Source organism: Ischnura elegans (assembly GCF_921293095.1).
Source record: "Ischnura elegans chromosome 13 unlocalized genomic scaffold, ioIscEleg1.1 SUPER_13_unloc_4, whole genome shotgun sequence".
NCBI lineage: Eukaryota > Metazoa > Arthropoda > Insecta > Odonata > Coenagrionidae > Ischnura > Ischnura elegans.
This window is the reverse complement of record NW_025791660.1, coordinates 1,647,481-1,714,505: the sequence shown is the minus strand read 5'-3', so window position 1 is coordinate 1,714,505 and position 67,025 is coordinate 1,647,481. Positions and strand designations below refer to the sequence as shown.

Genomic DNA, 67,025 nt, shown 5'->3' with positions numbered 1-67,025 from the left:
TGTATAAAGCATTGTTTAAAGATTTGTTCACATAGGATATGTTAGTAACGACTGGAATAAATATGATACAGAATTAAACATTACAATTTAGCGCACATTAATATTTTTGATTTCTCGCGTGATGAGACACGTAGAAAAATGTAGTATAAACCATGGTAAACATATGTATCCTAAGAAAATGGTTAGGAATAATGAATGCGCCAAACAGTGTGTTTGAAATACTTAAACATAGAGCAATATATATTGATGGTGTTGGTAATAATGTGTTAAAGGTATAATCTAGAAGGTTATTTTGTAGGAAACTTTTTGAATACTCTTTCAGACGTAAATTCCAATTTTCGTTTCTTCCTCATATGTGCGTTGCGACGCAGATACGTCTCGTTATTTTTTAGTGCAAGCCAGACTACTCGGAATATCCATCTCAGAATACTATCAGGGTGGTAATCCCACGACTGAGAACATATGCTTCGCCTTGCGTTGTGGCACTGGGAGTCGGGGAAGTCGCGAAGAATTTAGGAATAGTGAAGAATGCCTCGGGATGACTTGCGCGGACGGTGAGAGTAAGTCAAACTGGCCCGTTCAAGACACAGAAGGCATAGCCAATACCCGAAGTTCGACCTCCGAGAAAAACGTAGTTGCTCGCGCTGGCCGTGGGGACCTACTTTTGAAAGTGACTGTACATCACAATGAACTTTTATACAAACTAGAGTCATGCGATTTAAACGAAACGGTTGTAAACTGGTTACGATCTGGACTGGACTTCGTTAGGAAATCATTGAGCCGAAACATATTTAGATTAATAAAAAGTACACTTTTCAAATAATTTCTGTCGGGACGAAAATCACAGATGTGTAAATTATGGCCTCTAATTTGACGACTTGAATTAGAAATTTTTACAATTTGGAGTACGTGCGCATTATTTGTCAATTATTGAGCAAATGATACCTGAATTTGGTCGCCACAGTTCAAAAATATTAATTAAAAACAAGCCTTTCATTTCGCTTTAAACTTTGGTGATTATGGTCTTCAGACGGCTTTAGGAATACGACTTCGATTGAAAGTTAGACCTGGAAGCAAGTGTTATTCTGGATATTTTCAAGGTTATCCCTGAACCCTCTAATAATCCTATTTTTTTCAATGACTTCTTCACACCATGCATACTATTTATTGTTTTGAAAGAAAAAGGATTTTTTGACACTGGAACCGGAAGGGAGTGTCTGAAAGAATATAGGAAAACCATCGGCATAAAACCGAGAGGAACAGGAAAACAAGCATTCATTGAAGCTGTAGGTCAGTATTGTTTGATAGAATGAAAACTCAAATGTCACTGTATACAGCGATGCATGTTCTGTGCTTCCATTTGTCACAGGGACACATTTAAGCAGACAAAAAATACTTTTCCACTGCCTCGAGTTATTGGGGAGTGTAGTAAATACATGAAAGGTCTGTATATACGTAATAATGCAAATAAAAATTACCATACTACAATTTGGGGGGAAAGGAGGTCCTAGTTTATAAACGCATGATTGGAAGGTAATACCATTTAATTCAAATAATTGTCTGCTGACCCTGACAATTTTTTATGTTACTCTTAAAATGGATTCATATCGTACGCACAAAAAAATTGAAAAATATAGTACTAGATTTGATTATCGATTAGGTTACAAATTTTGATGAAGTGGGCTATGGAACACAGCACTAAAACATCATGGCAAACAGGAAGAACATCAGGAGGTCCTCCTGCACCTTGTTAGAAAATTGTCGTCATTGAATCTAATGCACCATATGGGATATACTGATTTCAAACCAAAATAAATCACTGAAACTTTGAGCCATACTAAATTTATTTTATCAGTGTGGAGCATGATATGCAATATTGGATAAAGGTCCATAACAGTTTCCAGCAAAAATAAAAAACTGGTTCAATCATATCACATTCAATGAAATGTTATTTCTCCAAATGTGCCTTGAAGGGCATTGTACAGAATATAGTGTGATACCACATAATTAATTTAATTATACAAACAATATGCATACATTTACAACTACATGATAATTTAATTGATAATTGAAAATAAATAAATACATTACTTCCTCATAGTATCGCGACATTTTTAAAAAGAAAAATATATGCGAAGAAAAATAATGCAAAATAAATTAGAACAGGCAATACCTTAGGTGAGGATATCTTGCCATTCCTCTTCAGAATTAAGCTAACAGATACAAAAGGGAATTATTCAGAGATGCATAGTTTTCCTCATTGAAATGCAATCATTATCCTAGATTATCAATCACAAGTAACAATCAAAAAGCAAATTACATGTTAAGTATGTACCACCAGACATGATTATAAAATCTTTTTCTTTAATAGATATAAAATGACAATACTTCAGATTAGTTAATGATATAATTATAATCTTTTTATATTCAATGGAACATATTTACAAAATCTGGATGGTTAATCCGGCTTTACCAACTTTGGTGGTGTAGCACAGGTAAAATTATCAATTCAGAAATACCTCACAACAAACAATTATTTTTAATATATTTTATTTAAGAAAATAATACACATCATAAGAACCACATTTCCGTTGCCCAAAGGTAGCAGAAAGACGATAGATATTGTTAAACAAATAATAAAATTACAGAAATGAATGAGTAACAAATAATAATGCCGAAAATAATGAAAAGAGTAACATTGTGAAACACAAAAAATAATAAAAAACCGAAACCCACTTATCAAATGGAAGATTGGACAAATAAAGAGCCATTTTAAAAAATAGGCCCTAGAAATACGATGAAATCCAAAGAATTGTGGCCTCAGAAAGGCATAAAATAAGAATAGCTACATTTCATACATAGAGATGGGTAATATGTTTGACTATTACGTTCACTTAAATCCTTGAAAACCAAGCAGCAATCGTGAGGATTGGGAGACATTTACTGTTGCTGATAAATAAGCAAATGCCTGCTTTTTCAAGTAAACCTAATATTATATATACAAGGGATATGCGAATGTTGGAAATATATACATGGCATGAATGAGTGCAATGGGCTGCTATTCTGGATAAGCGTTGCAAAAAATTGCATATGCTATTCTGCGGGTCATTATTGCAACGACCCCGTATTCAGAATGAAGCGTAGTAATAATTTTGTTCGGAATAGCATCATGCTATTCCTTGCGCGAGCTATTTGGAAGCTCCGCCCCTTCCCGTATGAAAAACTTTCTGAACAGTTTGCGCAACCAATGAGGTAGAAGATATTTTATATATTTTTCTGTATTTTATGGAATATTGACTTGCAATTACAAATAATTGCTTCATTTACATTTAAAAATTATATAAAACCGTGGATTTATATAATACGCTTTGAAAATCTCGTTTAGGAAATCAGCTGATTGTTGTTGTTTTGATAATATCACAATGGCTTCAGACAGGTGGGTTAGGTCATAATTTTACTGTTATAATGATGATTTATCGGGCATAAATATTGAATCAATTACCTATATCCGATCGGTCCTTTATCGTGAGATATATGTTATGCGAAATAATCATTGAAAGCTAATTATTGTTTGATTTTCTTCGTAATTGTCTTACGCTTCGAAGTCTGTCGGTTCGTTGCATGTCAAAATAAATATGTACCAACTTTTATTGCTTTGATCGTGACGATATAGCTTTACTGTATGGACTAGAAGCTTTCGTTTTTAATACTAACTTTATATTATATGACTCCCTAATTTCAGTATTCAATCTCTGTTTAGGAACTGAAGTAGGTGGCAACGTCACAGCTGTGCTTTCATGTATTACGATGGAATAGTATCGATATTTCAGCTGCAGATTAGGAAAAAGCAGAGGGAGGTGATGGTGAATTTGAGGATGATGGAACAGCTGTGAAAAAGTGAATCTAGCAATAGTGAATCGTTTAGAAAGTGCTGTTGTGTCAGTTATCATTGTTTTCGTATCAGCTGATTTTAATGTGTTCATGAAACTTTTTATAGACCCTGAACTGTGCCGATATACTGAAAATTAATTGTGTGAATAACTTGCTTGGCTATAGAGGAAACAATTTGTATTGAATTCCACATGATATATATTGCGTTTATGATGTAAGTACATGAATATTCCATTAAACGTTTGTGGTGAATCATATTTGTTCGGAAACTTTATTGGTGTTCGGAGAAATCCTTTGTTTTCAAGCAAGTAATTCAAGTCGACTGCCCCTGTTATAATTTAGTAAATTTTAAGTTTTAATTGTAGAAGGTAGCGAATAGTGGGGAAAATAATTTTGACTCATAGCATGTATTTGTATATACTGTCCAATTGAGGAAATGAACGGCTGATCAAAGTATATGGTATTATTATGGTAATATATGGTTTTCATTGAAAGCTATAACTATTATCATATTTGGCGAGTTAGTGTGTTAACACAAGCTTGAAATTTTTCAATAATCGATCTCATAGCCTACATTGAGGATATTTTTAGTAGCAAGTCAAGTGATGAAATAAAATTATGAGTTGTAAATATGAACAAAACACGGAAAATTTGGGCTAATCGTAGTAATTCTTTACATTAATTGTTATTGTTTTCGTACTGTCGATGAAGCAAGCTTGTGCTTCATATATTAAGCTCGAATGTTAATTTCTAACCAATTCACTTAACTAGTTAAATATTCATCACTTATGCTACTATTATTTAATTAAAATAAAGCATATATTTTATTTTTGGCTATTATTCCATTTTTCAATACTTGATTATGTTACTATAACCTCAGAAAAACAATTCGACATCGCAATGCGCACGTTTTCAGGGTTGCAATACCGAATAGCTCGGCCTCGAAGACCGCGTAATATTATAGCAAGCCTGCCGATTGCAATTCGCCATTCAGAATAGTGAATTGCTACGGGCCTATGCTATTCTGAGAATGACGTCTTCCGGTGTAGTAAAAACACGAATTGCAACCGTTCTGAATACCAAATAGCATAGGCGTTGCAATACGCTATATTATAGCAACATCGGTTGCAATATCTGAGAATAGCATAATGCTATTCCATCCTGAATAGCAGCCATGATCTTCCCTAACACCAGTGAAAATTTGAAAACGACCAACTAGAAAAAAAATGGGCTAATATTATAGCCATGTAGGAAAAATAACTTCAAGAACTTTTCTTAAATGACTTAATTACCAAATTTCTTATATGTCTTCCAACATGTAAAATAAATTCTAAAAAATCCGACCTAAACCTTAGTTAAATTAAGACTAAAGATTGCAAAATTAAATTCTACATCACATTCAAATTATACACCATACCTATGAAATTAATAATCTTTGACGGATATAGTGCACTACACAATATTATGCCTACATCATTATAGTTGCAAACTACAGGAAAAATGTCTCTCAAGTTCATGGGTCAAACAAGGCGAGAGCAATAAACCAAAGCAAACTAATTTTTATCAAAGGGCTATACAAACATGAGTACATCCAGCAAATATGATTATAAAATTGGAAAGAGCTGCATATGTTGCTAATAGATTTATTGCACGATGGCTTTCAGATAAATTGTAGGATTACATTGGTAAGCCAAAATGGTGCATTCCCTCCATTTATTTATAGTGTACAGGCGGTCCCCGACTTTCGTACACACTGCGTTCCCGAGAACTTGTACGAAAGTCGAACCATTGACTTCCATACTAATTAGGGGTTACGTTCCATAAGAGCGGAATATACGTACTAAAACCTTTTTTTCCACTATATTTTAATAATATGTCAATAAAATTCCTCAAATCATCTGATTTATTTCGAAAATACACGGAAACTGTAAATAGAAGTTGAAAAAAAAACAAGAATTCCGTTGGCCATCGAGTGAAACTTCCTCTTGCCGTTTAAATTGACATTCTACTTATTACGTCCACTATGAATAAAAAGTCATATCAAGAAGCATACGATACTGTAATTGTTGAACCCGCACTCTAGATACCTTATAATTTTCACACCAAAATTCGACATTCGGTAGGTGACATTCGTGATTGCGTATATCTCGCATGCTATTTAAAAAAAGACAAACGGAATTCGGGTGTTATTTCGTGCAATACGCAATATCGTTGCTGAAGGTTGTACTTGAATTAAACAGCCCTCAAACGAAAAAACACAACTCGAAAGAAGATCTTACTAGTTATATTGAAAGCTATTTGATGATCCATAGTCAACTTTTTTTGAAAAATCTCTCCAATGAAGGCTTTTTTCTTCTCTTGATGAAGAGCCTAAAGCAGGCAGTCTCTCTCCCAAATAAATCACCTAGATTAGAGTCAACTACCAACAATTCCCTTTATTGTAAACGTTCGTATTGTTCACATATACTGCCATTTGAAACATTTGAATGTTGTGACGCGCAATAAACATTGCGGGAATTAAAAAAAAATACAGACCAACGTCCGAAAGTCCGAATTTAGCATACGGAAGTCAAGTAAAAGGTGTCAATTTTGAATGTACGAAAGTGCGAATTGTACGAAAGTCGAGTGTACGAAAGTCAAGGACTGCCTGTAAATGAGATGCAAAGTGATATATAATCAAAAATACAAATATCATTGCGGCATGACTAGGAAAAGTCTGATAAAATTGCGTGCCAACAAGATAAAACAATATGCATCTCAAAATGTGATTGTCTACCGAATGAAAAAGGGCAATGTAGCATACATGAAATCAACGTAAATGTCTGAGTATAATCATAAAATAGGTGTAACGATTGCACTAAAAACACAAGTAATTAAGTTAACCCAATAAAACTGACATTCGTAAAGAAAATAAATTAATGTCAACAGAATTAATGTTAATTAATGCTAAAAACTGAGAGGCAAAATAAATGAATGTAAACAGAATTTTCATCTTCAGGACTGGCTCCACCACAATCTCCAAGTTATATCAGGCCAAATTCATCCCTGAAACAACAAATATAAATTCATGGAATGAAAAATAATGCAATCACTAACAAAATGCAATGTCACTAGCAGGTTAATATTCATAGTTGTATAAAATATTACCTCCATTTACAAAAATGCAATGGCAGTAACTATCAGCAAAAATTGTTAAATTTATCTTCATACAAACCATGGTCTACAAGAATAGTTTATCTTATAAGTAAAAAATAATGGAAGACTTTCACTATTGTTTGGAATTTACACATAACTGAATTGATATATAATGGATTTGAATATAGGCGCTCTCTAATTTCCTTACGTTATTTTATTTTTCTATATATATTATATATTTCTATCCATTAGATTAAAGTAATGTTAGTTTTGAACAGTCACCTTCTTAAACATATAACATAAAGGAACATATTAGAACTATAATACAATTTATCTCTTGAAAAGAAATCTGCATCTCGGAATATGGAGAGATAATGTTTGACTAAAATAAATTGGATTTAAATATGTTAAAATTACGAATCCCCACTGCCATTAAATAAAACTACTCAAAGAACACAAAGGAGGAATATATAAGGATTGAGACTCCAATGTACCAGAAGTTTAATTTCACCTCCTCATGCCAAACATCTCCAATTAATGGCCCACTTTTGGGAAAACATGGAAAATTAAATTACAAACAAATCTTCCAATAATCCAAAACTCATTTATATTTACATTTATTAATTACCGATTTATTTGCTAATACAGCTTCATATATTGAATTGAGTGTTTAAATGATGCGAGGAAAAAAGTGAGAAATAGATGTGAGACCCACCTTTGCACTGGCTAGCAGTGTTCCAATCACATTGTTAGAATAGAGAGAGAAGAGGAGAGGGGCTTGCCGCTGTAGTCTAGCTCTTCCTTCTGTGGATCCATAATCAGCGATAATCCGAGGGACAGCTGCTGCCAACCAACAAACCTTTGCCTTCAGTGTCCTCCCTTCCAATGCTAAATTGATATATGAATGTAATCCCACTTCCCTCTTTCTCTTCTCCCCCACCTCCTCTAGAGCCCTCATCCACTCACGCTCTCGTTCCACGTCTTCCTTGCTATAGGGCCTCCCCTCATTATCAAAAACAAATTTCAGGAATAATTGCGAAAGGGCCCGAACTAAATAAGAACATACGACTTGCTCCCTATCACCAGAACAATCATTTCCACCCAAATACACAGTCTCACTCTCATAATCACAAAATGAATACCATTTATTCCCATCATCCTCAGTCCCATCCAAATCCACAACGCTTTCCTTCATCCTTCCAATGTCATCAAATTCTAAGTCCACCATCACCTTCACCCGATCATACCCGCTTAAAAACTTAATGATACACGCAGTGCACTCATCTTCATCATACAGTCTCTCATACATCTTACGCATTTCATCAACTCCATCCCCATACACTGTCCTAGTCTTTCGCATCATGGCGTCCACGCACTCCTGCCTTGCTCTGGCTGGATCGGATGTAGTTTGACTTAAAGATGCCTCCTCACCCACTCCAAGCTTGATCGACGTAATATCCTCCGCTGTTGACGTCACGGCTTCTTCCAGACAACGCAACAGTGTGTCCCGGCCACACACTTGCGCTTTCAGTTCCTCCAACGATGAGCTCAACTGATTTACAAGAGATTTCATCTCTCGCCTCAATGAGTCCACCGAGGACCTGAGAGATGCAATATCACATTCTGGGCTAGCCACGGGCGTTGCATGATCAGTGTTTCTACTCGAAGATGCTTCCAGACGACGCAAAATAACTTGGTCTCTCCTGTGAACCAACTTCACCAAATTCAGAACTTTTGAGCGTTCTTTGTCATCAGGGAACTGCCGCACCATCTCCTCCGCTGAAGACAATGCACTCTGTTGACTGTCATCTGCAATGTCCGTATCAGCCCCTCTAGCCAGTAACTCCTGCACCCAATCAGCTTTTCCAAGTCCCACACCAACATGCAAGAGTGTTTTTTGCCGCATGTACCGAACATCGACATCTTCCAACATGCCCAGCAGCTCTTTATGCTGGAGCAATGAGCCAGTCAGCAATCCAGCAATGAGCCTCTCCTCAACAAATTGCTCAGCATTGCTGGTAGGAATGTTGCTCGCCATAATTGGTAAAAAAAGAAATAATTTATTTGAGCGGGTGTTGGATTCAGCAGAAGTTGGCTGTATGAAGCAGGCGTGGTGACAATGGTCAGCAAGGAGTAACAAACGATCTCAGCGTTGGTTTGAAAATATTAAATATTGGCTGCAATCAAAAAGAAGAAACATCAAATTATTAGGTATCTTAACATGCTGCATATGGATGGTGAGAATTTTTTCCCAAATGTTGTGGACAGATGACAAAGATTTTCGTCATTTAGGTGTGTCACCCTAAACAATTTTAAAGCGTACAATACGTATTCGTTAGTACGTTTTCAGTTGTTGCTCGTTATTCATAATGAATTGATGCATCATAACGTTTGATTGGGTAAAGTTATATTCTAAACATTAGCTTTTTAACCATGTTTAAACCAAAGGCATTACACCCTAATAGGCACATATTTCCAATCCAGTTTTTTCAGATGGAAGGTTTGCTCAGTGAGTGATGTTTAAAAAACCGCCGGAACAGGGGGTTAAAAGGAATTTAAATAACCCGGTACGCAACATGTTAAAATTTGTCAATAGCAGAGTGGGAACATAAAAACTAGCTTAAGGGTGACTAGAGAAAAAATATCTCGCTTACTATGCAACCCAGAATATATAGAAAACTGCTCTGGAATGGCATTTTTGAAATTCAACCACTCACAACCATCGTGAATTCTGCTGGTTTTTCCGGGTATTCTTCCGCGTTTATCCATTTGTAGGACGATATTTCGCCAACGTTCCAGTTGGCTTCCTCAGGTCCACTGAAGTTCATTCGCCTTGACCGGGATCCAGGTTCGAATCCCGGTCAAGGCGAATTATTTTTCCTCTGTGGATCTTTCGCATGAATTGTCTTGCTTCAGGAGACAAAACTCGCATGATGTTAAATCTCCAAGCCGTTTATTTCAGGGTGAACCCTGAGTCAGGGAGTACCTTACTGATGGACTAACACCCTTCTGATGGACTGATCACTCAAAACCACAGGCCCCTTATAGATGCACTCAATGAAGAAATGGACAAAGTAGTGACCCACTCACGTGACTTGAGTTTGGAAGAGTCTATGGTTCCATAGAGAGCTACACTGGAATTAAGTGAATATATGAGAAACATCAAAGGTACGAAACGAAGTTGTATATGTTGACGTTAGCAAAGAGTTTGGCACTACAGGTCTTCAAATACCAATTGTCTAGAAAAGAGCATTCAGAGAAGATGGTAGAAAAATTGACGGGGAATCATTTCGATTTCGGCAAATCCTATTGGATGGAAGACTTTTACAAAAAAGTTGCCACTTCTAGATCCCATCCAAATGGGAAAACTTATGATATGGGGAAAATGCTGCGAGCCAAGAAAGTTATTCCTCCTGTTGTGCTCTCCCAGGAATTAAAGAAAGGTTGAGGTGGTGGAGGCCTTATCTGAGGGTGAAATCTTTATCCCAAGGTGGGAGGATAAGAGGGAAGTGAGGACAATCAGCGCTGAATTCAGTGCAAAAAAGATTGAATCCACAAAAAGACGAGGTTGCACACTAAGAAAATCACAGCAAGTGATTGAATATAACAATTACATGAGTGGCATCCATCATTGGGATCAAATAAGGTCTTCCTATCCCATGAAAAAGAAACCAAGTGGCACAAAAATTTGGGAATCCACCTACTAATCTTACTGTTACCGAACCGTTACTTTTTATTCTCTGAAGATTTTTGAAAAATTCCTCCCTTTGACTTTTCAATTCAAATTTTAGAATCACTTTTAACAATATCTATAACTCCAGCTCCCTTGAAGAGACAAGCATCATCCCAGCACACCTCATTCCAAACCAAGGGCTTATCAAGACATTTCCCCGACTAAAAGACAAAGACGGAAAAGACTAAAACAAAAGAGGTGTAGGTAGCACTTCAACAAGAATGTCTGCTAGGACACTTCATATTATTGCCCCACCTGCCTGGCTGAGCCATGATCATGTCTTGAGTGTTTTCTGGAGTATCACAAGAATTTGTAATGCTGAAAATTATTTACACAGCTGGACAAAATTGTTTTATAAAATTTATATCATCTATATTTTAAATGTAAATTTGTGTATTTTCAAAATGATATTATTTGATGCAATGTAAATAGTAAATAGAAAAACCTTCTTCCTATGGTTGACAATTTCTGATTTGTTTGACAATGTTTCATCAATATAATTCTTCTTTCATTTAAATTTTCCTTTTTATTAATTAACTATGCATGCCATCACAAAATTTTCGCAGAGGTTATGAAATTGCTCATTCGCATTATCCATGATTAGGAACAACACTTTTGCCACAAATATTGGTAATATTTATTATATTTTCTTCAGCGCAATTAAAAATTTAAAATTGTTTTCATACGTAAAATTTCCAGATTGAAAAATTAACATTAGCTGGATTACTATGTTCAATAGTTTTCAAGAAAATGATTAGGTGTAAATGGGTTTTTGCTGCAGTACTGACAAAAAGCAAAGAAATATCAGAATCATATACATGTAGAGCGGCAAGGTATCACAAGATTGACAGGATACTTGGAAAATTTTAATTTAAATTTTTTAACAAATGGTGGGTTACTTTTGGGAAAAATAGTAAATACATGTACCAAGAATCACAACTCATAAGATCACGTTGTTAAGTTAATAAAACAAAATACAACTTTTTGCCAAAATGTCAGCCACTGAGCATTTTCTTTAAAAAACGGTGAGCACGGAATGTGTTCAGTAATTCTATGGTAAAAATGGACACACATGATGGAGAAAAAGCCTTTTTGGGGGATGAATCTCCCACTTATCTTTGATAAGGAAAAATTAGTAAAAATGTTTTCTATCAATATTAGTGAGACTGCCTGTCCAATATTTTCTCTCATCAAAATAACAGAAGGCTTTCATAAAATGTTACCATGAACACTTAAATTAAGAAATTGAAATAACAGCCTATATACAGACTCCCGATAATACGGCTGTGGTATATCCGTGTTGCGGATTACCCGTGCACGAATTTCACTCACGCTCAGCGATCTTTATGAAAATTCAAATATGATGCAAAATCACCAGAATTACTGCATTTGAATGGTAGGACACACCAGGCTTATTATTTCCACGAGAATCCCCTTCGTAAAACGGAAGTGATCACGCGCTAGCTGCATTCACAAGAGCTCAGTGGTCTTGTTTTCGAATCCTCGCAGTGTGCAATCGCGCTACATGTTAACTGATACAGTTGTAACCCAGGCAACATAAGCAAGACGCGACTAAGAGGCGTGGTGCCTTAAAATTTTGATTTCTGATGCCGCGCGGTGGTTTTGAAGTATTTGTGCAAACCACTTTTCTGTACATGTTATCTCGTGGATACGTGGATTTCAAAATCAGTTCTTAAATGGAGCAGTAATAGTACGAGTAAAACCTTGTTATTGCCTAAAGATTGTGTACTCTCGAAGAAAGCTCTCAATGAGACCGGAGAGAACTCTTAAATAACAGCATTAATAATAATATATTGTTTTTTTACATAAGTTATGAACATTTCAAGACATTTTTCTTGCTTAGTTTTATGCTTTTAACTGCTGAGGTGTCATAAATTTATATTCAATTTTATGCATCAACTATATGGGTCAATTCTACAGCAAAAAGAGTTCTTTGAAACAGAATAAAAAACTGGTGTCCAAAACACCTTATAATATGTTTTAACATTCAACATTTTGCCATGTTTAAAAATATAGACAAATATTAAATTGAAATGGGTATTTAATTGGAAAAAATTGAACATATTTCGTTCATTCCTTTCCTTGATGCATTTTGCAGGAGTGGCATGTGGTCTCACACACCATTAATCGAATTGAAAGTCGGATATTAACGGAAATAAAAATATGAAAGCATTAGTTTTCGAGACTTTGATATTATCTTTATTCTGATTAAGATATCTGTAGCATAAAAAATATGAAGATAACAGGAATTATTGGCATGAACAAGTCATTTTGAAAGCATTCATAATTTTAAAAACGCAGTGGTCTCTCAGACCGCAAGACAAATGGAATGTTTCAAAACTCCATTTACAACAAAAGCAAAAAATAATCAGCTCATTATAGCTGACAAATGTTGGCCTCTGACACTGCCTCAAGTGACCAAAAGCTATTTCGTACAGACAAACGTTGAGATATGACTATTTATTGATGAATAGAAAAATGAAGATTTCATTTTAATCAGTTTCGGAAAAGCTTTCAGAAAGTGTGTATACTTGGGAATAAGAACGAAGTATACCATGGCAAAAAATTTTTATGGATGTGACACAAGAAATATTTGCTATCCATTTTTACAATAAATTACGTTGAAACTCAGTTTGTTTATTTTATTAGATAAAATCTGGTTCCAGGCAGGCATGCATCGTTCAAGCAAGGAAGTCACACAATAATAAATAATTCATGGAAAAGCATAGATTAAATGTATTTGCAACTACCTACTTACCGAATAGGTTACACAAGGTGGTTAGAATGGGTAATCACTCCTTCCTTGACTTTCCAATTCCCAATACAGAAGAGGCAATCCTGGAACATAAAATAAATTACTTTTGTTAGTGCCCCAAATGTTTTTTTTAGTTACCTCAGTAGACTGCAGTTGAGGCCTTTGCAGGAGGGGAGGAAGACAACCTCTAAAGCCCCAGCAGAAGGTACACCAACGGGAGCCTACAGGTGGTCACTTGGTGTCGGGATTTTTGGGAGCCCGACTTCGCTGTTTGGGTTTGCCATCTTTAAGGTTGGCGAGAGCCTGAGTATTCTAAGTTAGTTCTACCTCCAAATTCTTTATGTAATTCACACATCCTGTCCTTTTGCCCATCCTCCTCTGAAACTCAGACAGGTTTACGAGCCAGTGAGTAGTAAGTTGTCCGTCGCGACCTACTCTGGAGGATCAATTAACTTAAGTTAACTTATTCCTACCCTCAACCTTGCACCCCTCCCACTTCCGAGAGTAGGCAGATTTTACCCACACTGGCACCCACAATATCGCCCAACACGACTTAGGACTCCTTGATAATGTATTACATTGTATTCCAACTATTATTGTCAATTTTTGTAAATGTTTATATTTTCTATGTAAATTTGTTTCTTTTAAAAAATGAAAATATTTGATGCATAGAAAATAGTAAATAGAAAAATCTTCTTCATATGGTTGATATTTTCTGATTTGTTAAACAATGGTTATCTTGAGATGCTTCCTCCTTCGAATGTGCAACATTTTCACATTAAATAGTAATTTTTTTATTATAATCAACAATATTGGTGTTAACCCATTTATGCCCAGTGGGTCGTTTTCGACCCACGGGATTTAAAAAATCCTAGTCCCTCTAATTTGAAGTATTTGTCTACATTGTTGTTATTTTCGTCTTACAGTGAAGCAAGTGATTCATTCCTGAAGTAATATTTCCAAGGACTCGTTTTAAAATCATTGTAATGTGGGCATAAAAAATTACTTCTCTTTACCGCGATTTTCGAATAACTTTGACGTACAATGTAACCAAAATTTTCAAGCTCAATCAAAATGACACGACATGCTATAATACTTTGTATACTCAATTTTATTATTCCGTATTCAATTACCAAATTTCATGTCTCCTGTGTCTGCCACGGGTCATGATATTGGTGTGGGTCGTTTTTGGGACAGATGAGGCTAGTTTGTCGGGCAACTCCAGACGTACTAGGTTGACCAGAATTCGAGCATTCTCTCTACTGAACTGCGATAAGATTCTTTTGGAGTGCATTAGTCCAAAAAATTTTGGCATGGCAAGGTTAGTATATAATTCATAGAGGACATATTTTTATTTTATAAACATTTTTTTCGTGAGCTCATTGACTAATTTATGTCTCTAATTTAGTCGCAAACAGCTGACTACAACAGAAATACTTCACGAGCTAAAAGAGTTGTATGAAAAAGGTGTAAAAGATGAAGTATATATTTATATAACTCCTCCAGAAGATGGAAACGAAACATGTGAGGATTCTGGGGACGAAGAATGTAACGATCCTGATCGTCTTTGTGGCTGCAAGCGGAACGTGACTTCAACATTGGCATTGAAGATGACACTGGTGAAGTTGATGAGGAAATCAAATACGTTGAAGAATCATCCCATTCTAAAAGGAGAAGGAAATCAACCGAAACCCAAAACATAACACGGAGATGGGTCAGTTGTGATCTTACTACCCCTGTTTGTGATTCTTGGAGTACATGTTTTATACCTCCACTGACTTTATCCTCGTCCAGTCACCCATTAGAATTTTTCGAACTTTTTATTGATGACAACATCATTACCAAACTTGTTGAATTTACAAATCAATATGCAGCAGCGAGAAATAGGTGTGTGCAGGTTTCCAAAGAAAATATGTATACATTTTTAGGCTTATTGTTTTTGTCCGGATATAACTGGCTCCCAAGAAGAAGAATGCACTGGGAAGAAAAGGAAGATGTCTACAATTCAGTGGTGTCTAGAAGTATGAGAAGAAACAAGTTTGAGGATATATTTACGAACATCCATTGTGCAGATAATAGTGCATTAGACATCCGATCGTCTCGCAAAATTGCATCCAGTCCTTTGTGAACTCAACAAAAACATTTGTAGATTTGCTCCTTTAGAAGAATCAATTTCTATCGATGAGGCTATGATTCCATACTTTGGAAGGAACGGATACAAACAGTTCATTTGGGGAAAGCCAGTGAGATTCGGTTACAAGGCCTGGGTAGCTGCACTCCGCTTAAGGTACTGCATCCAATTTGATATCTACCAAGGGAAAGTAAAGGAAAAAAGGGTTTTCACTTCATCAAGAGGGCTCGGTGAATCTGTGGTGATGGGGTTCGCTGAAATCCTAAAAAAGAATTATCCACTGCTGAATTTCTCCGTGTATTTTGATAATTTTTTCACTTCTGCAAATCTAATACACGAACTAACAAAATTTGGCTATGGTGGAACGGGAACCGCTAGAGTGAACCGAATTGATAACTGCCCCTTGCAGGATGTTAAAGTGTTTAAAAGAAATGAGAGAGGTAGATATGACTATCGTGTATCCCGGGAGGACAATATCAGTGCAGTTAGGTGGATTAACAATAACGTTGTCACAATGCTATCTAATCAGTTTGGCGTCGAACCTCAGCAGAAGGCAACGAGATGTTCAGCATCCGTAAAAGGAAGAATTGAAATTCCACAACCCCACATTATTGCCATGTACAATCGAAACATGGGTGGTATAGACCAAATGGACAAGAATATCTCTAATTACCGTATTGGCATTCGTGGGAAAAAGTAGTACACGCCCATATTTCTCTGGATGATGGATGTATGCATGAGTAATACATGGTGTCTCAGCAGGACTTATGGTATGAAACTGGGCAGTTTAGTTTTCAGAAGAGAAATTGTAATATCATTAATGAAGAAATATGGTATTCCACCACAACGAGCAGGACCAATGAGAAAGTTTGCACTTCCAGAGATAATCCGAACGAGTGGACCGCACTTTCATACCATTCTCAGAGATCAGCCAAGAAGAAGATGCATTTTATGCCATAGTAAAACAGTTAAATCATGCCATAAATGTTGCATTCCTTTGCATGATAAGTGCTTTGAGGTGTACCATAAGAATATCTCTGACTGTTAAAACTTAGAAGGAAATAAACAATTATTTTATATGAATAGTATCTTAAAATATTTTTTTTTATTTTAACAAATTATCCCCAAATAATGTAAGTTAATTAAAATTTCAATTAAAAAACAAAATACAACAAATTGGAAATCATAAAGCAGTTGCACCTCAATAACTCTGAAGAGCCTAATAGAAAACGATCCAAGAGTCAATATCCTAAATGTGCTCGCCAATGCCCAGAGGGTCGAAAACGACCCATGTCATAATTTTTAAACAAATGCTTCAGGATTTTTTTCAATATTTTTTCTGTTGTCCAGAGGTATAATAAGTTCGAAAAATGTAAAAAAAGTTAAATTTTCTTGCAAAATAATTAGGGAGCATAAATGGGTTAATTAAAGTATGTTGGTGGTGGTTCTCGGGTATTGCTTTGTAGAAAACATTTTTACTCAACATTTCACTCCTTCTCCTGATATTCTTTAGTGAATTTCAAGTTGATAACTAATGGCGGAGGTGGCATGTGCATATACACATGCTAGCAAGCGCACACCCAAAGATGAATGAAATAAGAAATGTAACTTTTCCTTTACTAAGAGAAGGATAAAATCCAGTCCACTTATAGATGTGATATGAAGCTCTGGGCACTACAGCTATCTCCTTGGCGTATTCACTGCAAGTATGTTATCCCTTGGCATCGTGCCAGGTGCAAATTCGGTCGATGCGATCGCTTGAGGGGGCTCGGTCGGGACGAGGTAAGCAGGGGGAATGTGCTGTTCAAATGGATACTGGGAACAGACTCATAAAACGACGCGAGTGGGCACGCACAAGTTTATTGAGTGACTCACAGGTAGTGTAACTGCCGCCTACTCTACCTGTGCCCAGGATCCTACAGTCTGTAAAAAAAAGGCCAGACACCTGAGTTTGAGGAACTCTATCGTCCAAACGAGGCAATCAATTTCAATACAACAAAAAGCAAATGAGGGAGAATTTATTTCTACTTTGGATCGTTTACATCAACAAATTTTTTGCATCATGGTATTTCTTGTATTTCATTTTTTCAAAAAAATTCCCATTTTTGCTTGTAAAATCAAGTTGCCCCACTTTGAGTGCTTCGTATTCTCATAGTTTTCGTTCCAATATCTTGAAATTACGATACATGAAAGCCAGATCTATTATTAACACCTTTTAGAAAACAAATTGTTCATATGACAAAAATTGGCGGATGTTTTAAACAATGCAAATCTCTGATAACTTCAAAACCAATGAGTCAATTGAAAATGAAGCTTGAAAAATGAGCTTCAAAATTTACATGCATGAGGACTTCCGGAAAGTCTCGGGTGTCGTTGCCTACTAGGATTCATGGTTGACAATAACATTCAAAATACATTCAGTGAAACAACTAAACCACTGAAAATTCTTGTGACAATTCCGATGACAACTAGTGAAGCATAGAGGATTTTTTCAACCCTTAAACATGTTAAACTATTCTTATTTAGCCAGATGGATGAAGACAGGCTCCTACTTTGGCCATGTTGTCAATTTAAAAAAATTCCAGGATGGTATTGAAGGTTTCAATGACAAGGTGATAAAGGAGTTTGCTCACAAGAAGGAAAAAAGAATGGATTGCACCTACCGTCACTTGTAAAGGTGTGGTTAGAATAATTGTTTTCATTTGCATGCTTATATTACTTCTGTTAATGCAGTTTTAAGGGTAGAATGTACCAGTGGTTTGTCATGCATGTTCTGTGTATTATATTAGGACAAAATATGATGCTCATAGATAATAATTAGCATAATATATATGAACCATCCTGTACCTTCTTTAATGCACATCCACGATACATTACCACCAGCCACCACTGACTAATGGAACAATTTTTAAACTTCCGGCTGGTGTTGTTTTCTAACATTAAATTTTACTACCCAGAGAAACTGATTTCTTTAGTTTGAAATCGTTTAGCACTATATGTAATCACTTTTTTTAGTATCACATTTGAGCCTACAAAAAGTTGCAATTCATTGAGGCATTTGAGAGGCTGGCAGAGAATTATACCATGAACAATTTATTATTTCCAAAAAAATAACATCACCGAATAAATCACACAGGTCTTTAGAGTAGTCCAGTGCAATGAATTAGGCTTACTTTTCATTTAAATGAAATTTTTCTAATAAGATATTTGAGCAGTGTTATTGATTGGGATTATCTTCTTTTATATGTATCATGATCCGCTCTGATAATTAAAGATTATCCCTTTGGTGCTACAACATTTGCAAACCAGTGGGTAAATTCTTCAGGACAAGCATCGGTCTGTTGTAGAATACCATCATGGTGTCCAATGGAGAAATAATATTAACCCATTCAAGCCCAGACATATCGATATATATGTCATACTTTGAAAATTCCTAAATACTCTCTTGTTTGTTGTTTATGCAATTTCTTTCTGTTATATGAAAAAAGAAAGTCTTCAACTGGTTAACAAGGTAATGAGATAATTTGAGCCAATATTTGCAATTGTTACGTTCACTTACAGATGTCTGGTTACGAACTACTTAGAAATCGCCACGGTATGATCACATGAAAATTAAACTTTCTTATTAATCAGATTTCTCTGAATCCAGCTATTCTGTTTCATTTTAAAAGAATGAGGAGTATTATCTATTAAAAGATATTCGTTTTTCTTTCAATCTCACGACAAAACTAATCAGTAAAGTTTTGGCATGTCTAAAGACACCTCTGGGTAGAAGTGGCACTAAAAATTAAATTTTTAACTCATAGCTACAGGCATCCCCCGAGTTATGTAAGAGATGCATTCCGACAGACTCTGCATAAGTCGAAATTTACGTAAGTTGAAAATTTTGCGTTAGTGCATCAGAGATTTCGATTGGTGCGGTGAATTCTTGATGGAGAGATTCGCATAAAATTTTTGGTTAAGTTTTATGCATTTCACTGTGATATTCATTAACTCTTCCGCATGTTCTTATGCTATTAGATACAGAATCAATAAACATTATTATTTAGTCTGAGAGTTGCATCTTGAGCATTGCCAATCAGAATGCGTAATATTATTCCCCAAATTGACCGATCGCGTGGATTCGGGAAAGTACAGTATCTCAATGCTACAAGCTGCAAGCAATGTATTAGAGGGAAACCAGTAATATTTGGGTTTTAATTATGGAGTATTCACGAATAGGGTGGTGCGAAAAAACACAACTTACAAATTTCGTGTCGCTATAGCGCAGAAAATTTGCGATACGGTAGTACAAGAAAAACAAAAAAAGAATTATTAAAATCGGAAGTAATCTTTTGATCACGCAAAGCACCTGAAAAAAATGACAAAAAAATGTATTTTTTCTGCTGTAAAAAAAATAAAATTTAATGAGTATTAATTTTACAATTTAGCCGATTTTTCATTTTTTTGTAATAATTACTTGAGGATAATTTTTGTGAAGTTTTTATTGGCTATTTAGATAAAAAATGACTAAAAAACTGGTCACTAGAATTGAAAGGCAAAATTGCACATTAAAAAGGCAGCAAGTTAACCCTATTGAAACTGAAGATGCTGAGGTTTTAAATGACAAAACGCAAAGTTCAACAATCAAGGAGAAATTTGTTGACTAGAAAGATCACATGCCTAGTACTTTCAAAAAAAAATATAAATCACCATGGCAAATGAGGGTAAAATTATAAAGTACATCTTTTCGTTGTGATCAACACGGAGTATCTCACCATACAGCTGCTGCTATAACATCAAGTGTACTTGTAGACAATGGTGTTATAACTAAAGAATATACTTCTAAGTTCATTGACTGATGTAGAATTAGATGGGAAAAGAGAAATATTATAAGCGATTAACAGCAAATCCATCTTGATTTAGGTGAGCTACATGGGTTATACTTTGACGGAAGGATATACAATAACATGGAAATAGAAATGATTGAATTGAAGGAGTACTGTCAGACAGTTAAAGCAGAACACCATTCTCTAATAAAAGAACCAGATTTTGTGTATTTGAGTCATGTTTCTCCAAGCTCCGTGTCTGCTAAATATATAGTGGTCTCCATATTATCTAATCTCTCTGATCAAGTAGCATCATTAGAGTACTTTGAGTTAGTTTGCTGTGATGGCACGAACATCAATATTGGATGGAAAGGTTGCACTATTAGAAAGCTCGTAGAAAATATTGGACCCCTGCTGCAGTGGGATGTTTGTTTACTTCATTTCATTTAATTACTTTTCTGTCATATTTTTCAGTATTTAGATGCTGAAACAAATAGCCAAGAATCATTTAGTGTGCCAATCAGACTAATCTGAATGGTTATGGAAAGCTTCCAATGCTGCATATACAAACAATTGAATATGAAATTCTACAAGTTGATAGATAAATTTTGAGCAAAGACCAAAAATACCTTATTGACATTAGTCAAGCAATCGCAAATGCTGACTTTCCAAATTACTTAGCAAACCGTGATCCTGACCCAATTTCACATGCTCTATGACTCGTGTGAACAGAGCAATGGAAACCTCTTGATACATACCTGAATATTAAAAGAAAGTACTTCTACCTATTATTGAATGGAATTCTAACTTTGATCACGCAGAGAACGTATTGATGGTGACGGTTTTTAATTACAGAAGGCACATTGGAGAGCTAGGGCTAAAAAGAGTATTTAAGGATGACAGACTTAAGTAAAAGGCAAACTTCGTAAACTTCATTACTCCTACTAAGAACTTCGAAGTAACTGACTACATAGAATTGATTGACTGGAATGTAGTCAAACTATCCACTCCACCTCTTCTTAGGAAATTAATTACTTATGAAGAAATAGCTTCCCTTATTGAACCAGGCGATAAACAAGATTAGGATATTTTAACTTCCCATATTGCACACAATCAAAGGGGTCGTGTGTGAAATTTGTAACGGAGGCATCCCTTAAGCTTTGTGACTATCGATCCAGAGATGGATTTGTTAGGGCTCTACTCAAATCAAGGTCCACTATGTCAGACTTCACCACTAAATCGCAATACAAAGTAGTTTTCAGAAGCTAAAATTTAAAAGGAGGTCAAAAAATGTAATTATTGTAAATAGCAGTAACCCTCAAGGGTTGGATGGATGGAGGGTGTGGGTAGAACTCAAAGTGCAGTCACCTCTCCGCAGTGAGTTCTGGGTTGCTTAATTATGATTAAATCATGTATAAACAAAGGAAGAGCTGCATAAACAAACATGAAATATTACCTTTTAAGGTAATTACTCATCACACAACTCTGAAAAAACGGCTAAATTGCAAGATTAATACATTATCAATGAACTTGTGTGATCAGAAAAGACCGTATAAAACCAAAAATATGTACATATTAATATAACCTATATTATTTGTAATCGTTTTTTGCTATAGTATTAAAAGATGTTAAATAAATTTTATTTTTTTTACAACGATTAAAAAAAACTTTTTCTTCATTTTTGCCATTTTTTCAGGTGCTTTGAGGGATCGGAAGATGACGTCCGATTTTAATAATTCATTTGTTTTTCTTGTACTAACGTATCACAACTTTTCCGCACTAAAGCATCGTGAAATTTGAAACATGAGTTTTTTTGCACCACCCTATTGCCGAATCTAGTGCCTACTTTTATCATGTGTAGCTGTATGCTGGAGCTAACACCAACCTTGAGAGAACAGATCTAGGTCAAGGAAGAGATGTAGTTTTAGGACTAGTGGATGAGATTAAATTACCACCAGACACAAAAATATTTGTTGACAACTTATTCACATCAGAAAAGCTGCTAGAAGAGTTGACAGGAAGAAACTTGCGTGGCCATGGAACCCTTTGTGAAAATAGAATCAAGAGTATAACCTTCCAGAAAAAAACTGCATTTCAAAAATCAAAACGGAGGTCTGCTCAGGTTAAATGACACAGTTTCCAAAAAATTATGAGGTAGAATGGTAATAACGCAGTTACCATGATTACTAATTGTATGCATAATAAAATGAAAACTGATGCTCATTATTCTGTCACCAAAAAGAAAAAAATGACGATCCAATGCCAGTGGCGATCGCAAAATTCTCAAATGGGTGGAGTAGACCTATGCTATCAATTATTGGCAAATTAACAGACATCAATGAGGAATACAAAATGGTAGTTCACCTATTTTAGATGGGACTTGAATGTATAAATTGTGCAGGGATGGCTTGGGTATAGAAAACTGAGATACAGGGACATACTGCTGTAAAATTTCAAAATCCCAATGTCTATTGTTCACGTAATAATACTTTATACCACAATACTATAATACCTAATGCTCAAAATTATATTATATTATGCATAAAAATTCAAGTATAAAAAACCACTTGAAGACTTAAGCAATGAATTATTTAGCGGAAACGTGCATGAATCAAATTACATGATATTGTACATTGTTGATCCCTCAAGTGCCAATATGTATCTTAAGATACATATAGGATTTAGCAACACAAATGTTAGAGATAAAAAAAAAAACATTTTTTTCCTTCATCAGATATGATATCGAATCATAATTTAAGCAAGCAAAGTAAAATATTTAGAAAAAAATCTTCTGGGCATTAATGGATAACTAAGGTTTCTTGAGGTGTACCACATGAATAAATATTGGGCCATATTCTTTCTGTCATATATATTACTGACCAGTAAAGTGCAGGGGGCTATACCATTCCTTTATGTAGACTGTACTAGCAAAACGAATGACTAATAAAATGCCACAATCGCTCAAACCGTGATCCAGTACGCAGTGACAGGAATGAAAGTGGACCACGAATCTGTAGCGTCAGCACTCGGGAGCATTGGGAGCGTGTACTGGACTACACTCTTACACAAGTTTATTTCTACTCAAGAGATGGTGATTATCCAATGAAAATAATAAAATATTCAGTGCTTAAAATGTGAATAAACTTAATCTTTAGATTTTCTAAGCCATTTAGTCAGTGAATATGAACTTTTCAATAGTATGATTCACCTCAAGCGTTAGAAACACATTTTACACTCACACGGTTACAACCCTGCATATAAATTTTACTTTAAAACTTTAAGACCAAATGGTATTATTGAAGGCTATAAAAAATGCCTAAACCGAGGAAACACATACAAAACAATAATTCACTCACAACAATAAAAGTCGCAATTGAGACTTGCCCTTTAGACAACTTGATAATAATTACCTACATGCTATACACGACATACTACCACCATAACCAGTTTCAAAACAAATACTATGCATAGCTGGCACGATCGACCGGAAAAAAAGCTTCAAGGCAAAATATTTCATCATCACCGTTTTTGTTAACTTGTCCATCAAAATGATGACACAAACTCTTAAGACAAGCACAACGGAGACACCAATTGGGTGACACGACTTATTTAAAAACAAACAATGGCATAACACCGAACGGAATCATGCAGTTTCATACACTATTATTCCAGAAGACAGAATTATAAGAAATTGATCAAAATACTCACTTTGAGACTCAGGAGGTTCTGGAATGAAAGTTTTCCGACCGGAATCCTGGAAAGAAAATTGGACAGATGAAGATTAACAAATTGGCAGCTGAATACTTTTTCGTCATTCCATGAACAAATGCTACAGCTACAGATACTTAATTTTAAAACGTAAAAAGCCATTGAAAGGGTTGAAATAAGGCCCTTACAACTTCAATATAACCAGGGCGAAATAATATTCATTCAATACATTAAAAGGTAGAATTAGCAACTAACGAAATAGAAATAATGACATAGCTATGGTCTATAATGGACATCTTTTCATATCGAGGGCCAGAGGAAATAGCAAAAAAATTATATATGCAGAAACTTGCTGACTACAGCCCTATCTCAGTGAATAAAATAGAAATATTTCCCGATTATCAGAGAATAGATGAAAAGACCAAATGAAAAAATAGCCCAATCATAGCACATCCTACTATCTACCCACTCCACCTGGAATTTCATTGGTGACAACACATTTATCCCGGTACCAAATCAATATTTAACGTATTACATTTACACAATAATACTGACACAACACCGGCAAATGTCGATAGAATTGGTAGACATTCATAGACACAATGATGACACGACAATACAATAGCAATGGCAAAAGTTTAAATATGTCTAAGGCGTTCACAGTATACTTTTATCGAATACTAATTTTCAACAGATCTTCACCATGTTATGGATTCAAAACTTATGTCGCATTCTTAACGATATTACGGGCGGGAGAAAGCGCAGCGACTGCAATCGAATTAACACAATACACGCTACTTATTTTCATGTGGAATGGCTCATACTTTAAAGTAAACTGCTACCCATATTATTACCAATAATATAAACCCAAATTTATCCGTTTTACTCTCAAGCACATCCTAAAAATCAGAAGATTATAAATGATGGACAAAGGACAATCAACCGTGTGGTATAAAATCCAATTGGTAGAACACAACAAAGTTACATTGAGACAACGAATATCAACTCGCCAACGCGTAGTATACGTGACCTAAATCCAGAATGTATTCGAGGGCCGCTTTGCAACCATAATATAACCTGTAGTGAGGCAAGCTTTAACAACGTAGTTCCATATAAATGAAACACACACTTTAAACAATAGCAAATAAGTAGGTTATGTAAGAGTAAACACGTTAGAAACGAGTAGTACAAAGTCTGAAAACACAAGTCACTACGCCTTGTTACATGGCAATGATAATTAAAACTCACGAATGTGGGATCCAGGTTACAAACACCTAGGATTAAGGGACGGTAAATGAACTCAAAAGCGACATAAAATGCAGAGAATCCTAAAAACTACGTACCAGACCACTTTTACTTTCTCGTTACCGTTCTCTCAGCAGGAAACGAGCTATCATTGCACTCGTGGCAAAATACCCATAATACCACGCAAGTCAAGACTCAAAGCATAGAGACGGCATTACCGCATTACCTTGATGATTGGAAACAATCGCAGTTAGCGCGGCAGTTTGTTTCTAAGCTGGCATGTATGCGGCTATTGCGACGACAACATATGATATATCACGTTTTTATAATACATTTTAAATTAAGTTGGCTGTTAAATTAAAAAGAAATATATTTTATATTTCGAGAAATTTATAGCCAACCTTAAAGTAAGCCTATAAGTTCCACTGAATACAATAACACCAATGAAATTAATTTCGTAAAATAAAACATTGCAGTATTTAGCTAACATGGTGATATACACTGAAATATTTTTTCGAAGGCAATATACTCTTCAGTTTCGGAAAGGTATTAAAATAATTTTTAAAAGCTACAATTTGTTATTAAAAAGGATATCGATTAATAGGAGACCAAAATATATTTTACGTCACCTTAATTTTCCCTTGCGCCAGGAAATAAGAACAGGATGTTAGAAATAAGTAATAATACTGGATTTCAAGAGCCATATTTCATTTCATAATGACGTCAATAAATGTACTTCAAGGAACTCATATTATAACAACCCTTCAAATAGTGTTACCTTCGGTTTGAAAACAATAGTAATTTTGTTCACCTTTAGCTAAAACCAAGAGGCAAGACGCTAAAGTCATAGTATCTTTGAAGCCATTTCAGTAATTATGTATGAGTTTGCTGATCGGGAAATTGATTAGTTTTTTTACAGGGATTAAAACTTGGGAAAACACCTTGATTCCCAAAAGTGACGTCACAAGCCGAGTGATCATTAATTATCGTCCCGGAAGTCGGTCAGATCTATGTATGGTCACTAAAGATCGGAGGAGGGAACTGCTTCGTGACAAGTTCATGGTCAAGGTCAAGCATTAGTCAATTTGTCAAATAGTTTATTTCATTGACTACGCAGGCTTTGATTGCACAAATGTGATGACCCCGTCGAAATTTTTTATGTGAGCGAAAGGCATGAATATTTGATTGGACAAATGATTTCGGGCTTGGTTCGAATTGAGGTACGTGGTTTCTTATGTTATTGTTTAATTCTGGTGTATTGAAGGCGTTAGCGTTGTTTTTGGAACATAGAAATTCCTCGAGCCTTCGAAAGAAGGGTGTATCGGATCCAATAGAAACAATTTTTTGTCTGGCATTTGAAAGAGATGTTTTTATAGTTGAGACTGAACCTTTTTCGTAAACTTGGTGAGAAGAATGGTCACTCTTTAATGCAACGTAGGTTACCTGAATTTGAGAATAATGATTTCATAAACATCATTGATTTATTATTGTGGAATCGACGTTTGTGACGTATCCACATGATGACGGAGGATTGAGTGCTAATTACTACTTCCCTTGAGTTTTGAAGGAACTCATTTTCATGACAACTCCTCGTACTATTTAACCATCCAAACAGTTTTTCAACTATTTCAATTTCCTTCTTCGTGTGCATAGCAAATCATACATGATCCGTAAACTGTTTTGCACATTCATGCATCTTATGGCAAAGTGAATACGACCTGAAGTATAATTGTTTTCGTGTGTTCACTATGTTAGTATCCCTTTCTACCAGTGAACTAGTATCCTATGAATCGTAGACTTTCCTGGAACATAAAATGCCAGACTTAACAATCCTATACCAATTTGGTGATATTATTTTTTAGTTATGGTTAATTAATTCATCTTGTAATTCTCTGCCAGCCTCTGGAAGGCCTCAATGAATTCCAACTAATTTGTGGGCTCAAATGGATAATTATAAGGAAAAAAGTGATTACATTCATGTAGTGATATACTTTTCCAAACTAAATAAATCAGTTCCTGTGAGTAGTAGAATATGATGTTTGAAAACATAACCAGTAGGAAATTCAAAAGTGTTCCATTACTTATCAAATTGAAATTCGATAGAGAATATCAGTTGATTCATCTTGGATATAAAAACATGAAATTTATTTTTTCCGGCGTAGAATTTTTGTGTAGAATTATTCAATACTCTCGAACCAGCTACATTACTGTTTCCTCTGTCCATTTTTTGTTGTGTGTTCCTATTAAGCAGGGGAAAGTGGGTCAAAACCGACAGGTAAACATTTTTTCATTTAAAACTTGACCCGCTGTGGCTAATATTCTTGTAAATGTGGTTAACAGTAATATTTATGCATATAGGGTGTAGCACATTAATGGAAATGCATTTAATGAAAGTGATTCCATATATTTATGATTCTTTTCAAACATTGACAAAATGGAGATTTTGCCTCAAAGATGGGGCTAAATAGACACCCATTGAAATTGCATTTACAAAACCTTTATTGTACAATTTTGAAAGATTAATTTTATAAACGCACTTTAAAAAGGTGCGATATTTCTAAACATGAAATAGTAAATTAACAATATGTGAGGCTGGATATTAACTTATGTACAGCAATCACAAAGAAATTGTCATCTTCTTCACAATTAGAACACGACTCTGAGCCCACTCTTTGCAATTCAAACATTGTATCCAATCCACTGTATTCTTGGAACTCGAATACCACTCGTTGCAAAATTTGCAAGCCTACTCGTCTCCTTCGTCACAATCATCCCTATCTGTAAAGGCTGTTGGAGCACATACCTATGAAAGCTTTCATGACCAGAAAAACTTCTTAAGTATCTATAAAGTGAATGGTATCTCCCTATTCTTCATTCCAGATTGCTTCAACAGGGGAAAACAAAATTAAAGGAAACAGAGTACTCTGTTCAAATGCAGTGGCTGAGTCAGGGAGAAAGGGGAGATGAGTTAAGGGCACAAAGATATATCCCTTACAGTGAGGACACTGTTGATGAAGAGAGGGTTATGCCATCTAACACTTCATCTTGTAGATCTCCATTCTAGCAATAATTTGGTTTTTATCATTCAGTTCTCCTTCTAAATTGGTCAGGGTATCAGTTAGAGAAGAAAATTCCACATCCATCCATTCCATCCTGAATAGTTTCTTCTAGTTCCTTTAATTTAGCCTCCAAACTTTCCTCCTTGGCTTCCAGAGATGAGTTCTCATTCTTTAGGAATGAATTTTCTTCATTTTTCAACAAAGTTAGCCATCGAAACCAACGCATTGACCTTTTTGTGAGAGAATTATGCCAGCCGAAACTGACAGTAAAAATATCCAGAGGAGGAGGACTTTGCCCCCAATACCTGCATCTTCTGCCAATGAGCTCCATTCACGAGGAAGTGAGGGAACATTCCTTGACAGTAAGATACCCACAGAGGCTAATACGTTCTATCAATATTTTAATTGGCCATCTCAATTAGATGTGTGGGAGTGGAATTGGGACATCAGAGAAATGATGGGTGGTGCTGCCAACAAGGGCAGTATGGCTATGAGACTGTGGACTGTCAACTAAGTGCATATGATTCAAGTTTATTTATGTTTCAGGGGTATTTGTATGCGTTGGAATTAAATTTTGTTTCAAAGGTAACTATGCTTAGCAATTTAAAATTATTTTATTCCCTTTCTTTGAAAAAGTATTTAGTGGTTCATTCAGTGATTAGCATGATTCCCTGGTCAAGAGCACATATTTAAAATGAATATTTAATATTTTTATTTGTGAGAGCTACTAATCTATTTATTTAACCTATCTTTTAGGTACTAGGAGTGACTTCGGTAATGAGAACACTGCACATAATTCAGCAGAACCAGGAGCCCATTAAAATAAAAAAAATAAATACTTTAGAATCATTGATACATGATTTGCTGAAGAAAGTGGGACTGACACAAAATAAAACATTGCAGGATGGCGCATTGGAAAAATTTTATTACACCTCTTTGAGCTTTTTCTATTTCAAAAGTGGTTAAAATAAGCCAATTTTAAAAAATATGGTAAGGATATTTAATTTACTCCATTTTATTTCTGTTGTACCTTGCTTTTCTTTCTCAGAAAAATTTTGATAAACTGGCCACGATAAAAACGTGGGTTTTCTTGAATAAGGCCGCAAACGCTTACCTTGAGATTTGTGAATCATCAATCCAAATGAAACACAAATTGGAAATGGAATTGGTGTACATTCAGAGGGCATTTGCTTGCTAACTTGTTGACAGTCAATGGATTTGAGTGAGTACAGAGCACCAGCGGTTTGATTATGAATTAGGAAGCTTACATCATCCACGTCTTTGCCATTGTTGTTCGCTCACTCTCTATTTACGATTTTTCATGGTTATCTATCACATTTAGAAACACTTTGTTGATGAGATCCTCATAACATGAATTCCGAGGAAATGAAATCAATCTGGTTGATTTGTTGACATGAGTGTGGCCATTACCCATAGTCATCAATTGTTAGATTTTTTACATATACTTTTACTTGCCTTATATCATTCTAAAATAGCTGCCATGAGTTGATACGTTAAGGACAAAATGCCGTCCACAAATCAATGAAAGAAATGATAATTTTATATTGATATTATAATTTTATAGTTACCTAAACTTAAGCCTCCAATAATAAAATTGATAAATCAAACTTATAGTTTCAATTTCATCTTGAGATTTAGTGCATTGGCTGCATTGCACCCATGAGGCAATAGTTGCACCACTGGAAGGAGAGGAAGGGGGTTAGAACTACAAGGGGATCTCACATTCTAAGTCGATTCATTACGTGTACAACTCACGAATATTGTAATTGTTGTACGGTGCAAATTTCTTCTGGTAAGTGACTTTCGCTCCTCACTTTTTTGAAGTTCTCCAGCATCTGCCACCAGAACAGTGTTTAAAGAAAGGCCAATTCAACTCTTTAACAAGAGTCCATTATATAGTTAAGGACCATAGAATTAATTGTTTCTCCAGGTTGAAACAAACTTCTGTTTCAAAAAATGATTGGTAGCCGAACCTTTTCGCTGCGGGAGTACTTGATTTTAGCTACCACCCTGTGCGGGATAGAACCAAGAAATACTCTTACCTTTAGCGTGGCCAAGTGTCCACAATGAATGAACCCATAAAATCCAGGCAAACCCTTCTTTCTTTCTTACCAAAGGATGGGCCGACATTTGAGCTCTTGTCGTAGTGCCCAAATGCGTTCATAGCATGGAGCGGGAAGGAAACAAAACAAAATGAGCGTGAGAAAGAAAATTGTGGGAGGCCGTGAGGGAAGGCCGGGGATACTTAGGCCGCTTTAGCATTGAGGGAAAGCCACTTGGGCTCTACCCAGATAGCAATAAAAATTTTGAGCGACTGGTGTTGGTAGTTGAGCGATTGTCAGACATTGAAAAATGTTTTTCCCACAGTCAGCGTACAACCCATTAATTCTTTCTCCAGGTTGAAACAAACTTCCTTCTCAGAAAATGACTAGTGTTCAAAAAAGTTAAAAGAACTTATTGTACTAATTATAATTTTCATACTCGCCTGCAGAAAGGGCGTTAAGAACTTTTGCCGGGCCATACGATATGGCCTCTTGAGAGTGGAATCGGTGTAGGAAAAAATTTCGGGTCAGGCCATGCGAAACTTATGGCCAGCCTCATGTATGGCCCCAGTGTATAGAATGGCCTCATTTAGCAGAATGGCCCTGCAGGGTTCAGGGGGTCTATTTACTAACTCGAAGCTCCCATTCTGATAGCTTCGAAATAGCTACCACAATTTGCTACCTACCGTAGTCCCTAAGTGGGGGTAGCTTCATTAGACCAAAAATTGCTGGTAGCTTTCTCAAACGGGATATGGAATATGAGAAATATTTCATGTGAACTCAGTTTTTACTTTTAGAACCAATGAAATCGCTCGTTTTGTTGTGTTATCTGCAGTAAAATCATAATATCATTCTTGGCTGACCATTTCTTGTAGTTGAAATCAACATACTAAAAAATTATGAAAAGCTGAGTGCCTTTAGCTTCATTGTTATAGAAATACGTAAAAATAATTGTATTAGGCTATGTGGCATATATATCAATTCAATAGTTTTGATCAATGGGACAATTAATGTCACTAATGTTAATCATAAACACTAGGTCATGCAATTATCGTGAAGAGAAAATACAAGTTAACCACATACACATAAAACCAAAGTAGGAAATAGTCGTTCTAATGCCTGAGAATTTTTCACTTATGTGTCACACTTTGCTACAAAAAATTTGATTACCATCTGTTTCTGAGCAGAGATTTTTTCTACTTGCACTGCGAAAGAATATCGCAATTACAGGTGTATATGATAAGTAGTATTATTTTTTTATTTCATTTTATTATTTTTTATCACTTATCATTTATTTAATGTTTTTATTTATTTCATTTGAAACTCGCAATATACTTCAAACAATACTGACACAAAACTCGGTCGTGCCATTCTCACAATGGCTAAATTAATATTTAAACGGTTTTATAAATCAGTATTACATGCCAACAGCCAACCCTGCACTATTACAAGTGAGGGCATTTCATTGTAATTTGACCATCACAATGATAAACCAACCTACGTTGTTCCTTCTCTCAATATTAATGTCATTTACTATCATTATTTTTGTAATGACTTCGTGCGCGGACTTAATGAATGCCCATGGTTACACTTTTTCAAAATTCAAAACAAATACACCACCCTAACAACAGGCACTGAAATTAAATGGGTATATAAGGCCTAAGGCACTCAAAGGAAATCAGAATGAGATCATGAATGCATTCATTCATTGGAGGAGCAAGAATTTATTAATATCTATCATAAAACAGCTTACATTGCAATACGAAATAATAATTGCCTTCTCTTCGATGGTCTGCATCGATGCAGCTCTAAACTCTCTTCACAACATCAATTCAAAACAAATATCATTGCTGAAAATGCACGGGAAAGTTTACCATAAATGCATAGACACTTGCAAAAATAAGACATCCATCTCTTAGCAGTGGATATATTGGCATTGGTAATCACTTCAATGCATCAATTTGTACCGCCACTACAAAAGTGTTTATGGCAACGTATATAATAATCACTGAATGCGAGTTTTGTCTCCACATCAGTAATGACTTCATGCAAAATAAGACTTCACGTGAAATAAAATGATTAGAAGCAACATTTTTCTTCTCCAAGTGATGAAATCCACTAGTTAACGTGATTGATAGTTCACTCCAAAACATACATGTTTAGACAAGGAATTTATCACTCATTCCCTCTACTTTGTTAAGAATACAATAATAAAAGGCTTAAAAATAATTTATGCTGCATTCGTGACCTTATGAAAGAAAATATTTATGGACAACAGCAAAAATAATCAACAACTTTCTTGTTTACCAATCCATCGCAAGTTGTTCCAAGAAAAAATACTGATGGGATAGAACATAAGATTAGCAACATGCACCACTTGGCTCACGGTGGTTTCCTAGGAATTCTAGGAAGCGCAGAGTCCCAAGGGTGTGCTTCAAGAATTACTACCCTTTGTGGAATTTCTTCTACCGTAGTATCTAGTTTGAAGCCATGGAAGTAGTAGCTCCACATCCCGTAGAGAATATGGGTTGGAGCCACATAAGCTACCGGTAGCTTCTGCTAGCTCTTTCGCTAGTGCTTCTGCGTTAGGAAATACAAGTGGGAGCTAGTAGCTTAGATAAGCATCTCATCGCCAGAAAGCTACCACGCATCGAGTTAGAGAATAGTCTTCCTGGGCTCTATCACTATGGTGTATTTCTGTGTCTTCATTTTGTTCATTTGGTGCTTGTAACTAATGAATTTTAACTGCTGCATGCCTAGGCAGAATAATAATGCCACCGCTTCCCATTATTTTCAGAAGCCCTTCTGGCATGAATACAAGCAAGCTATGTACTTGCAAATCCAATTTACATGGGAAAAAATCTGCTGTTATTGCTCTCCTTAAGTCTTTTGGTATGTTTACTAGGAGGGTAGTTCAGGAGATATTTTTCACGTAGCACTAATGAAATTGTCCCCTATGGGATATTTTGTCTGCACGGTGTTTCGGGGAAGTGAGGTAAGGAGAGATTCCAATCTCGGCATCGTAAGGGCTGAGGCAGGAGGTCGAGGTAAGAAAATAAGGGGATAGGAACAAATAATAGGCCAGTCACAGTCAATATAAGTCCCAAGTGAAGGGAATCAATGTAATGCTTTAGATGATACATTCAAAGAGCATATTTCACCTGTGGAAATGTAAAAAAATGGTTTACTAAAGAAATACTATTTCTTTCCAGGGACAGCAATGTCGCCTCCAAAAATAACATGAATATGTTCATGAAAACTTTCTGTGGCATATCTGCTTTACCACTGACAACGGATTACTGTGGCATGGTGACATGGTATTTCCGCTTGAAAAGCTAAGGATCATGCGCTCTCACGGAAACAGTTCAGTATGACATCCTTGGTCAGTAAATTGAAGGAAACATGTGCATATGAGATGAGGCTAACAGATGTATGCAGACTCATGAGATGCAGATGGATAAGTGGACTCCTAATGAGCATACAAGGTCTTCTCTTTGGGGTCGAAAGAGATCCATTTTGAAAAATGGTTTCCTCGCAAGAAAAGAATGTCCTGGAGAATTTGTGTTGGGTGGCTCTGTTCACTATGGAAGGTGAGCAGGCAGTGGGCATGAGAATTGTCTCTAAATATGGATGACCACTCGTTGAAAAGAGCCATTCTCGCTCACCGGAGAGCAAAATACCAATAGAATAACTTAGGGCTTGGAAGATTGATGTAAGTATGCTTACTGCTGTCCCCATACCTAAATATCGTTTTCCTACATTTTATGGCTAATTTTATCCATAACAAAAACACTCATCGGGTTATTCTTACATATTCTTAATGCCAATACATTCCTTCTTTTTGTGCATTGCAGTTCTAGGTCAGCTCTCAGTCCCTGGAAATAGTGTTGCCCAAATGGACCCAGAAGTATTCCAAGGCTCGGAAACACTAAATGGCTCCAATGATGCTGAATGCAATGCATAGATTGAAGAATATAAAGAAACAGAGTGAAATTCCTCCGCATAAAGAAGAGAAATGAAGAGCTAGAGCAAAAACTCATGTTATCACAGGTAAGAATGTATTTGGAGTTTTTTTGTGAGAAATTTTTGCTGGGACAAAAGAAGGATTTCATCTTAATGTTTAAGAAATGTAAAAGTAAGTGAATAAAAAAGCAACATGATCTAAGATTATTAGTTTATGTCTGTATTTATTATGGGATGGAGGAATCTGAAAACTTTCCAGCTGACTATTCATGAGTGCATATTTCTGGTTAACATAGATTTTGATACTAAGAGAGCAGTTTATCAGATATTATAAGGAACTATTGAACGATTCTAGTATTATTTTTGGATCCTTCACTCCCCGTACTACAATGAGTGTGTTAGTGACCATTGGGTTTGTTTCTTAAATGATCGCCGATAGTAATGATGTAATCCCAAGAAAACATGTCATCTTATAGCCATTAGCTGTGCCAATTTTCCTATTTTATTCCGACAGTGATGATATTTATTCATCAATTCTATATAGTGGCCTATGCACTTAACTTATGTTGTGAGTTATTTCCTCGTAAGTGATAAAAGGCAGGTGAAGGCAGAGTCAATGTGAGGAGGAGATAAGATATCGCGGACTGTTAACCTTTATGGACTCAATACTTCTCCATTTTCTCTTTGAACGATGATGCTTGTCGCGAATGTTTAATTATTTGAGAGCAATGAGAAACGAATCGCTGGACTCACCAAACTTCTATTGAATGGCACAGAAACTCAGTGATGTCATGGCAAATTTAGCAGTGAGGGAACACTTTTTCCTTGACACCTGGCTTAATTGACTACCTAGTGAAATGTCACTCTGTATTTTTTGTTGCAAGTGACGTCTGCATATTTTTAAATAAACCTTTTTTTTGGTCACGAATATTTCTTGGTAGACATCATTTTAGACATTTTGAGGCACCGAAATTGATAAAAGTGTAACTTAATTATCATGTCATTTTATAACAAGCACACCACTGCAAACAATTCATATCGCCCAGAAACTTAATAGAGACTTCTGGTCGAATTTTCAGTTTGCATGAGAGAAAATAAGTTCAGCTTACATGTATGACAATGTCTATCTTTCTTACTGTAGTAAGAGTCGATTCTCAAAAAGAATTTTTTTTTATTATTATATTATTCAAAAACAGCGAACAGAGCTTTTACATTGCATAGAAAACTTAAAATCTTCAGCTTTCACAAATATAAATTACAGGTACGATATAACAGAGATTCAGAAGATGGCTTTTCGTAGCTTCCTCTTGAATCATCTGATGGGAACTGAAATATCCAGGGAAGGGTGAGTGCTCGAAAGCGTGTTGAAAAAGGTAGGGGGTCTGTGAGAGACTGATCACTATGGGAGAGTGAGGGAGAGAGAGACGGAATTTATGTTCAAGAATTTTAAGGTTTAAGGGACAGGCATAGGAGTAGATAATGGAACAGTATTCGAGGATTGGGAGAACTCTTCGGTGATGCGCGGTTTGAATGAAAAAACAGCAAGGATGTACAGTAGGCCGGCCCTTATTTTTCGGAATTGCGAAAAGTTATGTTTTCCTAGTCTCAAAATGATCAAAATGAGGTATATATTCACATGTTAAAATTTGGTTACTTTAAAATTACGGCAACCTGTGACCCAAGGGCCCTAAGTACTGAGGACCCTTGATTGAGTTTAGTAAGTGGTGCGGGCCGTACTTCAGCGGCGCTGCGGTGCGGGGTGGCACTGTGGGGGGTGGATTGCATTACGACGGACGATATCTCCTAAACGCTTAGAGATAGGTCAAACCAAACAGAAAATCGGCACCAAAGGTCTTTACTTTCACGTTTTACAGAGAAATAGCACTTTTTTTCTCCAAAAAACTCAATTAAGGGTCCTCAGTACTTAGGGCCCTTGGGGACGGGTTGCCGTTATTTTAAAGTAACCAAATTTTAACACGTGAATGTAACCCTCATTTTGAGACTTGGAAAACATAACTTTTCGCAATTCTGAAAAATAAGGGCCGGCCTAATGTACAGCAGATGATAGAACGAATTAGCACGACCCTAATGCATTTGAGAATTTTCCCTGTATTCCATAGTCTACAAAAACCACGAATAAGTTTTCCATTAGTTCAACAAGTTTCCATTCTAATTTTCCACACGTTAAGTGTTCCCTCCGATTGATTTATGACTTATTTTTTCTATGCATACATAGGTTCCAGAAAGCAACCACTAGGGTGTTTAGCTTGGGGTGATTAATCATTAGTCTGAAACAGGGATTAGATTAGTCCAAATAATAATTAAAATAAAGTATCCAATTGCATCTTAGCTTTTAGTTTCAATCGGCATTTCTTTGATGGAAAGCAAACAATCAAGATATATAACCTCAATGGTTTAATATTTCATTTTGCAGTATCGGTATTTGAAATTTATTTTAACTGCGCAAATATTATGGGCTACCTTAAGAGAGTGTCACTGCAAACAATTTTTAGCAAATTGAAATTTTAGAATCTCACTTCAACTTTATAACTCATCACCACGACTAGTTAATGTAACCTATATCCAAAGGTAATATGGTAGTAGGGATAATAGGGTAGTTTCCGTCATCAAAGAAAACGAAAGGCATTGATTGCGATTCGTTACCCACCATTAGTGTACTCATAATACACAAATTATTTTGTTTTAGAAATACCGGTTTAGACGAATGGCAAGGGTCAATTTTTATCCTCATTTGAAAAAGGTCAGATTGGCGCCCATGCGATTCCACTCCACTTGACGTCACAGGGACCTAGTGTCTATGCAAGTAGACAGGAGTTTTACATCGTCTGAGATTACCAATTCATGCATGAGGCACAGAGCTCAGGGAAACATTCTTAATAATCACTTATTAAAGCTGGCTAAGGTCGGAAAGCTTTCTTCGTTTAGTAAGGTATTAATAATCCTTATTTAAGCCAGGTGCTACCAGCTAGCAGGGTACTCGGCTACCTGCTAGCAGCCTGCGTCATATCAGCGCTCAAAGCCTCGCCCCAAGGTCACTTCACTTGCAGCAACGTGCATCAGAACGACGTCACTCGGAGTTTTCCCGGCATTCATACTTAGCCGTCGCGTTTTCGCGCGCTTGAAATTTTTCACTTTTCATTTATTGGCGAAAAATAGATGTCGTCATTTAAAAATCTAAAAGCGTGAAATATGGACTCCAGGAGTACAAATCTTTCGATTTAGGCAATAAAAAAATAATAGGAAATACCCTATCGTCGTAAATATACCGTCCAAATTTTAAAGCATGATTCGGCATTATAAATTTTCATGCTATCAAGCTGAAAATTAAGGGTTCCATGTCTTTTTAATGTAAATGAAACTTAATTTGTCCGCACTTTCTACTTCCAAATATGTTTTTCAGGCCGTCATTACCCTATAGGCAGCCTACATCGTAGTGATGTATATTTTTAGTAATAAAAGAAGACATAAATATTCCATCAGCTGAAGTGTACTAGGTACCACTTACCAATTAGTATCGCACCAGTAACTGAAGGATTGAAAGACTAACATGTCTACATTGAAAACTAAAATCTACCATTGGTTTGTCATCCTATCCACGCCTGACAAGTATGAAACTCGTTAAGTTGTATATGGAAATCTATGTTTATAAATAAGATGGTGAAAAAATTCGTGGTGAAAATACGAAAATAATTGAAAAGTTACTTCGGTAGAAAACATGAAGAAGTCGTGCCAGCAGATTCTGTATCAAAAGAAAACGCTGGCGGAAGTATATCAGGAAATTCCTACTTCTCTACTTGGTTACTTTCCAGGGAGCAATTCAGTTATAATATTCCGTCCCTCGGATGGAACTTTAAGCCTTGATACCAACCGTGCCTTTCGTATGAATGACGAAGCCGGGTTTCCTTCCACACTCCCTTCCCTCTTTCCTCTAAGAAATGCAAATTCACTATACTCTCTCAGTCGACTTCTGCAAATGCAATACAGTCAGACTGCCGACTCGAAAACGTCACCTTTGAATATGATAACGACGTTGGAGACTCCCATTTGAGAAGATTCCATCATTCGTGGCTGTGTCGATGTTCTGCATATCTCCATCGTGTGTTAATCCCTTATCTTCTTTGTATCCTCCTCCTCCCTCTCATCCCTTCATAATCTTTCCTGGATATTTTCTGTCGCCTCCTCCTGGTTGAATCTTTAGTACGTGACCACCTTCGACTGTGTCCAACCGCAAGTGCAATCACACCGAAGTGCATCCTATGCATAACATCATTGTTAATTTGAGTTATATGAGTGTAACGGCTTATCCCTTAGGATGCGGGAGTTAACGATTTAGAGCTTCCAGCCGGTGCAGCAAAGGCCCCCTGTGCAGAAGCCACTGAAAATAAGGGAGAAATACAACACTATTGAGGTTAAAAGAAGTCGTTTTATTGAGTACCATCCAATAGTACAGTTTATAAATATGGCTCCGAGGGAAATATGCCCTATAGGTATTGCCATTAGGAAAACGTTGGCTCAAATTCGAAGATTATCAATATTTAACGCGTTGCCAAGAGGTCGAGACGATTAAGATTTGGAGTTCAGTAAACGCATGCGTCAGAAATAAACTTTTTTAATAACTATGTGTATAATAATTCTTTCATGGAATAAACTGCAGATATAAAATCAATAATCTTGCAATAATTCATTTCTGAATGACATCTACTGTCAGCGCCGCACACATCTACATCAAGATCTACTTTCCCCTGTAAGTCGCATAAAAAGGTGTTTGGCAGAGGGTGTTAGGACACCAGCCGATAAGTAAAAAAAGCTTATGCTCAAACCAATATTTATTTCTAACTAATATTTCATAATACTAAAATTAATATAATAGTTATTTAAGCTATTAATCTTTATTTAAGCCAAGCACTACCTGCTAGAAGAGGACTCTGCTAGCAGCCTTCATCATAGCAGGGCTTATAGCCTCGCACCAAGGAGGCCTCCACAGTAGCATCAGGAACCAGAATGATGTCAAACGGGCTTTTCCCAGAATTAATACTTAGCCATCACAGGCTTGAAAATTTTCACTTTTTATTTCATTACAAAAAATAGATATCGCCCTTTAGAAATCTAAAATCTTATAGAATGAAATAAAATAACTTTGTTTTATTTCACACTTTATTTTAAATAGCACTACCCGGGTTTCAACATCTAGTGTTATCATCAGGTACAATTAGACGGGTGGCATGCTCTTAAATGGGTAAACTTTGGTGGAAGGGGGGGGGGGAGAACTGAAAAAGGGGGGCTGGTGGAAAGGAACGTTGATGACGGGTAAAGCTGTTTCTTGAAGAAAGGAGTGGGGGGCCTTGGGTTGGCTTGCATGGGATAAACGACAAGGAAAAAGGGGATAAAGGGGGGAGGGGCTCTCAAAAGGTTTAAAAGACAGGAGGGAATCAAGGTTGAGGGTCGTAGGGGGGGTGGTAGTGTGACGTAAAGCAATGGCGACTGGGAGGGGAGCATATGGTCATTACAAAGTTTAGTGGGGCAATTTACAATTTCGAACTGTTCTAAAAAGTCCATTTTTCTCCCCTTGTCAATACAATGTAAAATCCTGGTTTCAAAATTACACCAATGGTTTTCGTCGCATAAAGGTTTTGCTATTCCAGAGGATTCGACATTATTTAAAAAACATCGTCGATGATATTTCATTCTTAAAAACAAATTAATTGTAGACTGGCTTAACGTGCTTTTTTTTAGCCTGGAAAGTCAATTGCTATTGTGCATAATGGAATGCTTCCAATCATTTCCACATTTTTGTATGTGGTTCCTTGGATTTAAAAGATTAATTTTGCCTTGTGCATGGATGACTGAGAAGTATGGTGCATTATGCATGTAGGCCTCATCTGAAAGAGACAGGTATCAAACAGAACAATTGTGTTTCAATGTATCATCAGCATGGCATTACCATGGGACATAAGCGTTTTCAGGTAAAGAGCTGTTCTATAACGACTGATAAAACTAGATATTTATAAAGTATAGCAATGGTTTAGTCCCAAAATTGGATTTTATAATGCATGGTTAAGTTAAATCTGGCTGTTATTGTGGCTATCAAGTAAAACCAAGGATTTCCATGGCTGAAAAGGTGCATGTGGAGATTAAATTATTGAAAATAGCAAATGTTTGGGTTAATGTTGAATTAGCCGACAATGTTGGAGAAAAAATGAGCGACCAAGAATGACGACCCCAACATTTTTCCATTTTTACAATATCAGCAATCAATTTTCATTGTCATCAGACAGATATTCCCATTACCACTGGCATAGGTGGACTTAGGAGAGCCGCCCCTCCCAGATGCTTATGAAATAGACAAGATTTTTTATACAGTTATTAGGTTTGTTTTCTTTTGTGTATTACGGAGCCTCAATCATTTTAATCTAATATTAATAAATTTCATTTCAAAAAAGGGAATATTTTCTACAGTAATTGTTGTATATCGTTTTTAATGTCATAGATGAGAAGATCTGTCAGACCCCTGTGACCCCTAGAAAAAATCGTGGATCTGCCCCTCACAACTGATGATATCCCTGAAGTGGAACAAGTCCTCATGTTTGATAAAAATCAACCTCAATGAGAATAAAGCGTGCAATTGGTGGACTAACACATGGAGATTTCGTGGTCAACCCATGGAATTTGCATAGGTTGGCAGTATTAGTAGTTGCAAACATCAGAAATTGTTCCAAGAATAGTTTCTGATGTGTATTGTACTCACTTCTCTTTTTGCCTACTTTTTTATACATGAAAGGGAATTCATCTCTTTGCGACTTAATGTAGCTAATGTAGGATTGAGTTTGAGGTCTTAAGTAGGAGTGGAATATGAGGAAGTCAGTAATGGGTCGAAAGTGGTGAGCTACATTAAGAGATTGATTGTTAGGTGTCAATGTAAGTCATCCAATCATATGTATTGTTATAGAAAGGTCTTTTTCAGAAATTCCGCGTGTGCTCCATTAATACTGCACCTATAATGGAAAACGAGGTATCATTTTAAACTTTGTCTCACCAGCTTCTAACGTGAAATACAACCTCAGCATTGAATTTCACAATTTACCTAATAATTTGAGTTAAAAGTTTTGATAAAAAATTCATGAAGAGTTTATTACCAAAGCCTGCAGACCTTTCTTTCTTTTGCATATTTATATTGGTGATAATGGGAGCATGTAGTTGAAACGTATATCATTGGAAAGAAAAATAAAAACAAGTTCTTATTCTTGCATTCGAGGTTCGTTTCCCAAGTGAATAACGGTGAATTTTGAAATCTATATACCATAAACCCCACTTACGACCACTCATTTATTCATTCACTCACTCATACAAATGTTTGGGGTAAACGAAACGAGATACGACCAAAAGTCTCATGAAGACCCCCTCTTAAATTGTCTGAAACCCCAGGAAAAATTATGAAAACTATAAATTTCCAATTATTTATCCGTCTATTCAATTAAATTGAGTACGGGGATTAGTTCAAAAATGGCCACCAAATTCCAATGGCGGCGCGGCGATCAGATACAAATAAAACATCATAGCAACATATTTGTTTATGCAAACAAGAGGAGCTAAACTGGGAAAGAAGATAAAGGAATTAAAACGAAAGGATGATAAAGATGAGGTAGGATATTTACTCAGTACTTTTTGAAAAGTCAATCTTTTAATGGCTTCTTTCCGTATGAACAAATATTTGATCACATCAAGCGTATTCAAAGGAAAAGAGGAGAACTGCAAGGTAAACAAACCTTCCTTAAAAGAGAGGTAGGTAAAAATGATTTTATTTTCATTCTTTGTGATTGCGATAACGTATTATTTTTCTTTACGTCCTTTTTCTGTTACTAACCTTTTTAATGTGCAATGTTATCCGTGAGCTGGTGCATGAATGGCAGTGAATAATAGAATATGGAGAATAAGTGCGATTATATAATCGAATGTTTGGTCGCTATTAATTCCATAGATAACAAGTGCACATAATATAGTTCCTCTCTTGTTGCCAATACACGATTGCAGTAGAAAGATGTCTAAACAACCTTTCCTTAAAAGATAGGTAGGTAAAAATTATTTTTAGCGTTTTATTTTTCTTTACGTTCTTTTAATCACGTTTCATTGAGTGACAAAGTTATTTAGCTTAAATATATTCTAAATCATGACATTTATGATGCCTTGTTCATTAAAGAGCTGTCATTTTCTACTCACCAGATGATTTAATTTCGCATTATATTGGATATTAAAGTTGCAAGGAGATGTTTGTGTATACCGACTCATTAAAAAATTTATAGAGGTTTTCCTGGAGTGGTATCATTTGCAATAATGACGAATTATCTTTCAATAAAATCGTCATTTCTAAATTCGTCATACTAGGCCCAATTCATGCTAAGGATTTCCACTTATCAATTAAAATGTAGTTTACAGTAGTTCATTGCATTTCGTAAATTCGTTATGTTATGATATTAAGTAGGTATAAATTGAGTGTTACAAGGGAACATGCTGTCGAAGTTATTTTGTATTTGAATTGAATAAGTTAGAAACTCTATCAGACTCATGGAAATCCATTTTATTTTTTTAGTCCCTCAGAAAAACGTTCCTCTTCATTAATATTTTATTTTCATATTGTTAGCGACTTACCATACGCTCGTTTTACTTGAAAGTTAGCGTTTCTTCTTGCTTACTATCCCCTTGATGACCATCAGTATCATTTATGTTTTTTCACGTCTCTTTCTAAGTTAAGTCAAAAAATAAATCCCTTATTCTATGTATTATTATAGAAAGGTCTTTTCTGTCACTCTGCATGTGTTCCGTTAATACTGCACATACAGAAAAACACAATCTTAATCTTAAAATATCACTATTTACCTTTTAATTTAGCATGAAAGTTTCGATTTCTTCATATGGAAGTTTATCGACTCCACACATTTTTCTATTCTAAACTTCAAAATAAAGTTTAGAAACCCATAACCTAACCAAAGAAACTTAACATAAGCACGCAAAAATATTAAAAATAAAACCTAAGAAGTATGAAAAATGTTAAACAATGTTACTTCTAGTATTATCTTTAAAGAAGACTTGTGAATTGCATGCCATTATCCATTAACAGATGCCATTAATAATTCTAACGGTACCAAACTCTCATGCCTGTAATGTATTCATACATATTGTGTATTTTTGCAAGAGAACAAGTAAAGAGTAGTCCTTATTGATGCAATGTCTTCTCTCTTCGAAACCCAACTGTACCGTTTCCTTAACTTACTTATTCCTTGGTTCATACCTTGAAAGTGCGAAATTTTCGCTCGGATTAACGAGTATTTTTTATTTTTCTTCAATGCGATTTGGCTGACCTGCACCAAACAAAAGTGGTCGCTGCTTTGACTTTTTATTTTCCTGTGCGCCAGACTTCGCGGCGATACAATATGGTATTTGTGTGTTGCATATACAGCAGGATGCAAATACAAACTATTAACACTCGAGCTATGTAGCTTGTTGGCGAATAAAGTTCGCCAGTCTTCGAAAACCAAAGATTTCAACATTGTATTTAAATTCTGGTCTAAATTGGCCTCGCATATTCACATATTGTACTTTAACTGTCTACAGTGTGATTTTTCAAAGCTGGAAGTATTGTAGCAAGTATTTTTCGATCGACAATAGGAACCCAACACCCATGGCTTATAAATTATGGCGCGTAACCGGCCATGTATCAAATCGGCACCGATATATCTGCCTCAACTATGAACGTACAAGCTTGAAATAATTTCCACAAAGGAAGATACATTTTAACAAAAATCGAGTGTTATCTTATTAAATATATATATCGCGGTCAAAGTACGCCGAGTGCCCGGCCATGTAAAAATATCAGGCTTGCCTGTACGAGCTTTAACGTACAGTCCCTTCATACAAGGACCATGGGTCAATGTGTCAGACAATATTTATGAAAATTACCGTAATATCACACGTAAAATAACGGTAACATAAGACAGTTTTAAGAAACTACAAATTAGGTAGACAGAATGAGAGAAGAGAAAGGTGAGTGCAACATTTTCACTGATAGTAGAATTTCTGGTGAGGTTTTCATGGGTTTTACACCTGGTTAGATGATTTTATGTCGACGTTTCGATGGCAGAGGCAGCCATTCAAACATCGGGCTATAATGAACTCACCTGGTGGGAAACCCGATAAGACTTTACCAGCATTATATGCGGGGAAAGAGTCGCGATTTTGAGAGGAGGCAGAGTTACACTTACCATCAATTCCGTGCTCACATCCAAACAAAGAAAAGACTTAGAGACTGCAGGTGAAATTTTGTATACCGAACTATTGCGGCCCTGTGAGAAAGCCACTAAGGCCGCCAAAATTCGAATTCTGACTGTCCTGAACTCCTGTCTTTGTTGAATTTCAGAATACGGACTCGCTCCACCCACTTGCTCTCCCTACTCCACCTTCTTATTCCCAGTATTCCCAGTAATTCTTATATATTATTACATATAAATAGCAAATGCTCAAGCAATATTAAGACTAGCATGGAGTAATGATTTACAATATGCGTATGTAAAATTAGTAACTACCTGAAATTGAAATGGAAAACGGTATAAAAGATTTATTAACAGTGGATTCCAAATTATTCTGCATAATTAAAAAATTCAAATAAGAACAATTTAAATTCCAATATATTAAAAATAGAAATACAATTATTTTACGATATGATACAATTTTACGATGACGGAGGAGAGGGATCTCTAGTGATGATCTTGGACGCAAGTATCTCATTAGTGGCTGGGTTATTCAGGGCATAAGTTGGTGACAATGGTCTCCTTTCAAATCTTTGAGTATTGTCTGCGATGCTGTCTTATTCCTTCTTTCGAAAATCTTCGGAAAACATGAATTCATTGATAATAAGAAAGAACCCCGTGATTAAGGCAAATTTCATCTTATTTGGCCTTCGGTAAGGGCATCTCTTATTGTAAACCTGAATGAGTTTAAGCTTAGTTTCTACGTGCCAGAAGATAGAAATTCAAAAGCAGTAGATGCGTTACTTGAGTCCCTAATCTCCTGAACCTTTTTAAAGTTTAATGATCTTAGGGATAGTGCGACATGAGTTGGTTGTCACGAAATCTATTAAATGACGATAAAGGTGCTTGCCGTCTTGAAAAATAAGCATTCTAGGGAAATTGTCAATCCTTGCTATCTTTTTCCGATTTTATATGCTCCACATGAGTAAATATGTAGAGCATATTAAATCTTTCGATCAAAAAGTATTCCCGAAGTATGCTGAGTATGCCCTTCTTTCGCCTGCAGCTGAAAGATTGCTGCGATGGGTGGAGAACTTCATTCTTTGATCAAAGTAACCTGAGGTTTAATTTCACGAGGTAAGGAGTTATCTTTAGGGACATTTTTAACTAATAATCATCTCGTAAACAATACAAAAATATCCCCTACGAGAGATCCTAGCAAAACAAAAAAAAACATCGATAATTTTTTCAATGCCTTTTTAGTAAAGGATGATAAGCATTGATGAATTAGTGGAGAAATGTTTAGAATATAAAATAGAAACATTATTAATAACACCACCAACAAAATTAAGAGAAAATTACCTCATAAAAAGTGTAAGAACTTTCGGAGGAAGCCGGTGACAGACAGTGGTGCCGACTCCATGGGACCTAAAGTTGCCCGAGCCCTCTCGAAAGTTCGTTATGGGTGTGAGGAGAAAATGTGTCAGGCTTGTCGATTTTTGTTATCAGGGTTCTTATGTTGATCATACGACTCTTCCAAAATGCTTAAAAGACTTATAACTCACCACTTGTAAAATTTCCCGTGGCAAGATCCCCAGATTGGACTCCCCTTATATTTTTTGTGTGTCGGCATCCTTAGTGACAGAGGAAAGCTTGAAACCAGAACTGACGCAAAATGCTAATGCCTGAGAATCTGGTGCCGACGTTAGTGAAGGTTCGAGATCGCTAAGCAAAGGAAAAGAGAAGAACGGAGATTTCAAGGTTGAGGCTGCCGAGCGCAGTCGGCAGCCATTTATTGATGACGCTCGGTTTCAAGGTGATATACCTCAGGGGTTCAACTTGCAAAGGATATTTTCCCATCATTTCCTGAAAGCGGTTTTTGCGAAGAGAGATGTTGACAGTTATTTCCTCTAAAGTGAAAAAAGACAGGAGATGGCAGAGTGAACGTGGTGGGGAGATAAGATGTCGGGAATGGAGAGATATCCGCTTTCACGACCTCAACGCTTCTCCATTTATCTTTGGACGCTAGGTTTAGCCACGAGAGTTGAAATAGTTGCAGTACGATGTGAATTTGGATGTTGGGCAAGAATATAACTTCTTCAATGACTTGAATGACTTTATATCGTCCAAAAATGAAACAGGAAATTCGAAAAGTATATCCTGTTTGCGTTAGAGATGCGTGCATTCATGGTCTCAAATATAGTCAAGACCTGATTGCAGAAGAGTGTATTTTCTACTCTTTTAATTGCAGCGCAGTAAAATAATTCTCCCATCACCCATGGTTCGAATAAAAAACACACTTGATCGCCTCATGGGTAAAATATTTACGGACATTCATGCTCGAAAATTTTCCGTGTATTTCAAATTCGGCGAAATCATGAGGTATTTTTTTCCGTTTCTTAAACCTGCATTCATGGTAATTTTTCCCATGAACGATGGTCTACGGCTAATCTCACGCTAAGTTCACCCTCACCCTTTTCGTGTGGAAGCATTAAACAACAGGTATAGCTACAGCAACAATAGCTATATGGGCAGAGATAAGTTCCAACGAATAAAAGTCTTCCCTCTGCAGCCATTTTCTTGCAAGCGAAAATCAAGAAAACCCAAAGGCTGCCGCCCACCTACCATGAGTCGATGACGTCACGAGGGTTCTCGTTTGTGGTCAACCCAACTCATTGCATGAAAGCCTTGATAATTTACGACTACATTTCCTTAGCGCTGGCCCTGTATGATTTTTCGAACAAAAATTGTGAAATGCTAAACTCCGAGAAATTCTAAACAAGTGAATTGGGAAAGAAAAATCAGATCAATCTACGCGGAAAAAGTAGTATGAGTACTCTTTACGCTGAACTTTTATTCCTATTGATCACAGAACTTAAAGCAATCTGTTTGGATCACTCTCATTGAAAATACGTTTACTCTTTTTTTGCCCCTTTGAAAATTTTCTTACTCTCTAAAAATTTTTTCTCCTTATATTTCATTGCCAGCCGTGGTAGGTTTACCATTGACAAGAAATATTACGTCTTTGCTGGATAGCAGGATATTTTTAAGTAATATTATAAAAATACCTCAGTAGATATTGCCACGCACGGACTCGAATGACATACCTATAATAGATTAGAATTTTTTTATATTATTCTATAAAATCTCTCCTTTAAGTCAGAAACAAGACCTTTCATGGATGAATATATATGACCGAGATCACGGATGTTAGGAAAAAAAGCTACGATTTATGCTGTTATGAGCAGATAACTCAAATTGCCAACGATTTTAAGCGTTGCAGGGGCGCAGCTAATAATTAAGGCTAGGGGGGGTTTAAGCACAACTAATACTTAGGGGAGTGGAGGTAAAGCATACCCTCCAGGATAAACAGGAGTTTAGGGGGCTCAAACTTTTTATGAAAAGTGGTTCGAATTTGCGTGTTTTACGGCTTTCTGAGGGATGTTTGATTAACCCTAACACTAGTCTATAAGTAATAGCGATCCGAATAAGTAAAATGGACTAATCTTAAAAATTTCTCTGAGCCTTGGGGGGGAGGGGATGTATCCCCCATATTCCCCTCTCCCTGCGCCACTGCCAATAACGATCATAAAACTCTCCTGTTACCGTTTTTCCTTTTTCCACGTATTCGATGTAGATTATTCCATATGCATCCAAAACGTCGTTGCCATGACCTGACCGGCTCATTTCACCGTCTCTGGAGCCTTTATCTAAAAAAAAATCCCTTGTTTTACCTGTTAATTTGTCTAGGTAGTATAGTGATGAATCCATACTTCATCGAAGGTAATGTTTCGACGCGGAAAATCTCTAGGACTGCGAAGTAAGAGCGCCAAAACAACCTTTGAGTTGACCATGCGAACGAAGCGCTTCGCGCTTCGAACGCGCGACATGTATTTATGAAATACATGAATGCATTTAAGTGCAATGGAACACAAAATTTGTACACTCATATCAATTTTGAAAATGAGGTTGGTGACGCAAATATAGATGCTGATATTGACGGAGCCTTTGAAATAAAGGAAGAGACATCTGGTGTAGTGCATCATTGCGGTCCTCTAACGAAACACCCAATTAAAGGTATTAGTACTTTTCATTTAACTCATTTTCAAAAAGCGGAGTTGTGTCCTGAGTAGAGGAAGAACTAAAATATCGCATTAATTATTTCTCCTAATTCTTTAATCGTAATGTGCGGAAAGAAATTAAAAAAGAATGGAGTTTACACCCTTCAATTAAAAAATTTGACCAGGTCTTTTAATGATTTTGTGTAAGAAAAATTACGTATTTCTCAAATAGATATTCTAATGACCAAAGTAGGCATATTTTTCGTCTGTCAATAAAATATATCAGAAAAATTCCGTTTTTTGTGTGATTTAAGTTATCACTGACTTTCACAACAATATATTGGTCGAAAGACGACAATAAGGCGTGGATTTGGTTAGGAAATCATTGAGCCAAAGCATATTTATATTATTGAAAAAATACGCTTTTCAAACACATCCTGTCTGGACGAAAAAGACAGATTTGTAAATCATGGCCTATATTTGATGACTTGAATTTAAAATTTTTTACATTCGGAATACCTGCGCATCATTAGTCAATTGATGAACAAATGATACCTCACTTCGCCGCAGTGCAAAAATTTTCCTTAAAAAACAAGCCGTTTAGATTTGGCTTTAACCTTTTCCCTACCGTACACGTATATATACGTGTGGACGTTTCCTGACCCGGGAGACCACGGGCGTATATATACGTGTGAGATTTTCCCGGTCAAGAAAACGAAACCCGTATATATGCGTTTTCGAGCTCTCCCCCTTTCAGGACGGTCGTGGGTTTAGGTCGCCTTTGTCTCGGGACCCAACGCTTCGGGGTTTAGGATTAACCTTCCGGATCCGGGAGCAGGTACCCGGACCCTTCGTCTTTTACAACCTCTCTCAGCGGTAAGGGACAGTGGTCATACAATTGTTTATAGAGTCAATTTTCGAAATAAATATTTGTTCATTTCTCAAGAAATATAAACTTAGAATTGAATTGTTTGTCTTTTGAGCAGCGTTTACAATTTTTTAATGAAATTCTACGACAAATATTAACTTATATCTCGAGTTATGTATAAACATCAACATGGAAATTGTTGCTGCGTTAAATGCTTTGATAATGGCCTTAGAACTTTGTTTAAAATTTGACAATGCTCAGATAAAAATGAGGAATTATATTCAATGTCTGTAATTTACGTGCAAGCAACAATTATCCATTTTCTAAATACCTATAAGCAATACATAAGTTGACCGCGAACCAATGCCGCAGGTATGGTCGTAAACCCGGAAAGGAGGGAGCACAACTACTCTTGGAGTCCGAGATAATACGGAGTCCCACCGTGGAGGGGTCGAAAAAGGTTCAGCGAGACCCTTCTTAACGAATGCCCTCCAAAAATGCTCCGTACCACGAGAAAGAAGAGTCTCTTGGGGAGCGGTACAGCAGTCAAGCTAAGACGAAAACTCCGCGGTCTCGAAAGGGTTAAACTTCGGTGATTATGTTTTTTTAGACGACATTAGGATTCAACCAGACGATGGTAAACGACTTTGATCGAAAGTTAGGCTAGGAAGCAAGTGTTTTTCTGGAATTTCTCATGGTTTTCCCTGAACCTACTAACAATCGCATGTTTTTCAATGACTTCGTTATATCGCGCATACTATTTATTGTTTTGAAAGAAAAAGGATTTTTGGCACTGGAATGCGGAAGTGTCTGAGAGAATATAATAAAAACGTCGACATAAAACCGAGAGAAACATGAAAATAAGCATTTTTTTTAATTAAGCAAATTTCTCAATTTTTTCCCTGATCCCACTAATCAGCATGTTTTTCAATAACTTCCTTACATCTTAAAGAACTACATTTGTTTTGAAAGAAAAAGGATTTTTTACACTGCCTTCATACGTGAAAATAGATAGGGGGTGCCTGATATAATTTAGTGAAAACATCGGTATAAAACCGAGGGAAACGTGAAAACAAGCATTTGATGAAGCTGTAGGTCAGTATTGTTTGATGGAATGATAGCTCGAATGTCACTGTAGACAGCAATACATGTTCTGTGCTTCCATTGGGCAAAAGGGAAACGTTTCAGCAGACAAAAATACTATTCCACTGCCTCGAGTTATTGGGGAGTGTAGTAAATAGATAAAAGGTCTGTACATAAATGATAATGCAAATTCAAAATACCACATTGAAATTCGTAGGGAAAGGAGGTCCTAGTTTATAAACTCATGATTGGTAGTAAACGCAATGTTGTTACAATAACTGCGGGTTGAGCTGGGTAATTATTACTTTTACTCTTAAAATGGATTCGTATCATATTCATAACAAAATTTAAAAAAATATAATTATATCTACTATTGATTAGCAATTATACTTAAATTTTTTAGGGATAAGGTGGGCTATGGAGCACAGCACAAAAAAGCATCATGGCAAATACGAGGTGAACATCAGGAGGTCCTTCTGCACTTTCTTACAAAATTTGTCATCATTGAATCTGATACACCTTACGGGATATACTCATTTCAAACCAAAACAAATCACTGAAACTTTGAGCATTACAAAATTTATTTTATCTGTGTGGAGCATGAAATGTAATATTGCATAAAGGTCCATAACAGCTTGCAGCAAAAAAAAAACTGGTTTAATCATATCACATTCAATGAAATGCTATTTCTACAAATGTGCCTTGAATGGCATCGTACAGAATATAGTGTGATACCACATAAGTTATTTAATTATAGAAACAATAAGCATACATTTACACTACATGATAATCCATTTGATTATTGAAAAAATAAATACATTACTTCCTCATAGTATCATGACATTTTTAAAAAGAAAAATAAATGTTAAGAAAAAAAATGCAAAATAAATGAGAACAAGCAATACCTTAAGTGAGGATATCTTGCAATTCCTCTTCAGAGATAAGCCAACTGAGAAAAATTCAAAAGAGAATTATTCAGAAATGCATTGTTTATCTCATAGATATGCATTCATTATCCTAGATTATCAATTACAAGTAATAATCATAAAGCAATTTACATGTAAATTATTTACCATCAGATATGATTATAAAATATTTTTTTAAATCCACATATAATGAAACTACGGCAGATTAGTTAATGAAATAATAATACTATATTTATATCTAAAGAAACATATTTACATATTCTGAATGATTAATCTTGTCTTACCAACTAGAGTGGTGTAGCACAGGTAAAATTATCAATTCAGAAATACCTTAGAAAAAATCAATTTGTTGTAAATAGATTTTCTTTTGGAAAAAACTACACATCATAACAACCACATTTCTGTTGTCACCAGGTAGCAGAGAGACAATAAAATAACACCAAATTATATAATTACAGACACGAATGAGCAACAAATACTAATGCAAAAAATAGAAAAAGTAAAATTGTGAAACATAAAAAGTAATAAAATAAACCAAACCCATTCACCAAATGGAAGATTGGACAAATAAAGAGCAATATGAAAAAGTATCTCCTAGATATACGATGAAACCCAAAGAAAGGAGACCTCACAAAGTCATGAAATAGGAATAGCTACATTTCTTATAAGGAGAACTGGTAACATGTATAACCATTATATTCACTTAAATCCATGAAAACCAAGCCGCAATCCTGAGGATTAGGAGACATTTACTGTTTGCTTACAAATTAGCAAATGCCTATTTCCATTCAACTGAATACTATACAAAATATATGTGAATGTTAGAAATATATACGTGCATGAATGATTGCAATGTTCTTCTCTAACGTCAGTGAAAATTTGAAAACGACCAACTAGAACAAAAATGTACTAAGGTCACAAACATGTTGGAAAATGAATCTAAGAACCTAATTACTTAATTACGACATTTCTTAAATGCCTCCCAACTGGTAAAAATTGAAGAATATCCCATCTTAACCATTGTATGTCAAGTATGACAAGATTGTAAATTTATATTTTGCATCACATTTAAATTGTACACCATCTTTGAAATTAATAATCTTTGACGAATATAGTGTTATGCCTACTACACAATGTTATGCCTACATCATTATAGTTGCAAACTACAGGGAAATGTCTCTCAAGTGAATGGTTCAAACAAGGTGAGACCAATGAACCAAAACAAACTAAATTTTATCAAAGGGCTATACAAACATGAGTACATCTGGCAAAATATGATTATAAAATTGGAAAAAGCTGCATATGTTGCAAATAGATTTATGTGCACGATGGCTTTCAGATAAACTGAAGGAAAACATTGGTATGCCAAATGGTACATTCCTTCAATTTACTTATAGCGTAAATGAGATTCAAAGTGATCTATAAATAAAAATACAAATACCATGATGCCGGAAACATGAAATCAACAAAAATGTCTGAGTATAATCATAAGATATGTGTAACGAATGCACTATACACACGAATAATTGAGTTAACCAAATAAAAACTGAGAGGCTTAAAGAAAATTAATGAATATGAGCAAAATTTTCATCTTCAGGACTGTCTCCATCGCAATCTCCAAAGTATATCCGGCCAATTTCATCTCTGAAACAGAAAATATAAATTAATGGAATGAAAAGTAGTGCAATCACAAACAAAATGCAATTTCAATAATAGGTAAATATTCATGGTGACATAAAATATTACCTCCATTCACAAAAATGCAATGGCAGTATTTATAAGCAACAATTATCAAATAACTTCCAAGAAACATTTTCTACAAGTATCATTTATTTTATGAGTGAAAAATATTGGAAGATTTTCACTATTGTTTGGAATTCACATATGAATCACTGAATTGATATATCATGGAATTGAATATAGGCACTCTTCAATTTCCTTATATTATTTTATCTTTAACTTCGATATTTATCCATTAGATTACAGTTTGTTAGTTTTGAAGTCACTTTCTTAAACCTATGAGATATTAGATCTTCAATCCATATTATCTTTTAAAAAGAAATCTGCATCTTGGAATATCGAGAAGTAGAATGTTTGACTAAAATAAATTGCATTTAAATATTTTAATATTACAAATCCCCACTCTCATTAAGTCAAACTACTCATAGAACACATGAGAGGAACAACTAAGGATTTCGCATCCAAAGTACCAGAAGTTTCATTTCACCTCTGCATGCCAAACCAATGAGTTGCCCACGTTTGGGAAATGTTGGAAACTTAAATTGCGAACAAATCTTTCGATTATTCAAAACTTTGTTTACATTTACATTTATTAATTACCAATTTGTTTGCTAATACAACTTCAAATAATGATTTGAGTGTTTTAATTAAGACCATGATGTAAAGAAAAATAAGAAGTAGACATAAAATCCACCTTGGCACTGGCTAGAAGTTTTCCCATCACATTGTTAGAATAGAGAGAGAGGAATAGAGGGACTTGTTGTTGTAGAATAGCTCTTCCTTCTGTGGATCCATAATAAGCGATAATCCAAGGGACAGCTGCAGCCAGCCAACATACCTTTGCCTTAAGTGTCTTCATATTCAATGCTAAATCGATACTCCTTTCTAATTCCTCTCCCCTCTTCCTCCACTCCTCCGCATCCTCTAGAGCCCTCATCACGCTCAGCATCCACTCACGCTCTCGTTCCACATCTCCCTTGCTATAAGGCTTCCCTTCATTATCAAAAACTAATTTCAGGGATAATTGTGAGAGGGCCCAAGCTAAATTAGCACACACGACTGTATCATTATCACCAGAACAATCATTTGCCCCCAAATACACAGTCTCACTCTTAAAATCACAAAATGTTCTCCATCCACTCCCATTCCAGTGAGTACCATCCAATCGCACAAACTTCTCCTTCATCCTTCCAATGTTACAAGAATCGCTGTCCACCATCACCTTCACCCGATCATCCCCACATAAAAACTTAATAATACAAGCAGTATATTCATCTCCATCATACAGCCTCTCATACAATCTACGCATCACTTCTATTCCATTTCCATGAACTATCGTCGTTCTACGCAACATGGCGTCCACGCACTCCAGCCTAGCCGTGGCTGGATCAGGTGGAGGAGTTCTCACGGCAGACTCCCCTCCTAGACCAAAATTGACTGAGGTCATATCCTCCAATGTTGACTTCACGCCCTCTTCCAAGCAACGCAACCCTGAGTCAAGTGCACAAACTTCCGCCTTGAGTTCCTCCAGCGATGAGCTCAGCTGTCGCACAATGAGGACTTGAGGACTTGAGGACTTGAGAGATGCAATATCACATTCTGGGCTAGCCACGGGTGTCACATGATCAGCGCTCCTACTCGAAGATGCTTCCAGACGACGCAAAATAACTTGGCCTCTCCTGTGAACCAACGTCACCAAATTCAGCACTTTTGAGCGTTCTATATCATCAGGGAACTGCCGCACCATCTCCTCGGCTGAGCAAAGTGCATTCTGTTGACTGTCATCTGTTACGTCTGTATCGGCCCCTCTCGCCAGTAACTCCTCCACCCAGTCAGTTTTTCCATGTCCCACACCAACATGCAAGAGTGTTCTTTGCCGCGCGTGCCGTACATCCACATCTTTTAACATCTCCAATAGCTTCTTATGCTGAAGCAATGAGCCAGTTAATAATCCAGAAATAAGCCTCTCCTCAACAATTTCCTCAGCGCTGCTAGTAGAAATGTAGCTTGCCATTATTCCGAAAGAATGAAATGATTACGAATGAGTATGTTAGATTCAGAATACCGGGAGTTGCCAATGGGAATCAGGCGTGGTGGCGTTGGTCAGCGAGGAGTAACACACGATATCAGCGTTTCTACGAAAGGATGAAATGTTGACTGCAAAGAAACAGAGTGAATATGACATTATTGCCTTAAAAGATGTCAATAACAGTTTGCAAACATAACAACTAGCGCAGGCGTGACTCAAGGAAAAATATCTCGCTTTGAAAATATATCAATTTTATGATTAGGAAAATACTCGGGAATTGCATTTTTTAAATGAAATAACTTTTTTAATAATAATAGCTTTTATGAGGAAATAATAATTCCGCTGGAGACCGAAATAGATATAGCTGCGCTGAAAATGTCGGGAAAGTTTTCTACCAATCAGGAGTACAGATCGTTTATTACAGAACCTTTAACAATGAGGGAAGTGAGGTTACAATGAAAATGGAGATGACATGCTCGAAAATCTATGATGTGACATGATAACATGGGAAAATAGGCTGCTGAAAAATCAGAAAAAGAAATAAGAACAATAGATGAAAATTGACAGATGCATGTGCAACATGGTGGAAGTTCGAAATATTTTAATTAGAGATGGCAACTCTTTTCCACAGTATTTAATGAACAATTCTTGTACCAGATGATGACTCTGTGAGCCGAAATGTGTCATACGCATTGAAACCTTGTGGAAAAGTGCTGCCCTCTTGTATTAAAATAGAAGAAATGTTACTGAGTAACAACTTAAAAGTAGATGCCGGCATGAGTGGAAATACATCATAAAATTATCAATATTTTCTTGGTTACTTTCTGGAGGGCACTTAAAGTGTAATGTTTCTTTCGTCAAATGAAATGCAGTCTTATTCCCCTTCGTACCATTCATTGAAAGCATACTTGCACCTGGTTTTCCTCCTCACTTCCGTATCTCCTCAAAGAAATGTTAATTACAGTAGCTCTCAATTGCCTTTCCCATACACACCATCACTTATATTATATTACTTTACTTAAACATGGGACTACCAAATCGACTTCATAACCTTGAAATATGTTGATGATGGACAATAGCTCCCATCAAAAGATTCCATCTGTCATGCATAATTGGTGATCCTCTTATCTCCATCCATCCATCATTCCAACTTTACGCTAAAGTGAAGACGTGGCTAGAATGGAAGCATTTACGAAAGGGACGTCAGGACAAAGCCAAAATTAATGGAAGTCATTAGCGGAAACATCCTATGAAGAAGGCATAGTAAATCGTGTCCGCAGGCACGACCATTTCCTCAATCACCGATGCAATTATGTCTAAATAACACCACAAGTGTGCTCAATATTTAGCAAAGGAATAATTTATAATTAATCACTTCGTCTTCTGTTCATAGCACATCGGAAGTTGAAAAAAAAACAGCCCTACTACATTATTTAATTTTACTAGCTGTGATATTCCCACCTTTCACAGAACTTAATCTTACGAAATTGTTATTTTTCATTAACTTATATCCTGTTATTGAGAAGCATAACCCTGTCAAAATCCATTTCTTAGCTAAGGATTTCCTAAATATTCCAAGGCGGGGCTCCCCGGGTAAGGAGATAAAAGACAAGATCTTTAGCCCCAGCTGAGGGCCCCAATCATCCCACACAACCCCTGCTTGTCTTCCTTACATACTGCTCCCGTCCACTTGTTATCTCCCCCTGACTCTTCAGTAAAAAAGAAGCCTATACAGATTTTAGATGCGGCCTCATATTGTATATATTATACTGGAGCAAAACTTTACTATCTTTCACTTATTAAACGTTGAATATTTTTACTTGAAAATTAGAAAAAAAAACAATTCTGTTTCCTATTAAAGGATAAAATTTCTTTATTTGCACATGCTCAGACAACGAGAGTACATATCCAGATTTTGGGGAGGAGTACAGGTGCACGTTTACCCCTGATTCTTAAGGGTGTTCTATATCCCCGCGAAAAACGGCTCTGCAGATTTCAGTTTGCTCGCCATTTGCTCGCTTATTACACACTCTGGAGAGAACTTGTTTTGGATAAGGTTTAAGCTGAGATTATTGTTCCCGGCAAGCGAAAAAAAAAAATTTGAAAAGCATTTGTTAATTAGTTGTTGGCGCTGAAAAACAAAATAAAACGCCTGTTTTCTCGATGTAATTCTACCACGTAGAAAACGCGATTTGAATTTTTTTTCGGGAAAGGAGAACATTCATCCTTCTTGGAAATATGATACGTCTCATGAATGTCATCTTTGTAATAACCACGCTGTAGCTCAAATTCCCGAGCGTGTTTTCTCAACGTCATACGCTTACGATCTTTTCTTCCATGGCGCTGCTGTGTGATCCCCCACTCTCGAGGAAAGAGCTTCCCACCCCACAGCAGTCTCTCTCACTACTTCCCCTCCAACGTCTCTCGTGTCCCCTCCTTTCCCCTCTCTCACCCATCGTCGGTTCCCGGCGAGCCAACAGTTTTTTTTCTTCATCATTCGAAGCCCTGTGTTGTGTTGCGAGCGGTGTGTTTGAAACAGGTGGAGCACGAGTTTTCAAGTTTTCTGTTCTCATGCAAAGAAAGTGAAAGGAAATCTAAGAGGAAGAAGAATATGAAGACCACTTGAGGAGAAAAGAGGAAGCATATCTTTTGTGGGAAGGTAGAAATGAAGTACTAGGTATAATCCTTTTTAAGCGTGCTACATTATTAACAGTTTTTATATCTTAAGACACATATTTTCACTCACGTAAAATCTGTAAAAACGTGATGCAGCTAATAAATACAATATCAAATTATTTTCACCATTTTTGTTATTCCAAACGTACTACAAAAGATGCTATTTACACTGTAGAAGGAGAAACTGCTTCAAATTAAGTACTTCTCGATAATGTATTGGCTATGACTATAATATATCAATTTTTTGTAACCAAGCATTGAAAATAAGATGAATGTAGAGAATATACTGCACATTATCAGTTAGCTTCTAGGTTACAGCATTGTCTATCAAGTTCTTGCCAACGCTAACCAAGAATAAATACTATTTCACCAAGTAGGCAATATATTGTGCATACCTTCATTTCGTGTCTAAATATTTTCAAAAGTAACCGTTATGTCATCAAAACACGATATCAACAGTATCACGTTGGTTTATTTGTCTCGCATTTCCGACGTATATGTTTCTTGATAACTTGCAACCGAGGGAGAAAACTTCGATAAGTTATTTTCTTATAAAAAATATTCCTTTATTAAAATTACTATTGTTAATTATTACGTGAGTCAGCGAAAAAAAAATTTGAACTTGAACCAACGTATCACTAAGCAGGGGTTGATGTTTGGTCGATGTAATACAGCGATGACGTCTAGATGACCAAATTTAACCGTTAACTATCTCCTATTTGCGTAAATATGCTTTTTGTAAGCAAAAATAGATACATGAGATCCAATAAACCCGCGAACCAGTTTTACAAGTATAATACAAGAATTATACTTGCGTAGCAGGTGTGACGAGAAAATAACCAATACACAAGGATAAAACTCGAATGTGGGATATTTATTTCACTCGAGTGAAGTTATGAAAACTGTTAGCGTTATATCTCTCACCAACAACCTGTTTCACGCGCTGCTTACTCTTCTGAGCGACTGATTGTCTCAATGAATGGTTCTCACTTCAGGTCGTAATGAACCGAAACTCTGATGATGAATGCAACTTTTCTCGGAAGTGGGCGGCAACTTCCGCGATTTTTCAACTCTAATTTTTGTGAGAATGACTGAACGAGGTAGTTAGTTTTTTTACCCATCCATCGACCGAATTATTAACTAAAATTACGTGTCAGAGTAAACGACCACATTGCGATATAAATATGCGATACTTCATGTAAAATACTAGGGCGCAGGATCAGGTAGACTCATTTACTTTAACTGTTGTAATTCTTTGGCATAATATTACGTCTAGAAATTTATGGCAACTGAATGCAATTTCATTAAAAATTCTTCAGTTTATAATGATACTAACATCACTACAGCGCGGTTGTAGTCATTGGGAAGAAACTAAAATTTCTCAAGAACATTACCTGATCAATATTCCGCTACCCCTCAGTACACTGTATAACCCTTCCGGGATGGCACCCGGCACTGAAGTTAGGTCTTTTACTTGGTATGTTTCCCATTTTTTAAATTTAGAAGGGAATTTTTGTTCTTATACTCCACTATTATTAAACATGACTGAGAATACATATACACCATGACTGTTATTTGCCACGAGAAAAACATTTCGCTAAGCCGGGATTCGAAGTCAGATCCTCCCGATTGCCGGTCAGTTACATTACCAAATTATTTTTTTTCTAGGCGAATCTTAGACACAAGGAAAAAGAGAATCTCATATACAAGTAAAAAGGTTGCTTCGCTGTATAATTGGCAGCATATTTGACCGGCCATCGGGGATACCCGGGTTCGAATCCCAGGTTAGCCAAATGATTTTTTCATGCCGAATATCATACTTGGTGTATTTAAGTATGCACTCAGGCGCGTGACTGCGCACAAAGTTGCTTGTTCGATGCAGTACTTTGTATGAGTGAGAGCACAAAACCTTTTGAATGTGACGCTGGAATATCCTCTTTCATAAATAACTCCAACCACAGTACGGAAGATAATATTTAGTTGCCGTTCCATGCTTAACAACTTTATTTGGTAGAATGATTAATGGTTTTCAAACGCTCTACATCAAAACATATACTTACTTCAATTTACCAATAAAATCCGAAGATTCGAACGTGATGGAGCGGAATTTTTCCATACTGAAATAAACACTTGAAATTTTCCACGATTATAAGAAAAGTTATTGTGACTTAGATTTCAATGTTATGACAACATCTTCAACGTACAAATGGTGTGTAATTCATTCAATGTATCATCTTGGGACAAAGCCATGTCTGATTACGAACTAATGGATTCGACTTTACCAACATTTGGTTCGCTTTAATTTCGCAGGGGATAAATTATTTCTAATGCCTTTACTAATTTACTTTGAAAAATTGCGAGAAATATTCCTCCTTCCTTTAATTATGTAAAAGATAAGGAGCATACAATCGAAATTCAGGGAAAAAGGTTCCGCCCTAAATAAAAGGATAATTATGGTAAAGCTAGAGACTAAGCCGGTAGATACCGTAGTGGTACAGCTTTACATATCTATGACGGACTACTAGGATGAAGAAGTCAAAGGCGTCTACTAAGATATCACAGCAGTAATCAAACAGGTTATAGGTGAAGAAAACCTTATAATTTTAGGTGATTGGAAGGAGAAGTCTTTGGGTGTCCATAATAACGGAGAAAAAAAGTATGCTACGATTCGCTGACGGCATAGCAGTCATAGCCGAGAAAGAGAAGAATTTTAAGAAGAATTTGACAAATATAGAAAGGAATAATGCCAGATATCGTTTGAAAATTAACAAAAGGAAGACTATGATATTAGTATGCAGCAAAAGAGAGGAGGCTAGGACAAACATTAGGCTAGGAAATCAAAAGCTAGAAGAGGTGAATGCGTTTTCTTACCTGGGAAGCCGAATCACCAACGATGGACGAAGCAAGAAAGAAATAATCAGTAGAATAGCGCTGGCGAAGAGGGTTTACTACAAAAAGATGACTCTTCTTACACTTGATATTACAAGCATAGAAGTAAGGAAAAAATTCATCATATGCTCAGCAGAGAAGTCAAAGAGTGGAAGCATTCGAAATGTGGTTCCACCGAAGGATGATGAAGATAAAATTGATGGAACGTGTAAGTAATGAAGGAGTGCTAAGAAAGTGGGAGAAAGCATAAGTCTTCTTAAAACCTTTAGCAGAAGACAGTACAATTTACTTGTACACATTATGAGACATGATAACCTGATGAAAGCAATCATAGAAGGACAGGTGAAAGGGAAGAAAGGCAATGGGACGGTCCCGAATGAGTTACATTGAACAGGTTATAAAGGATGCAAAAGGGAAGATATATGTCCTTATGAGGAGGCTAGCGGATAGGAGAGAAGAATGGAGAGCTGCGTCAAATCAATCTTAGGATTGTTGACTAATTATTATGATTGCATACCTATAATCCCTTAGTAGCTAGAAGAGCAGAAATATTCAGAAGCATACTAGTCCAACAACGTGTACTATTTCCCAAACGTAGCAGGATGAATTTTATCAATTTGCTTTTGGAGTAAGACAGGGATTCTTCCGTAGGACAATATTAGATGTATTTTTTTATTTTAAACTACATTTTGGTAGAGTTACAATTAAAACTATCTCTCATTTCACAGGCCTTTATTGGCGGCTTTCGAACTCAAAAGGTCTTGTTTATTGAAGTGAGGAACAGATACTGCTGTATTTGTGCGAGAAGTAGAGATAAAAAATCGGAGGTGAAAGAGCTAAGCTACAAAAATTGCAGCAAATCCTCGGCAGCAATGGAAGCTGGCATATTAGTCGAAGAGTTCAAAACAGGTATAAAAATGCGCGAATTAAAATATCATTGGATAATTGGTACGATAATATAAGACACGGAATAATTCAGTGTCATTGTTCTGGAAGATACTATAACACTATCATTTCATTCGTAGGTGATGGTGACTGTAGCGTTACGAATAAATTGGTTGAAGTACTGCCCTACGGTATCAACTGCCCAGTAGTTAGAGTGCATAAATCATTTATTGCGCAACTACTGCAACAGGTTGAGGGAAATCGCAGAGAAATCAAACAATACAGGAAGGTTAGCAGTCGCTTTGCGTCAGAAAAGGGAGACAATACCACGGAAAGGGACACATTTTCGTTCTTCGGCCGATACTGTAATAATTTGAGTGAAGCTGATTATTTGAATCCACACCCCCTTGATTGTAAAATTATATAATGCTAATATATAAGCATTTTGTTACCACTACAGGCGGTAATACTTGCCTCACGGATAATGGCAGAAATAAGTACTACAGGGATTTTATTGAAACGTACGCATTACAACGCGAAAGTGTCGGGAGTAAAGCCAAAAAGGGATGGATGTAAGACAAGGGCGTACCAAGGGTCATAACTAGGGGTGAGAGGGCAATCCATGATCTAGAGGGGGGGCGCAAGCCAAGTTGCGACATTTTAGTATGGAAAAGGTGAATGAAACAAATATTTTAAGAAAATAATAACAGCGCTTCATAGTTTATGATATCATTTTCTAGAAAAAATATTTTTATTTTAGTTACACATCTTATACCTACTAATGCATATCATTTTTCGTGGATTTACAGAAAATTTGTTGAATACTTTCGTTTCAATTCAGTACTGATTTTGCTTAAATACTTTTGAGATTTTTGCCTCTGGAGGGGGCAGCTGTCCCCCCCCTGCCCCTCGCCCATGATGTTAGGTTCTATTTTTTCTTGGGAGAAATTCAGGAGGAACGTCTGCTTTGTTATTAATCATCGTCCTCACTATAGCCAATCTTTTTTTGATAAAGTTCTACTGTTAAAGACTGCTGGTACACTAATTGTCAATGGTAATATTTCTTCCTCTGCATTCAATGTGTTCAGCTAAGCGTTTGAAACTTTCATGAGGTGAATTGGATTCCTTGAAAGGGCATCTGGCTACGTGCCCATATAAATTTCAATTTTTAGGTAAAATTTCCTAGCATCCACCACAGTAATGACTTCAATACCATATTTCCTTTGCTTTTGGATAAATACTGCGTTGAAGGACATCGGCATCGAAATGATATAAGTTGCTCAAGGATCGTGATGTATTCTGTTGGTGTATTTGCAAATTCAAATTTGTTGGATATTTTATTAATGAACTCAGTAACTGCGGCTTTCTAGTCACTTTTCTTACTTTCTAGTGTAGTCTATGACTATCTAGGTCATAAAAATAATGCACCGTAGAAAAAAATCCGATAGCTCAGTGTAAGGGAAACAACGAAATTTGATAAAGCGTCGGGTGTTTTTTTCGGTCGAAGCGAAGCTCGACCCCTTCTCTTTTTTTCCTTCCATCAGCGACTACTCCCCTCTGCCCAAGGAGGCTTCCCATTCCACTGGCCGGAGCGGCCGACTTCGCAACTAAAATCCGGCGACCGTTAAATTTGGATTATTGAATTAAGATAGAACCCCCTTAAAAAAGACAAATTTTATAATATGGTTATCATTGCGTTTGTTTTGGTTTGATTATCAATCATAAAGTATTATTAATAAAAAAGAGAATATTTTGATACAATAATTGTCGTACGTTGATCATAATCCTAATTATAAGAAGACACTGGCATTCACAGATAGGTTATTAATTTAACTGTGATTTAAATGAATATATAGCAAGCACTATCTCTCCATAGACATATTCCTATCTCCTATAAAATAAACTCAAATGCCTCTGGAAGCATACCTTACGCACATAAGACCACAAATACTTATTTTAAGGGACAAACAGCAGTGAAAACGATTGTAAGAACATATTTAGACACATTATCTCATGCCACAAAGTAAAATTTGAAGGAAAAGAAGATATATGAAGTAAATAGAATGTATTAAAATTTTATAATAGTCGCTAGTCATAATAAGTGAAATATTACAATTTATTAAACTGTAGATCACCCACATTTCTCCTTAGTAATGTAATGAGTTTAAAAGAATTTTAAACTGTCAACTACGACTATTATTTCAGTAGATCTGTTTTGTTTTAGTTGTTGGGAAAATTTAGTTGTGTCTGCGTCTCTAAAAAAATTAAACAGTAAAATGGGGACTAATGCCTTTTCAGGACGCGCGCCTTATTTTATTTTTCTCGCCTATTTTCTCTGGAAATATTTGCAGAATATTTTATTAAGTTTTATGTATCAAGAATCACACCACAACTTGAACATTTTCCCCATTTTTCGTATTCAAGCGTATTTCATTTAAACTAGATTTTCTTAACAGTGTTTTTCAGCTATGGAACAAGTACGAGAGAAATATTTACTATCTATTCTTACCATGCATTGCGTTCAAACTCAGTTGGTCGATTGCCTTAGATAAAATCTTGCACTTGAATGGCATGCTTATTTTAAGTAAGGCAATCGCGCAGTAATGGATGATTCATAAAAAAAGCTTAGATTAAATGCGATTGCACGTAGGTACTTACCCAATAGGCAAGGCAATCTGGTTGAAATCGATATTCACTCCTTCCTCAGCTCTCCTATTCCCAATACAAAAAAGGCAATCCTGAAAAGTAAAATAAATTACTCCTGTCACTGAAATGGGAAAATTATTATACTCGTATGAAGCAAACCTTTCTTTAATGCCTTTTTAAACTTACAGAAATTACAATCCATTATGATGGACAAATACTTCTCAGATAACAGGTGTTGAAGAAAATATGGCGGATCAATTCGTAAGATGGAACTCGCACGAGATCTGCTCGTCTCATGACCTAGGAAATGGCCTTTACACCCAGAGAACGGGCATATCTAATCTATAGTACCTTATAAAAAATTGAAGTGTAGGTATTGCCAATTTACGACATTGCTAGTCACCTCTTGGGCGAAAATAACTGCCATTTTCTCGACAGAACATAATGGAAAAGAAGGATAGATATCTTTTTGACGTTTTTTTCGGGTTGGTTGCGATTTTTTGCGATATTACTGAGATATGAGATCACGAGATGAATATAAAGGTAATGGATTCTAAGATGAACACAGGCTAGCCTGTATCTCCACGGGTAAATCAGATAAGAAAGCTGACAAGCGTTGTGCTCACAATCAAATAGTGACGCGAACTATTGGCCCAAGGACTGCAAACGCTTCTTCATCAGAGCAACGATTTAAATACAAAAATAAGCAAGTTTTATTAAATAACCGAATTTGATAGTGATAACCCTTAAACAGTTCCGACCAAAGAAATTGTTGATAAGTACCTATATGTTAATATAGTTATTTTTAATAAGCATAATGATAAGATAATGCAGTGGTTGAGAGAAGAAGGTCGCTTTAGGCGTTTTCGGATGTTAGCGAGACGAACGAAGGACAATTGATTTTATCTATATAAAGCTCGATAAATGAATTTTATCTATATAAAGCTCGATAAATGAAGGTGATGTGAGGTTTATTGCGTTCTCTAATAAATAATAAAAAAGTTAATTTTTAAGTATCTCATGTCCTTATGACTCAAAAAAATGAAGAATGCGATGATTATTGAAATTAAAAATAGAAATTTTGAAAGTATTCACGATTAAAAAACGCAATGGTCTCGCAGACCACTTGCCAAATTTACATGAATTAAATTTCGAAGGCCTGTGTGGGCCAAAAATGCATCTGATACAAAAGCCAAAAATGATCAGCTCATAAGAACTGACTAATGATGGCCTGTGATTAAGATGAATGCCCACAAGCTACTTTTCCGCACTAACGTTGCAATAAGACTATTTCTCTGCGCATATAAAAAATTAATATTTCGTTAAAATAGAGTACCGGGATATCGCATTAAGTCTGTAAACCTTGGAAGTAGTATGTGGTGGCGTAAAACTTTCTATGGATATAACAAAAGAAAAATTTGCTAACCATTCTCATAATAAATTACGTTCAAACTCTGTTGGTCGATTGTATTATATTTAATATTGCACTTGAAAGGCATTCCTATATAAAAAGGCAATCACGCTATTATGCATAATGCCATGAAAACTTATATGGAATGCGTTTGCAAACACTTACCCCATAGGTTAGGCAAATCTAGTTGAAATTTGTATTCGCTCCTTCCTCGGCTCTCCTATTCCCAAATACAGAGAAGGCAATTCTGAAACGTAAAATAAATTACTTATGTTACTGACACGGGAAAATTATTTAATCGTATGAAGTAAACCTTTCTTTAATTCCTTTTCAAACATACACAAATGTCAATACAAATTGATTGAAAAATACTTCTCAGATAAAAAAAGTGAAGAAAAAATGACGGATCGTTTCCCCAAAAACAACTCGATTGAGATCTGCTCTTACTGTGGCGTAGGGTGAGACCTCTACACCCACAAATAACGGAATTATCAAATCTTTTGTGACGCATAGAAACTGAAGGTTAACGGGTTATAAATATTCAATACTGCTACTCATCTTTTGGGCGAAAATTTTTACGTTCCTTTCAATTGAACATAATGGATAAAAACGGCAGATAATACTATTTATCTTTGCATTGTTTGCGATGTTTTGAGAGATTTTTGAGGGTCACAAGATGAAGACGAAAGCAATGCATTCTAAGCTAAACACACTGGATAACATCAACCCCCACGGTCAATCAAGATACGAAAGCAGGTAGGCGTTGTGCTCACAATCAAACAGTGAAGCGAACTATTGCCCATGAACTGGAAACGCATCTTCGTTCTACGTTCAAACTCTGTTGGTCGCAGTGGCGGCTCGTGAGTCAAATGCTAGGGGGGGCGCACTCCACCGGGGGGTAATAATTTTTTAATATTTCGCGTATTTTATTAAGTTTTTACGGCAATCTAGGAATAAAATTTTGTCATGCCATATGTTCCGTTTTTTTCAACAAAAATACGTAGTTTTCCTAAGAAAGCTTGATTAATAAATACTAAATG

At 36.0% G+C, this 67,025-nt stretch overlaps 2 protein-coding genes and 1 long non-coding RNA gene across 8 annotated transcripts in view; 1 reads left to right on the top strand and 2 right to left on the bottom strand.

The window, feature by feature from the left end:
• Positions 1 to 6,525: 6,525 nt before the first annotated feature.
• Positions 6,526 to 25,628, bottom strand: LOC124173026. Of its 3 annotated transcripts, XM_046552553.1 has the most exons (5): positions 25,526 to 25,627; positions 24,183 to 24,228; positions 13,539 to 13,618; positions 7,742 to 9,203; positions 6,526 to 6,936 (listed from the first exon to the last, which is right to left on the bottom strand). In XM_046552553.1, exons 4-5 carry the CDS (start codon positions 9,062 to 9,064, stop codon positions 6,931 to 6,933), a joined length of 1,329 nt encoding a protein of 442 aa, XP_046408509.1. In that variant the 5' UTR covers positions 9,065 to 9,203; positions 13,539 to 13,618; positions 24,183 to 24,228; positions 25,526 to 25,627; the 3' UTR covers positions 6,526 to 6,930. The 3 variants fall into 3 exon arrangements, with proteins under 3 accessions (XP_046408509.1, XP_046408507.1, XP_046408508.1); XM_046552551.1 differs by lacking the exon at positions 6,526 to 6,936 and having other exon boundaries at positions 7,589 to 9,203; positions 25,526 to 25,628; XM_046552552.1 differs by lacking the exons at positions 6,526 to 6,936; positions 25,526 to 25,627 and adding an exon at positions 25,431 to 25,469 and having other exon boundaries at positions 7,589 to 9,203.
• Positions 25,629 to 26,422: 794 nt separating this feature from the next.
• LOC124173038 lies at positions 26,423 to 34,714 on the top strand. Of its 4 annotated transcripts, XR_006868346.1 has the most exons (5): positions 26,423 to 26,647; positions 28,308 to 28,848; positions 29,243 to 29,476; positions 33,762 to 34,261; positions 34,404 to 34,714. It is a non-coding gene; the product is annotated as an uncharacterized LOC124173038 (long non-coding RNA). The 4 variants fall into 4 exon arrangements; XR_006868349.1 differs by lacking the exon at positions 29,243 to 29,476 and having other exon boundaries at positions 26,426 to 26,647; XR_006868347.1 differs by lacking the exon at positions 28,308 to 28,848 and having other exon boundaries at positions 26,429 to 26,647.
• A 15,905-nt stretch (positions 34,715 to 50,619) lies between these two features.
• The window catches only part of LOC124173027, a 19,057-nt gene continuing 2,651 nt past the window's right edge, over positions 50,620 to 67,025 (bottom strand). The window contains exons 3-6 of the mRNA XM_046552554.1: positions 66,151 to 66,232; positions 64,587 to 64,666; positions 54,144 to 55,606; positions 50,620 to 53,353 (exon numbers count right to left, since the gene is read on the bottom strand). Coding sequence (XP_046408510.1) covers positions 53,348 to 53,353; positions 54,144 to 55,463 — 1,326 coding nt within the window. The 5' untranslated portion in view covers positions 55,464 to 55,606; positions 64,587 to 64,666; positions 66,151 to 66,232 and the 3' untranslated portion in view covers positions 50,620 to 53,347. The remainder of the gene's footprint in view (positions 53,354 to 54,143; positions 55,607 to 64,586; positions 64,667 to 66,150; positions 66,233 to 67,025) is intronic.

What these genes read in the sequence shown, in the direction of transcription:
- LOC124173026 (XM_046552551.1), bottom strand. Translation starts at nt 9,064, where the DNA reads ATGGCGAGCAACATTCCTACCAGCAATGCTGAGCAATTTGTTGAGGAG.